We start from the raw sequence: 72,089 nt of genomic DNA on the forward strand, positions 1-72,089 counted from the left end.
CGCTCCCCCTTTTCACGTACAACATTTAACTAAGCGCTTAATGAAATTATTCTTTTGTATGAACAAGTGACAGAATAGAACAATTTAGTGTTATTATAACCTTTCTTCAAACCAATTTAAGTGTGAATTTTATATCCAAATAAATTCTGGGTCCACTAATGCTTGCCCCAATTGCCTTATTGTTTCCTTTTGGATTTCATCATCATCATTTATGCCTTTTTCTTCCTCCTCCTATCCTAATACTTTTAAGTTCGTTAAATAGGTTTGTAATATTTCTTTCCACACACCCAAGCACCTCCTGGTTCCATTTCTTCAAGTTGATCTTCAACATCTTCAGAAAAATTAGCTAGGTTAAGAATAAGTTATCCTATGACCGGGTGGTTTCCCTACCATTCTTCAATTGTTTCCTTGAAATTATATGTTGTAGACACAATTAAAATACATCCTTTACCAAGTGTTTGAAATCATTCATAGGACAAGAGCCAAATGCAAGCATTTGATTTAAAGGGCATATCAACGAGCTTCAATTTTTTTTTTTTTAAAAAAAAACTATACCAAATAGCAAGCAATTTGGTTCAAGAAAACACTGAAGAAATAGCAGTTGGAAGAGCACATAGAGGAGAAACAGAGTGAATTATCATATTTCATGGTTCCCGCTTTCACTCATTTATGCACACGGACACAAAAAATCCATAAACACTTAAATATGCAAGGGAAGAAGCAGCATACAGACCGGTACATACCTTTACCAACTATTAGGCCAATTTGCTTCCACGTGAGCGTGTTAAATGGCTCAAGGTTAGCAAAGTTGAGTACAAGAGGTACGGGTAAGAATATGAGCATGTTGAATAACCCCAAATATCCAAGAAATTGTGCCATACTGGCATGACCACTTTTCCCTTCATCATCAGGTAACTTTTTACGAATGAGAGTTATATAAACAGCATACAAAGCAGCTGAGACGAGAGAAAGAATGTCTCCAAGAACGGGATTCGAAGCAACTTTATTAGATGCTGAATTTGAGTCACCCAAGCTCACAATGATAGTTCCTCCCATACAAAGTAGAACACTGAACAGCTTCACCCAAGTGAAAACTTCTCCCAAGAATACAAGAGAAACCAGAAAAGTAAACAAGCTGGAGGAAGTGCTTAAGATGGTGTTTGACTGTAACGAAAACCAAAAGAAATCATAAACTACACTAGACATCGATCAACAAGGGTTGGATATTACATGTCAAAACATAATATAGGCCATATATAAAAAAGGGCAGCCCAGAGCACTAAGCTCTCACTATGCACAAAGTGAGGGAAGGGTCGAACCACAAAGCTTTATTGTACGCAGCCTTACCCTGCATTTCTACAAGAGGTTATTTCCCCAACTTGAACCCAACTTTACAGGTTACTCAAGGCTCCCCTTACATACACTTACACAACAACAACATACCTTGTGTATTCTGACGTAGTGGGTTTGAGGAGGGTAGAGTGTACGCAGACCATACCGCTACCTCAGGTGAAGTAGAGAGGTTGTTTCCGGTAGACCCCAGCTTAGGACCGATAACAGTATAGCAATCACAAAACATAAATGTGTATAGACTAGTACAGTATGCAAAATAAACTAACCCCCTCTATCCACAAGTTAATACTAAAAACTATATATCCGATATCACGTACATCACTCAACACCACGAACAAGAAACTTCAAACACAAATAAAGAACGCTACCGCCCCCCTAACCCTCTACCCTAATCCCATGTCCTCTGCTCCATATCAATGGATAGTATACTTACCGTAACAGTAGTATATTTGAGTGATAGATTAAATGTAAGCTGAGCTAGAAACCAAAATGGGCATATTAACAAGCTAACTTTTGCTACTCTAAAGCGTGTCCACCGCCCTTTTTCATCCAGATCCATATCAACAACACTTTGATCTACAATTTGTTCCTTTGATACAGATGCCCCATCAGCAACAGCCAATTCGCCATCATCAAGAAGAATTACCTCCTCTTGCAAAGTTGTTGTGGCGATATCCTTGCGCCAAAACCAAAATCTCCCATATTTATCCTCTAGAAAGCGAAGAATTTCAATTAGGGGAATATAAACTATGAATAGAGAATTGCATAGGTATGTTACGAGAAAAGGTGAAACACCGGCATCGACAACGGATTGAACCACAAAACTAGCAGCAATCCATATAGAGGCAACAATAATTATATAAATCAAACCCAAAATCCATCTCCAAGATTGATCTTTCATTACTTTTCAACAATAAGTTCACTAATCACTCATCAATTCAAATATCTATGCTGCATTATTATGTATATTTACAAATGATTGCTCCACAAAGAAATTGGATCCAATACTTCGGCAAGCCCATGGAATCTCGAAAAAGAAAATACTTTGACCAAAAGTAAGGGTCTTTTTTACTATTTTTTTAAAGTATTGGCCGACTGTTCAAAAATCAAATCGATCGTGTTATTGATTTACTGTTATTGAGTTATTGGATTAATGTTTTTTTAATAAGAAAAATTATTAAGTTATTGATTTGATTTTAATTTTTTTTCTTATTGGGTTATTGGATAAATTGATAATCCAAAAAGAATATACTGAATTATTATTTTTCACCTCACAACAACAACATACCTAGTGTATTCCATAGTAGAGTTTGAGTAGGGTAAAGTGTACACAGATCATATCAGATGAAACAGGGAGGCGATTTCCGATAGACCCCCGACTTACAGAGGCAGTTTTCGATAGAACCCCTGACTAAGGATCGATAGCACTCTAACAAACACAAAACACTCTCGCTCACACACACACACACACACATATATATATATATATATTTCTCTTAATTTCTACAAATTAACAAATCAATTATTTCAATTATACAAATTCTTAATTATTCCCAATAATATTTAGTTCAAATTTGAAGATTCTTGTAAGTTAAAACACATCATGTAGGATTTTTGATTGCAACTAAGATTCGATTTTTTTTCATGTTAGTTACTACTATTTCTATTTTATAAATATTTTCTTATCGATTAAACCAAAACCGAACCGTTAAGGACTAAAAATCGATAAATCAAAAACCGATAAAAAATATCTTATTCATTTGATTATTAGTTTAACATATTTAAAAATGGAAAATCGATAAAAAAAATATCTTATTTATTTGGTCATTGGTTTAATATGTTTAAAAATTGAAAATCAATAATATATAAAATTGAACCGAATCGACTAATGTACACCCCTAATTAGCATTGACAACTTAAAAAGGTTTAAATATAATTAAAAAAAAATAATTAAGTTAGTTGTTGATTTAATTAATACTAGTGAACAGATTCGCGCGAAGTCAAAATACTGATTGAATTTATATGCATAATATTTTTTATAATGATGAAGTTATAAGAAGTCATACATTTAAATTCATATTTAAATAGTTATAAATATTACTCAATTGTTAAGAATAATAATATTTATTAGTAATAAATAATTTACGTAAATTCTTATCTTATTCATTTTTATTTAGTTGTTCATAAATAATACTTTAATTATGTAAATAAAAATATTTATAATTGTACCAAGTCACCTTCATACATAAATAAATAATTTTTTATCTTAGAGAAAATACATTTTCCCCCCTGAACTTATCCTCCAAACTCATTTTAGCACTTAAACTTAACTTATGTTTATTTACGCCCTTATGATCTTTAAAATGTATTATTTTCACTCCTCAAAACTGAATACCATTATCACAACGGAGAGTGTGTTACACTCGCCTACACATTAATGTCACGTCATTGCCACGTAAAAAGTTTGATTTTTCTAAAAAAAAAATTAATCCCCCACATATTATTTTTATATATATCTTTTAAAAAAATAAAAAATATATATTTACTATTTTATTTATATAAATATATATATTAAATAAAAAAGGCACCCCCACCCCTATTTTCTTTCTTCTTCACACACCCCACCCACCTCGCCCCCTACCCTGCAACGCAACCCCCCCTTCCCCTTTTACTATCTTCTTCAAACCACCCCACCTCTCCCCTCTCCTCCATTTTCTATCTTTTTCGAACTTAAAGCATATTACCACTAGCCATTGTTGTTGTTTACTAAGCAAAAAAGAAACCCTAATTCAGATAAGAACCAATTAAATTTACCAATCAAACAACATAATTCACATGCTCGTTTAACAAATTATTCAAAGCCACAAAATCCACAAGAATCAGAAAATCAAATTCACCATTGAACCCATACATACAATTGAAGGCAAAGAACAACTAACAGAGGTAATCACACAACACTAGGCAAAACTGACCCGCGTTAGGAAAAAAAATCATTTCTTCATCTTTTTAACTGCTCAAAGCCATCAAACTTTCATCTTCTTAATAGCTCAAAATCACAAGAATCAGATACCATTCCAGCATTTTATCATCAAAAACTCATGCATCCAAAAAAAAACTGAAAAGTACAAATTTTTCATCTCCTTATAGCTCAAAACCATTAAAGTTTCAAGAATAAAAAACGCAATTCAGCATTTTATCAACAAATCATGCATCCACAAAAAAAATGTAAAGTATCAATTTGTTCATCTTCTTGATAGCTCAAAGCCATTAAACTTTCAAGAATCAAAAACCCAATTCAGCACTTTATCTTCTTAATAACTCAAAGTCATCAAAGTCAAAAGAATCAAAATCCTAATTCAACATTTTATCATCAACAACACATTTTACAGGTATCTGAACTTATCCTCTCAAATTCACCCATCATCAAGTTTCATCCACCTCACCTATCATTTTCTTCTTTTCTCTTTTTCACCTTAAACGATGGGAATGGGGTGGAGGTGGTGGGTATGCTAGTTGAAAGATGAGAAATTGAGGCGGGGTGGAGTGGGGGTGACGGATTTGGTGGGAGGGGGTTAGAAGGAGATGAAGAAATTGGGGTAGAGGGTGTGAAGAAAATGAAGAAATGGGTGTGGAGGGTATTAAGAAGATGAAAAGGGTGATTTTTTATAAAAAAAATTATTAATATATATATATATTAAAAAGTGGAGCCATATCAGCTTTTAAATAAAATAACGCACTTTTTTTTAAAATTCCACGTCAGCTTAAGGAGTGAAAATAATACACTTTAAAAATGTTAAGGGGGTAAATAAACATAAGTTAAGTTTAAGTGCTAAAGTGAGTTTGGAGGACAAGTTCAGGGGGAAAAGATGTCATTTCTCTTTATCTTATATAAACCCTCTCGTCTACTATTATTAAAAATTTACATAAGCCCTTTCATCTTATTCGTTATTATTTAATTATTTTTTCATAAATAAAATATATATTATGTAATAAATAACATTTTCAGATACTTTACTCTCCAAGTCTCAAGTAAGCGTTATAGTCCATAATAAAAGAGTTGCATGAGTCCTCTCATTTTCTACTTTTATTAGTATAATAATTTATTAATATTTCTATTTGTTAACTTTGGAGATGTTTAAAATAAGGTGAACAAAAATAAAAATAAAATAGATTACCATACAATGTTATGGTCTAATACTTTTTTTTGTCTAATAATTTTTAATTCTTTTTCACCAATCATGAATTAAGTAACGTGTAAAATGAAAAGGAAATTTTTCATATGACATTTCCTTTGTTCCTTTTTAATTGTTGTATATTTTAAATATAGACATTCCTAAATACTTGTCAATTTAAAAAATAAAAAGTTAATTATTTTAGTATTCAGAGGGACAAAATTAGAGAATTAAAAGAAAGTGCACTGTTTTCGTCCTGAACTATAAACGAAATTGTTGCGATACACTCCAACTTAAAGGGGGTCCTATTATCCTTGTACTAACTAAAATTGTATTTTTGGCAACCTTAGTGCCTACGTGGCACACTGCGTGAATCAATACACTGAAGGTCTACGTAGGTACACGTATGTGCCACGTAGGCACTAAGGTTGTTGAAAATATGATTTTAATTAGTCCAGGGGATAATAGGACCCCCTTTAAGTTTGGATGTGTTTCAACAATTTCATTTATAGTTCAAAGTGAAAACGGTGCATTTCCTCAAAGAATTAATAAACATATATTAGTCAAACTACACTCCTATGTCCTAACTATTGATTGTGCAAAACTTTATTCACAACTAAAAGGGAACAAAGGTAATACGTAATGTGTTGAATTTAGGTGAGACTATTAAGAATTTAAGAGATTTCTTTTAATAACGACGTAATATAACTTATATCATATCAAAAAAAAGTTAGAAAATAAGATGATGAAAGAAAATATATTTTGTAGTTTATCGTTTTAAAAGACTCAAAAGAAACAAAAAATATAAGTCTAATCACAAAAATTCTTAAAACATCTATAGTATGAGTTTAAATTTTACGCATCATCAGTGTATCAGATTTTTGCACCATCAGATAATTTTAGTGATATTTAATCACAATAATCTATTTTTAAAAATTATATATAAAAAAAAGAATATTTATTATAAAATATAAAAGAATAAAGAAGAAGAGGAGAGAGAATGAAGAGTAATTCTTATTTCTCTTGAGAGATGAATTACAATGAAGGAAAACCCCTTTATTTATAGGGAAAAGCTAACCTTGGAGTTTGTAACTTTTCCATAAATAGACATACACAATATATGGTAAAGTAGGTATTCACTATATATGGTACATTTATAACAGTCCCCCTTGAATGTCTAATTGATAGATAAAACGCATATATGTTGCCTCATTAAAAATCTTACAAGGAAAATTCAGTGGGATAAAACCTCGTAAGGGAAAAAGAGTACAACGCGTATTAACTCCCCCTAGTGAGAACATCCTTGAACCTTTGCATTCCGATCTTGTGCACCATCTTCTTGAAAGTTGCAGTTGGAAGAGACTTGGTGAATAAATCAGTCACATTGTCACTTGAACGAATCCGTTGCACGTTAATATCACCATTCTTTTGGCACTTATGTGTATAGAAAAGCTTTGGCGAAATGTGCTTAGTTCTATCTCGAATCCTCCCTTAAGTTGTGATATGTATGCTGCATTATCTTCATATAAAATTGTGGGTACTTTGTCACATTTCAAACCACATTTTTCTCGAATGATATGTATTATGGACCTCAACCACACACATTCTCGGCTTGCTTCATGAATAGCTATAATCTCAGTAAGGTTCGATGAGATGTCTACGATAGACTGCTTTGTAGATCTCCAGGATATGACAGTATCCCCACATATGAACACATAGCCTATTTGAGACCTAGATTTATGCGGGCTATATAAGTACCCAGCATCAACATAACCAACAAGATCGGGACTGCAATCTTTAGAATAAAATAAGCCCATATCGGTAGTCCCTTTTAGATTTCGTAATATGTGTTTGATCTCATTCCAATGTCTCCTAGTAGGAGCAGAACTATACATTGCTAAAAAATTAATTGAAAAGGCTATATCAGACCTTGTAGTATTTTCAAGATACATTAGTGCACCAATTGCACTAAGATATGGTACTTCAGGACCAATGAGTTCCTCATTCTTTTCTTGAGGTCGGAATGGATCCTTATTCACATCAAGTGATCGAACAACCATCGAAGTACTTAATGGATGTGCTCCATCCATATAGAATCGTTTCAACACTTTTTCTGTATAGGCAGATTGATGGACAAAGATATCGTTTGTCAAATGGTCAATTTGCAAACCAAGGCATAATTTTATCTTTCCAAGATCTTTCATCTCAAATTCTTTCTTTAGGTAATCAATTGCCTCTTGAAGCTAGATTGGAGTTCCAATAAGGGTGTCATTGACATAGACAGCAAGTATAAAAAACTCCGACATTGTTTTCTTTATAAAAATACATGGGCAAATTTCATCATTCGTATAACCTTCCTTAGATAAATATTCACTAAGACGGTTATACCACATGCGTCCGGATTGCTTCAAACCATACAATGATCTTTGCAATCTAATAGAATACATTTTTTGAGGTTTTGAACTATATGCTTCCGACATTTTAAATCCTTCGAAAATTTTCATGTATATCTCCTTATCAAGTGATCCATATAGATAGGTTGTTACTACATCCATCAAATGCATTTCAAGTCTCTCATGGACAGTGAAACTAATAAGATAATGCAATTTTATTGCATCCATAACTGGTGTATATGTCTCGTCTTAATCGACACTAGGCCGTTATGAAAATTCTTGTGCAACAAGGCGTGCCTTATACCTTTGTATTTTATTTTTCTCATTTCTTTATCGCACAAAAACCCATTTATAGCCAACGGGCTTAACACAATTAGGTGGTTGAGCTATAGGTTCAAAAACTTCACGTTTGACAAGTGAATTCAATTCAGATTGAATTGCTTCTTGCCATTTTGGCCAGTCATTTCTTTGTCGACATTCTATGACTGATTGAGTTTAAAGATCCTCACTATCCTGCATGACTTTTATTGCAACATTATATGGAAAGACATAATCCACTACTATTTCAGATCGATTCAAATTAGTTCCAACATCACTTGAATTTATGGATAGTTCCTTATTTTTTTGATTCTCAGGCTCATTGATTCCTTCAGGGATATCAATGTTGCTCAAATCTTAAACTTCCATTTGAGGATCTTTCGTAGTGCCACTGTGATCATTTCTTTTTCTTTTTCTAGTATTTTGATCCTTAGAACCTAATGATCTACCACGCTTCAAGCGTGCTTTAGATTCATTAGTTATGACACTAGTAGATGGTCCTTTAGGGACATCAATTCGAATTGGGACATTCTTTGCAGGAATATGTGATTTGGTGCTCCTTTTTAAATCTGTAAATGCGTCTGGCATTTGATTTACAATTTTTTGCAGATGAATAATCTTTTGTACTTCTTGCTCACAAATAGAAGGACATGGATCAAGACGAGATAGTGATTGATTTTTTTCATAAAATTTCTCTTTTGATGTCACTATCTTCTCCCCCTAATTTTGGAAAAACAATCTCATCAAACCGACAATCTGTAAATTGAGCAGTGAACATAGCTCCCGTTAATGGTTCAAGATAGCAAATATGGAGGGTGATTCAAACCCAACATAAATTCTGAACCTTCTTTGAAAACCCATCTTGGTGCGGTTTGGTGGTGCTATAGGCACATATACACCGCACTCAAAAATTCTTAAATGAGATATATTAGGCTCTTGACCCAAAACCAATTGCAACGGATAAAATTTAAGTAATTTGTCGGTCTAAGACGAACAAGTGTTGCAGCATGCGAAATTGCATGAACCCAAACAGAAGTGGGCAACTTAGTTTTCATAAGTAATGGTCTTGCTATCAACTGCAGACATTTAATTAATGACTCGGCAAGGCCATTTAGAGTGTGAACATGAGCTACAAGATGTTTCACTCTTATCCCAATCGATAAGCAATAGTCATTAAATACTTGGGATGAAAATTTTACAGCATTATCAAGGCGAATAGACTTAATCTGATTATCAAAAACTGTGCCCGTAATTTTATTATTTGTGCCAATAATTTTGTAAATGTCAAGTTGCGAGATGACAATAAGCACACATGAGACCATCTAGAAGAAGCATCTATTAGGACCATAAAGTATCTAAACAACCCACGAGGTGGGTGAATGGGTTCACAAATATCCCCATGTATGCATTCCAAGAATGCGGGGGACTCAATCCCAACTTTTGTTGGCGATGGCCTCACAATCAGCTTGCCTTGATAATAAGCATTACAAGAAAATTCACCATTCGAAAGAACCTTCAAGTTCTTTAATGGATGCACATTTGAATTTTCTATAATTCGTCTCATCATTATAGATCCAGGATGTCCTAGGCGATCATGCCAGAGTACAAAAGTATTGGAATTAATAAACTTCCGATTTACTATGGAATGTGCCTCAATTGCACAAATCTTTGTCCAATACAGGCCAGAAGATAAAGCAGAAAACTTTTTTATAACACATGTCTGCCCAGAAACATTCTTGATGATACCAAGATATTCAAGATTCATCTCATCGGTCGTCTTGATATGATAACCATTTTTACGGATATCTTTAAAATTCATCAAATTAAATAAAGTATGTCTAACTCAAAATTTCACAATTTTCAAATGCCTTAATACTTTACTGGAAAAAAAAATAATAATTTATTTTTCAATAGTTAAACAATTAGTACGTATTTGTAGCTTTACACAATTTTAATATAATAATTATATAAGTTAGTAGCACCGTTAATTATTAGGTCACCTCATGCTCAAGTTAAATGGTACATTAATAAGGGTTGATGGAAAAATTGAAGAGTTAATGCCAATGATTGCTTTTTTTCATAGTAAGTTTCTGTTGGAAACATATGTTTAAACATGTAATAATAATTATCACAACAACCTTGTTTTTTAAAAAACCAAAAAGATCACTATAACACAGGATCACAGATATGTGGTCAAACCATCACTAATTTCACTGGAATTGACAAGATTTGTATAGTAAACAACTTGAGGAACATTACTATTCAAACAATCATAATATCGTTGTTTCCTTTTCTTTTTTTTTTTGGTCAATAAATAATGGCAAAATTAAAATTCAATTCAATTTAATTTAATAATAAACTACAATAATATAATTAAATTAATCAATACTAATAAAAAACTAATACTTATGCAAATAACTACTTTTACAGGATTTCATATTCATTATCTCTTATCAATAAAAGTAAATTAAAAATCATTCATTCTTCCATGTTTACGAAACCATCACCAATCAAGTGATCAATCTTTCCTTCAGGGTGCTCAAAAAAGTCTGCTACATCCAAGTTTGTGATGTCAACATCATTTTTAGAGAGAAAGTTAGCCTCGCGATTTCTCTCTTCCTTCTTTAGTGATGCTTGATAAAGATCAACCAAGTGCTTGAGAGCACGACAGTCACGTGAATAGTGTCCTTTTCCACCACATCAAAAATAGGTCATTGCTTCACGTTTCTCATCATTTCTCTTTTTGTTCGATGAATGATTAACACTAGGAACAGGGTTTCTTTCTTGGTCATCACAACCACGACCGCGTCCACGACCAGGGCCGCGACCTTTTCCACGCCTAGAATGGTGAGCATGCATATCATTCACCTCAAGGAATGGTGCAGATCCAGTAGGTTGATTCTCATGATTTTTCATCAAGAAATTATTATTTTGTTCAGCCACGAGAAGATGAGAACTCAGTTCAGTATACTTCTTGAAACCTTTCTCTTGATATTGTTGCTATAAGAGCACATTCGAGGCATGAAAAATAGAGAGCGTCCTTTCCATCAAATCGTCATCATTGACAATCTCGCCACATAGTTTCAATTGAAAAGAAATTCTAAACATGACAGAATTGTACTCATGAATAGACTTATAGTCTTGAAATCTCAGATCCATTCATTCATATTGCGCTTTTGGGAGGATGGCCATCTTTAAGTGGCCAAACCTTTCTTTTAGACTATTCCACAGTACGAGTGGATCCTTAGTAGTAAGATATTCGATTTTTAGAACTTCGTTAAGATGATGACGCAAGAAAATCATAGTCTTAGCACAATTTTGACTAAATGTTGTATTTTTTTCTTTATGGCGTCTCCAAGACCCAGAACATCTAGGTGGATTTCAACACCCAACCCCCATGAAATATAGTTCTTGCCCGAACTTTGAAGGACAACGAACTCACACTTCGTAAGATTGTTAGCCATATGGAAAAGGGAATAAATAAAAAAAATAATACCTTAGCCTTAGCCTTCAAATTTGAGACGGTAGAATCTCGTGCTGCTAACGTGTTATAAAATATAACAGAATAAAGAAGAAGAGGAGAGAGAATAGAGAGTAATTCTTATTTCTCTTGAGGGATGAATTACAATGGAGGAAAACCCCTTTATTTATAGAGAAAAACTAACCTTAGGGTTTGTAACTTTTTCATAAATAGACATACACAATATATGGTAAAGTAAGTATTCACTATATATGGTAAAGTAAACATTCACTATATATGGTACATTTATAACAATATCAATAATATAACAAAAAAAAAAAGGGTATTCATGGCAAATAGAATCCTACTTGATTCCAACCAAAATTATTTCCATAACCAAATTATTTTCTTTTCCAAATTTAATACAATTATGAATATTTCTATATGCTTCATCGATTCAAGTAAGCATCAAAGGTTGGGACCTTATAAAAAAATAACTTTTCAAGTAAGCTTCGAAGGTTACAATAAGTTTCTTCTTCTTAGCGGTATATCATCATATATTTCAAACAAATTCTAGATTTTTTCAAGAACGGTATGCCATCATATATTTCAAACAAATTCTAGATTCTTTTCTTGTTTACTAGCATAACAGATCCAATTGTTGATAGTGAGAGCTTATTAGAATCTAAGCTTCATTAAGCTATAATTGGTTTAGATACCAATTGTTTGAACGTCATAGGAAAGATGCAGAACAGACACTTTCAAAAAAATATTGTACCATCAAATTTTATTCCTTTTAGCGAATGATAAAGTAGTTAAAACAACTTTTGATTTAAGAGACGTGAAGCTTAGATAGTCAAAAAAACTCTCATGGATACATTTTTATTAGCATGTAAAATTCACCACTTATGGTGTAATGAAAATCCTATAATCAGTCAGTGTGATAGAGTTATGGTGGTAGAAGAAACGTTGAGAGAGAGGAAAAAAATAATTATTTTAGATGGAAAGAGAGGATTTTAAGGGATGAGAGAGAGAAAAGGTAGACTCAGCTCTTTAATTTTATTTTAAAAATAAAAAAATTAGAAAAAAAATAGGTGACCTACTATAGCAGATTAAAGTTACCGGATGATGTAAAAAACTGGTACACTAACGGTGCATAAATTTAAACTCATATATTATTTATAACACAAGGCAAAGAAAGCTTTTAATATATCAATATAGCTTATAAAATTTAGTTGCTAACATTTTTAGGCTAGTCAATTTTCTTAGATAAACATCAGTTTGTAATTACATTCGTGAAAGCAATAATCTTAAAAAGGAATTCCACTATAACACCTTCTAAAGCAAAAAAAAAAAATGTGTTGATTAGAATACTCTACACTTTGTTTCAACACTCTGAAGCATATAAATTTATTGGATAAATGAACACTCAAATCGAACTCGCAAAAAAGGAGAAAAACTTATCGGTCACTCTTAAACGTAGGAGAGCAAAAGATTTAAAATCACTCTTAAGGCATGATGGACAAACTTAAGATGACGGGGCTTTTCAATTTTCTATTAGCTTAACTACATCAATTTTTAATAATTATTAATGATACTCAATAAATAGTGTAGAACATTGTTAACTCTTTCATTTATAAGTAAGAAAAAAAAAATAAAAAATGTTAAAAAAGAAAAAAATAGATAAATAGTAATGGAGATCATAGAGAGGTGTCACATCACCTCCTCTATGTTTCTTCTTTATACATACATACATACATTTTCTTCTTTATACGTACATACATACATACATACATATATATATATATATATATATATATATATATATATATAGATTATTGTAACACGTCTCAATTTTGTGAGGTCCTATGATCCCCCTAAACTATTTTTTATCGTATTTTTGTGGCATATATTTGTCAGTTGGACGACTACGTGAATACACACACTGAGTGAGTAAAGATCTGAAGTGGTCCAGCTAAGTAAATATACGTCACAGAAATACAGTAATAAATGGTATAGGGAATCATAGGACCCCCACAAAGTTGAGGCCTGTTACAACAATTTTTGCCACATTTTAGGTATATTTCGAACCTTGTTCTCGTAGAATTAATAACTACAGTAGCCGTGTGCAATGAAAAGTGCAAGAACAGCTTGGGGAGGGATCTTTACTTGTTTATTTCATTTTAGATTAACATTGATTTTATTTAACAAGGAACTTATCTACTCCATCCGACTAGTTCCGGTTTCATTAGGTTCTTTGTAGTAATCGGTGATTCTTTCTTCTTTTACTTCACATAGCTTTTCGTTTTCTTGATAGTTGGATGTCTTTATCGAGTACGTTTGTATCTTTAATCAAAGATCTCATGTTTGAGACTTAAGTATGGAGTTGTCTTTGGTAGAAAGCGCTTTACCTCCATAATGGGACTTTCCAACACAAATCTAAATTATTCTGACTTCAGTGTAGATATCGAATGTACACCGGAGGAAAACCAAAAAAGATTGATAGATTACATGTTTTATATATTTTGATCTTACAAATCTTATTTCTTATGAATAGTTATATATTGTCATGTTTTAGATAATTTGATAGTGTAACAATTTATTGACAATATCAACTTAAGCATGTTAAATTAAATTAAGCTCCCTTGTAACTCCAACAATAATTTGATATTAGAATAAACAAGAACCAAAATTTCATATTTTTAATGCAAATAATTACTTTGTAATATATGGCAATATATATATATATATATGAGCAATTTGATGCTATCATTTTCCTATGTTTAATTTTTGGCATGACATATTACCAATATCCATCAAAAGATTTTTAATTCAACACGCATGGATAATATACTTTTTTTTAAAAAAAATTATTATTCTTTTTTTGGCAAAAAAGTGTAACAATGTAATTTTATTTTATTTTATCTTAACATTAATGAAATTATGTCTAATTATTGGTGTCTATGTTTTGCCTAGTTCATTATTGAAATGTAAAAAGAGTTCCACTAACGCTTGATTTTGATTCATTTATTTGCACTTAATAGAGTTCTTGAAGTATTCAGATATTATAATTCAATATTAAGCGTTTATTTTTTAGATCTGAATTTTAATTATTTAGATCTTAACAATCAATTGTGTTTATTATTTTTATGTTACAATCACTTAAAGAACCTGAATATATCCGAGTGATTAGATATGTCACAAAGTCTTAATATCATGAAGATGTATATTCTAAGTGTACAAATACGACAACTCATCAGTTTTAATATGATGGTCACATATATACTTCAACACAATATTAGAGTAGACAAATGTCACAAATTCAAGTTTCAGTGCAACGTATTATAAAATATGGCCCGTGAAAAGAGAATACAAACTCTGCACTTGGAGACTGAAGAGGAATGTGAAAGATAAAATATAATTAAGCACATAAAAAAATTGAATTCGACATCTTGTATAAAACTCATGGTGTGAGACTTCATTGGACATGAGTTTTGCACTTTAAAAGAATGAAGGTGAAAGCGACTCACAGTTGGATTACGCAAGAGTGTTGGGATGTTTAATGTATATCATAAATTGTACACGGTCAGACATAGCATGTGTTATTAGGAAATTGAGTCGGTACACGAGTAATCCCAATAAAACTCATTGGATGACAATGAAAAGAGTATTGGGGATATCTTAAAATACACTCAAGACTATGCTTTGCATCATAATAAATATCCCGCGATAATTGAAGGATATAGTGATGCAAATTGGATCACCGGATTGAATGAAGTAAAATCCACGAGTAGATATGTATTTACTAAAGATGAAGGAGCAGTCTCTTGGAAATCGTCCAAACAGACATGTATTGCTCGCTCTACAATTGAATTTGAATTTATCGCATTAGATAAAGCTGGTGAAGAAGCTGAATGGCTCTAGAATTTCTTGAAAGATATTCCTTATTGGCCCAAACCATTGGCACCAGTATGTATACACTGTGATAGCCAAACGGCGATAGGTAAAGCAGGGAGCATGATGTATAACAGTAAATCTCGTCATATAAAACTGAGACATAATACCATTAGAGAACTATTCTCTAGTAGAATTATCACTGTTGACTATGTGAAGTCAAAGGATAATGTGTCGGATCCACTTACAAAAGACCTATCTAGAGAGAGAGTTGAGAGAACATCCAAGGGAATGAGTTTACGGCCTAGGACAAGTCAGCATGACGGTAACTCTACCTAGCAGACTGGAGATCCCAAGAGTTAGGTTCAAGGAGATGAAACAAAGTTGTGACTGACAGGTTAAACATTGTCAATATACCCAACTCATTCTCATAATGTAGACAATATTTAGTAAATAAGGATAAGGCTTATAGGGTGAAGCTTTTTAATGATTATCTAAATTTGATAGATTTGACCGAATAGTTTATTCTATAGGATTGAACATTTAGAAATCATCTATGTGAGAGTGAAGTGGAAGCCGCTTCAAGGAGAATGTTAGTAAAGGTCTATTCTCTAAGCTTTCATGAAATTATGACGTGTTCATGGCCGAAACGAATAAAACCGTTAGAACCATAAATGGTAAAAGGATGATTGTGTGACATGTGTTTTCTAGGTGTACATTAAAGCTCGACTGTTCAAAGATATCAAATCTACCGATTGATCGAGTGCATCCTACTACGAAAAGTTCAAAAGAAAACCCACTTATCCAGATGCAATCAGTCTTTGCTAGTTGATCACATACTTGTCCGTATAGTTTTATAGAGAATAGTCATTCCCCATTTATGTGGGGATTGTTGGGTTCAATAGGATGTGTGAATGAAAAATGGAGGGAAAGTGAGCACACACTTAAAAGGAAAGTGTACTCATTAAAGGAAAGTATATTTCTCCCACATTGGTTGGAGAAAACAACTTTATTGTGTTTTTATTAAGAAACACTTCTTCAAGTGGATAGTGAGGGATGCAACCCTTTGAGGAAATGACACGTTGTTTCGAAAAAGAGGTGACTATTCGGTCGGATGTGATTGTGACTGTTCAGAAAAGACACACTATTTCGAAATGGACATACATGACTATTCCGAAGCGATACACTCTGAAGGGGCACTTGATGGGCCATAAATATCTGTAGTTTTTCCTCTTGATGGCTATAAATAGGACTTGACTTTACTTTTACTTCATCTTGTTTCTTTTAAATAACATACTTCTTTGATAGTTCTTGTTGAACTTGTGTTGAAGATGTTAACACTTCATAGGTGTTCTTGAAATAGTCTTGAACTTGTGTTGAAGTGTTTGTGCAAACATACAGATTGTGTACCCGAAATATATCAATTTGTGATTAAAGTAAGTTCGAATTGCCATTAATGTGAAAATGAATAATGGTTTATAAAAAGTGAAAAAGACTTTGAACATGACAATTTTTTTTTTAACAAAAGAATATATGAGAGAAATTAAAAAATGGGTAAAATTCAGAAATAGCACACTTATCCCCTTAATTATGAGTTTCATAATTACATAATATAACAAGTTATATTTTGTATTTTTGCAAACTGCTGCTACAAAAATACAAATAAATATGATTTTTACTGCCCTTATGATCGATATGTATCTTGTATTTTTACAAACTGTTGCTAAAAAAATACAAATACATGCAAATACATATGCTACAAAATGTAATTTGATAAAAGAGTTGTTATTTTTTGTAATTTAATACTTAAATGTGCTAATTTATGCATTTCTTAGATTAAAAAAAGAGCGATATATATAAGTTTTCAATACTGATAGCAATTCTCGTAGAAGCAATAGTAGCACCTGATATATATATATATATATATATTATACCTTTTAACATATCGAGTAAACTTTTTTTCATCACAATTTTCTCTTTAAAAAAAAATAAAAATTGTTTTGTCGATTTTTAATATCGTTCTTTTTATCTTGAACGTTGAGATATTTAGACAAAAATAACAAAAATCCCAATCGTATTAGCTTTTTGTGTCATTCAATTATCAGAGCAATTTGATGCTATCATTTTCCTACGTTTAATTTTTGGCATGACATATTACATATATCCATCAAAAGATTTTTAATTCAACACGCATGGATAATATACTTCTTTTTTTTAAAAAAAAATTATTATTCTTTTGTTGGCAAAAAAAGTGTAACAATGCAATTTTATTTTAGTTTATCTTAACATTAATGGAATTATCTCTAACTATTGGTGTCTGTGACTATGTTTTGCCTAGTTCATTATTGAAATGTAGAAAGAGTTCCACTAAGGCTTGATATTCATTTATTTGCACTTAATATATAGGTCTTGATCTTAATATTCAAGTGTACAAAGACGATAACTCACCAGTTTTAGTATGATGATCACATATACACTTCAACATAATATTAGAGTAGATAAAGGTCACAAATTCAAGTTTCAGTGCCACGTATTTTTTTTAAAAATGTCAATATATATGGCCCATGAAAAGAGAATACAAACTCTATACGTGGAGATTGAAGAGAAATATGAAAGATAAAATATAATTAAGTACATCAAAAAAATCTAATTCGATATTTTATATAAAACTCATGTGTGTGAGATTTATTTAGTTATGACAAGAATCTCTCTCTAATAACTTAAAATTTTAGATAAATTGATACACCCTTCAACATTTGATCCACTAATTATTATTATTAGTGTTTTGTTATGGAAAGTTAATAATAATATCAAGATATAACAACTTCTTTAGATAAGGAAGAATCTTCCAAAGACTAAGGAAATAATTATTCATTTGGCAAGCTATAGAAAATGGGAGCCACTTACAGCAAAGCAATTATATAAATATTTCTTTAATTTAATATATATATATATATATATATATATATATATATATATATAAAAAAAAAAAAAAAAATTGTTGATTACATAAAGAATAAAATAAAGTCACGGGCCATTAAGATAAATTCCGAATATGAATGAGCAACGACAAAATGAGAAGATGGGGATACTCTCATTTAGAAAGAATAGTCGAAGGTTTTTGACATGTAACATTTTCCGTCCTCTCTTTATTGGGACGATGATGCGCCATCAGAATTCGGCCTTTAATTAAGCTATCATCATGCCAACAAGTACTCGAGAGTTACCAACATGGATTGTGGTCTAGTGATAGAAATATTTCATCCTTAATCAAAGGTCTCGAATTCAAGTTCTGGGTATGAAAAAATCGTATTGGGAGCGTCATCCCAGAATATACCCTATAGTACGCGGCCTGAATTAGTCGGGACTCCAATATGAATACCGAACACCGAGTAAAAAAATAAAAAAAAAGTACTCGAGAATTGATTGTTGTTGGTCACGACTCTTGACTACTATTAAAAAACTCCTATAAATATGAACATTCCATTTATTTTAATTTTATATAAAGTTAAAAAAAATAAACTTTAACCTAACTCGATCTTAATTAAAAATTAATTTATTTTCACACCATATTAAAAAAATATAAACTTTAAACTACTTAATCTCAGTCTTGTCTAGATTGTAATTTCTTCAATCCAAAAATCGAAAATTCAAATTTTCATTTTAATGTCCATCCTTAACTACAAGGTGTATTTATTTTATTTTATTTATTTATTTTAAAAATACTATAGGTTTAGGTACACAACATAAGCAGCCAACAAACACAATCTTATTTTAATTAATTAGGTCATAATATTAGCCTCTAAAAAAAAATATAAAAAAGGCATGCTTTTGAACATTTTTTTAATTCTATATTTTCTTTAATTATATTTTTTGTTTGATGGATTTTGCAAGATGAGGTCATATTTTTCAATAATAAAGGCCACGTATATACCTACCTCAAACAATATCTAGTAATATAAATTTAAATAAAATATTTTCTTAATTGTTTATCCTAATTTTTAATTTCAAATCATGCTTTGCTGACTCCGTACATACTTGTCTTAATTAATTTTATAAAATAAAAATATATAAAAGTTTTAGTGTTTGTCATTAAGTTGGTATATATGTTCTACACGACTAATTTTTCAATTAAGGCAGGCTTACAATATGATTAATTAATAATATAATAACTAATAATTAAAATATGTATATATTCTTTTAGCATAAGAATCAAGTAAATAAGACATTTTAGTGTTCCTTAAATATCTCATCTAATTAAAAAAATTCATGTCAAAATGTTATTTTTTTCTGAAATAAGATACGCACTGCGAGTTTAGCTTAATCGGAAATAATCAATTCAATATAAATATCGACATCAAATGCGGTATAAAAAATAGAAATATATCGCTTAAAAATACATTAATACATGTAAAAAAATATTAAATTTTAATAAATATCGGAATTTGAAATCATTTCAAAAATCTCAAGGCTAAAAGTTTTAAATTAAGTAAAAGAGCAAACAACATAATTTCGACAGTTTGGAGCTTAGTTAATTTTTTTTTTGATATTTTGTATAATTACTAAAAATCTCAATTTTGATTCTGTTGAGATACATATTAGCTCCCGATATATCCATCGTAGATACATTTGTTCCTTTGTAAAGATAAGTAATTAGATCCTCATACATTTTTTTTTTTCTGATTTTGGGTCTATCGAGATACATAATACATCCAACAAAGATACATTTTTTCTTGTAAAGATACATAATTAGCTCCCAATATATTTTTTCGATTTTAATTATGTCGAAATACATAATTAGTCCCCAATACATCCAACAAAGACACATAATTAATTGACGTTTTCGTAATTACTTTGCAAGAATGAAAATTTGTATAATTATATTAAGTTCAAATATATATTTATGTTATTTTTCTTTATTAATGATCCGTTTATTTATTAACTCAACTTAAAACGAGAATATTCTAGAAGGAAATTATGGAAAGGTTCATACATCAATAACTACCCCAGCTAAAACAAGAGAAGTGCAGATTCAATTCCACGTCATCACAACAATAGATATAGTTGTATAATAATTCATTTATTAATATTTTCACCAAATACATAGTGATGAGATTTTATGAAAAATATATTTAAAACAGATTATTTGTGTATACATATTCTTCTCGATTATCATATTATTTTATTATAATCACTGTCCTATTATCATCTGTTGTCATTACGTTTTTTAAATCACTTTGGATTATTTTTCCTCTTTTTCTTTTTTACAAGAGTCAAGAGTCCAACTCCGATAACTACTGTTCACTTAAGTCAAACAATCTACCGAAAATAAAATCTTTGTACTTTTGAGATAGAGATAAGATATACATAAATTTTATCCTCTTCTGACACCACTTCATGAGATCGATGATATTGAGAATGATATTTTTTTTTTGGTAGAATAAAAGTGCATTAAATAAAAGAAGATGAGTTTTTAAATAGCAAGGCCTAGTCGAACACAAAAACATAATAGTTGAGATTATTATTCCCATTACTAGATACAACTCGGGAGAAAGATTTTCCCTTAAAGTCTTCCCAAAAAACTACTCCTACACTAGCAGGTAGAGTTACAAAAACATGTAATCTGTCAAAAAGGTCCAGCTTCGAGCCTTGCTTTGCCACCCAATTCGCTATCCTATTTTGCTCCCGATAGATGCGGTAAATTGAAGGGTTCCCCAAACTCCTTAGTAGAGATCTGCATTCATAGATAGTTGAATCATAAAGTAAGTTGCCATGATGCAACATGTTAATAACTTTCATAGAATCAGTGCAAACTTCTAAAGGTTTGAGATTCCGATCAAAGGCCAGTTTGAGGCCCTCCCTCAGACAGTGGTGGATCTACATACAATTTAGGGAGTTCAGAACCCCCTTCATCGGAAAATTATATATTTTTATATGATCAAATTTTTTTTTATCTATATATAATAGATGTTGAATCCCCTTCGACTAGTTCATATATTTACTTCTGAAACTCCTCCGTGAAAATTCTGACTCCGTGACTGCCTTGAGAGCCAAAATTTCCATGAAGTTATTGGTATCGCATGGGTAAAGCTTTTGCTGAACCCTACAACCCAATCCCTCTGCCAAATGATATTATTATCGTATATTTAAGACAATTTCATTGATATTTGTCTTCTTTTTTTTTCTTCATTTTTTACAAAAAAAAAATTCATATTCGCTATTCTTCGAATCTATATACTAGGTAAATTCCTCTCCATATTACTAAGTTTAATGAGTTATAAATTATTTTTTTTAAGGCCTGCATTCAAGTATCTTTGTCACTTACACATCAATTTAAAAAATAATTGTTATAATCTAAATATCTTTCTTTTGGTCTCTTTTATTTGTTAATTACATACACGTACTACAAATTTACAACCGACTTTGCAAGCCCATAGAAAATTACACTAATTTTTAATATTGTAATTTGTACCGCAATCAAAATATTCATTAAGGAGATTTAAAATATGTAGTATGTAAAAGTAACAAAAAATTTAATATCTTATAATTTTTTAACAGCAACATGTTGTATATGCATAAAAATAATTTTAATTTTATATGTATAGAATAATTTTTATGAAATGCGAAGGAATTTTTGTTCTTTTACCTAGCTCCGACCCTGATCTAATATATAGTAACAATTAATTTAGTTGAATTGTTTAATATTTAATATGAAATTAAATGCAAAAAATTGTATGCCTACACGTATAATTCTTTCAAATACGTGAGGTGACAAAATCACTTGTATGGCAATTAAGTAAACAAGGGGTTTAGAGTTTTTAATATCCCTAATTTAAAATAATTAATAGTAGTACAGTGACATCTCTAAAATTTGTAAATATTATAAATGAAGAGGTTTCGATAACAACCTAATTTTATTAGCACTATAATAATAGAATTAACCAAAAAAATAGATTTAATTTTTATCTTTGTAGAGTAGAGAGGTTATTTCTGAATTCTAATAGTCACTCGACTCAAAAAAAATATATATTTTTTAAAATAGAATTGTAAAAATAATCAGACGTAAAGTAGAAAAATCGTATATATATATATATATTATTAAGTTCAAGTTATGATAGAAATCTATAAAATTCAAATCTTGAATTTATTTTTAAGTTCAACTCCTAAAAATAAAATTATTTTTGTTAAACAAGTAATTTATCTTGTAACGTTATATTTTTCGATATAAATTTACTCCGAACTTAACTTAGAATATTAGGTACCACTAAAGGATGTGGTGTAGTGGATGAAGCTGCTCCTCCCTTAATCAAATTTTTCAGGTTTGAGCCCTGAGAGTATAGAAAAATTCATGGTAGTGAGTGTTACCCCCGATTGAAGCCCTATCCAGCACAAATTTAAATTAATCGAACTTTAATGCGAGTATCGAACACCGGATAAAAAATAAAAAAAAATTAGAATATTAGGTGGGAAGGAAAAAAAAAATCATCCACCAAAACACACAGAGAGAAGGGGCGTTGTGGCAATGAGTCATGAGATTGACCTTCTAATGCATCTGACTCGGCTTCGATTATGATGTGGCCTGTTTTTGGCTTCTTCTAAACAAAATTAAAAAAAATAATAATTAAACATTTCAAAAAAAATAAAAATTAGCAAGAGAGGTATTATAAGATTTCAAAATGAAATAATAGAACACAACTTTTTCAAAATTAAGGATGGGGATAATAATCATAAATAACTTATTTTCGGACAATTAATCTCGAGATAACTTATTTTTTAACCAAACAAGTCTTTAAACTTCAGTTCCTAAAGAGGCCTTTGGCCAAATATATATATAATTAGGGGCGGAGCCACCTTCCATCCAGGCCTTCGAAGAAAAATTGTACTATTTTTACATGATTAAAAATATTTTTTTATGTATATATAGTAGATTTGAACCTTTTTCGATTAGTTCGTATGTTTACTTCTGAACCCCTCAATGAAAATTCTGACTCCCCCTCTATATACAACCCCTCAAAATCATCAGTAACTGATATTATAATACTTTAGTCAAGAGTTTTTTGTACCGATGCAACACTTTCATGTTATTCAACAGTGCAGTAGGTACAAGTATAATTAGTCGAAAGAACATATCCGATGTAGATTCTGAATGTGGAAAGGATAAGTGTGTACACAGATTTTATCCTACCTTAGAGATAACGAGGTTGTTTCCAAAGATATTCATGAAAAATACATATATCCCCTAAAATTTATTGGTAGAAGATTGAATTCCATTTTGATAATATACCTAAACTTAATGACATCCATACATGATCATGATGATGATCATACATCCCATGTCATTATAGTCATGGATATGTATGATGGTTAATACATGACGTGGCATTTTGTTTATTTATTTATTTTTGGACATGTGAGTATGAACTAAAAACGGTTTAAAAGAATCATGTTGGAATAATATATTTGACTTTAAGGAAGAACAAGTGGGTCCCATTCCACGTCATTCTTTCATATTGCCATGCTGGATTTTTGAATTTATACACCAAAGTCCAAAAATAACCAACAGAGGTAATTTTTTAATTTATTAATTTTCCTTTTCAACTTTACAGCCCAAAAAACAATTGAATATTAAAAATAGTAGTGATAAATTATTCTTTGAAATAAAATTTAAGAGGAAAATGTATGTTTTTAATCTAGTAACCTAGTTGATGATATCAACCGCCTTGAACTACAGTTTTCATCGATCGAGTGATCAATAAACATATTTAGAGTTGATTATAAATGTATGTGCATGAGCAAAGGCGAAACTATCCTTTTCAAAGCGAAATCAAGAATGACTTTCCTTCGCGTGTGAAGTTATAGTCGATATATGTCAAAGATGTGTGCAAGTATGCGTGCGCGGACATATTCTCAAATTATATCTTAAATTTCCTTGATATCGATCGATCTTCATTTATTAATTTCTTTATATTTCGAATCTCTCCTCAACATTAGTACCTAATGAGTTTGCTTTAATTAAAAAAAAAGAAGGTATAAATTAGTGCTTGCATATTTGTAAATTTTTCCAAAAAAGATTGTCACTATTTCCTCAATATTTGAGTTAAAAATGTGATTAAAAGATTTTTTTAAAACACACACACATACATACACATATTTTTTCATGGTGTTGCAAAGTCAATTATTTACATCATGTGCCTTGATTAGACTTTAGTGTTATGATTTAATCCAAAAGAAAAATACACCCAATAGGAAAAGAAGAAAAATGAAACCAAATTAAAAGGATATAAACAAATAAGAATTAAATCAAAGTAGAATGTTTCTAGTCAAAATAAAAATTCAAATGAACCTACCCAATAAAATTCATAATTAGGGAAGAAAATTAAAAAGAAAAGAAAAGTTGAGTAGTAACACTTATAGCCTATGGAACAAGCCACCAAAATTAGTCAAAAATATTAATTGTTGGGTGTTCCATATTAGACCATTTATTCAAAAATATTTAGAGATAAAACAAATTAAAATTTTTGAGATAGTTCAATAATTAAAAAATCAAAGCTAGTATGTATCATAATATAAACGGTTCAAATAAACAAAAGGTATCATCAAAATTTGACCAGTTGACATTATAATTCGATTATAACCTTTTAACTACTGAATTATTCGCTTAGAGCGCATTAGAGCTCGTCCTGAGGAGGCAGAATTTTTCACTAAGGGTTTAAAATATGAAAAAGTTAAAAAGAATTCAATGTCTATTATATGTACATCTACTGAAGAAGGTTCAGGTGAAATTCCGTCGCTCTAGGTTTAGGTGAAATTCCATCACTCTACCTAATTCCGTCCTGATTCAAATATATTATTGTATACAAATTTTATTCTATATTTTTACAAGATAATACTTTCATGATTTTTAACCCATGATTTTCTGATTACACAACAATAATTTTACTAAAACTTATAAATTTGTAAATAGTGGCACTTTTTGTCCCCTCATTTAATAACATTATTATTTTTAGCAAATCTTTTTGTTCCCTACCTTTGTGTGAAAACCTTCATTAGAAGGCAAAAATCAAGACTTTGAAAAGATTCTTTTCTTTTTTTTTTACCAAAGAAATATATTGTTTTGACTATATTTTTCTTAATTGAAATTGAAGACTTTTGAAACATAATGACTACATAATGACTAGCCTTGATTATTGATTAAATTTTATTTGTTAAATATAGTTCCTTTTTTGACTTTTTGGTATATATAATTTTCTTACTGCCCAAGTTGTGGTTTATTTGGATGTGGATAAGCTTGAGTTTATAGTTGAATAATTTTTGGTGGCTGGACAAAATATTATAAAAATTACCAAAGTGTGTGCAGCACCATATCTTCTTTAAAATATTTCAAAAAATTCATTAAAATACTTACTAATTTTATATAAATATTTCTTCAAGAGATCTCTAGAAGGAATAGAAATTGGGCTTCTAAGGTCATGGACTAAGGATGTGTTTGGTATAAAAGTTTTTAATTTTTTCATATTTAATTGGCTTAAATATGTTGGATTTCTTAAGAACATATTTGTTCTATTTTCTGAAAATTTATGATTTTTTGTATATAATTAAATTTTCATTAATCATCCCCGCCTCAACGGCCGGAAATTAATTTGGCACGTTATATTTTCTTGTTTACTTATCAAACATTAAAAAAAAAAACACTTATTTTTCATTAGGATACATTTATGTCATACCAAACACTCCTTAACCTAGTTTATGAAATACATTTATTTTTATCTATTCCTCTATATCTTTTTTCAACCTGTTGTTTTTCTTGAGCCGAGGTCTATCGAAAACAATCTCTCTACCTTCCAGAATAGATGTAAGGTCGGTGTAATCTCTCTATCCTCTCCATACTCCACTTATGAAATTATATTGCATATGTTATTATTGTATTTGTTTTGAGCTGGCGGTCTATCGAAAACGATCTCTCTACTTCGTCTGAGATAGTGGTATGGACTACGTATGCTTTACCTTCCCAATACCCGACCCCTCTTTGTAGGAATATACTGATATATTGTTGTTGTTGTTAAGTATCTATTTTTATCAATTAGAACATCACAAAATGTTCCTAATGAAAACAATAAATCATAATAAAAATTCTTAATTCACTAAATTAAAACTTGAATCAAATTAACATTATAAACAACACATTTGATCAAATACCACAAGATCAATTGAGAGAAAAGAGTTCTTAATAAGTCCACAACAAAAGTTATAAATGGGCCTAGAGAAATAGAGCCCATATGATCTAGTAGTATTTGTTGACCCGGAAAGGTTTTGGGTGAAGTGTACGAATAGCCCTTTTTAGGATCTCTATTTAAAGAATAGTCAAATTTATAAAAATTTGAGAAAATTCATTGTTTCCTTCCTAAACTATAAACGAAATTGCTGAGACATATCCAAACTTTGGGAGAGTACTACTACCCCTTGAACTAATTAAAATTGTATTTTTGGCAACCTTAGTGCTTACGTGGCACATACGCGTGCCTACGTGGACCTTCAGTGTGTTGATTCACTGATGTGCCACGTAGACGTGAAAAAATTAATTTCAAATTTCATGGTCCAACAAATATTTGAACATAAATTTTTAAAAGGATAATACATAAACATGTCATTTAAATTGACCTCAGCTCAATCTATGACCTCTTAATTTGAATGTGCACAAGTAAACACTCAAATTTGTATAAGTTGAACAAGTAGATATATGTATCCTATGTAATACACGAAGGAGGCCAAGTAAGATACGAATTGACCACGTAGGACGCATGTGTCTACTAACTGTTCAACTTTATATAAGTTTAAGCGTCTGTACAGATCTATATAGTTGAAGGGTGTAAATGAAAGTTATAGCCAAGTTAAAAGACACATTCATGTATTATGCCCTTTTAAAATCTAATCCAACATCTACTATTAAATGCTACTCGAGTACAAGTTAAAACCAGGGGTGGGCCTACGCTAATTTTTTGGGTGCTTTGGCGCCCATTAAACTCAACGCGAAATAGGTATAATTATACAGGAAATATACAAAAATAGGTATAAAACATATAAAAACACCCATTAAAATGAAAAGTTGGTTGGGTGCACAGACATTTAGATTGATCTCTTGCTCTCCATTGGAAGGGACGCCTTAGTTTGAACTTCGTTGAGGTGATTTTTTATTTTATTTAAATTTTTGAAGCACCTACTATCTTTAAATTCTGAGTCCGCCATTGATTAAAATATTACGTATTTTATGATTTTTTTTAGTATATGCTTTATTTTGTTAGCTAAACATAGTCCACAAAACTTAAAACTCTTTCCCGCCAAATTTTAGGCAACTTAAACCAAATTGGAACAAAAAAAAGTGACTTAGCTTGTTTGGCAACTTCTACATCATATTTCAAATATTCCACTCTATAAATGAACCATATATTAGAAGCAATGACAAACAAGAAGCTTGTTTATAATTATGCTATACCAAAAATGTTGATTAACATAGAGGCGCAAAACGAGTCTTCTTTCTGCTTTACATGTTATTTTCTCATTGTCTTTGTCGTAATAGTTCTCTTCCATTTTGGGCCTAAGATTTATTTTTAATATAAGTCCAACTAGTGGGTTGTTTTTGAACGTTCAGAAAATACGTCATACTCCTCATTGTATTCTCTATCCATTATAGTGAAATTTCCCTTCTCTGCCCGTGGGTTTTTCTGCAAGGATTTTCACGTAAATCTGTGTGTTGATCTTATTTTTCTTTTGCTTGTGGTATTGATTATTCTGTCCGATTATAACATAAACAAATTTAATAGACTCAAAATGGCCATAATTATAGTGAAGGGACAATAATAGACATACATAAAATAACAATTTTGGCTAATAACTATCATTTGCAACTGAATTTAGGAATTAAAGGATTCTTTCTATTTTTCATCTTCCATAATAATCTTTATTGTTCCAGCACAATCAGTGAAGCTTTTCTCCAATTATCAATGTCAAATCCTGGTTCTACATCCAATTTTAAAACTGTAAGCACCCTTTTTTCACTTCTTATTATTGAATTCATGTTATATTTTTCAGATCATGTATATTTAGAGCACTTAAAACCAAATTTTAATCCGAGGACTAGAAATTTCACGTTGAATTCCTCTTTTAGATCATGTTGAATAGGGCAATTCATTATATTTAGAGAGCTTAACTCAAATTTTAATAAGAGGTCTAGAAACTTCAAATTGAATTCCTTTGAATAGGGCAATTCATTATATTTAGAGAATTTAAGTCAAATTTTAATAAGAGGTCTACAAACTTCAAATTGAATTCCTGTTATCCATAGGGCAGCTCAGTATATTTAGAGCACTTGTCAAATTTTAATCAGAAGCTAGAAACTTCATATTGAATTTCTGTTATCCTCTTTAGATCATGTTGAAAAATCAATTGTAATTGAAGGAAGAATATAGGGTGTGTCATATAGGGGTTGGACAGTAGATAACACGACGGAGTTGGGTTTGAATGGTTGAGTTAGGAACAGAAAGGTTGTAACTGTGGAAACCATGTTTTCGGGTAGTCTTGAGAAGGTTCTGGAAATGGAACATGCTGTTGTTGGAAGGAGACACCGGCATGGATGTTAATGCATTATTGGATAGCTAAAATCAAATTTTAATCAGAGATCTAAAATCTAAACAAGTTTCATATTGAATTTTGTTATACAGGTTAGAGTTTTAATTAAAGGGAGCATACCAGGTGTGTCCTATAGGGGTTGGACAGTAGATAATGCTACGTATTTGGGTTTGAATCGGTTGGGTTAGGCCTAGAAAGGACAGATGTTTTCCGGTAGTCCTGAGAAGGTCGTAGGTGAGGCCACTCGTGACATAAGTCATGTTTTCCGGTAGTTCTGAGAAGGTTGTAGGTGAGGCCACTCGTGACAAAAGTCATCAGGCAACTTAATATTATTGGAGACCAAAAAACAAACTTTAATCAGAGGTCTAAAAGCTAAACAAATTTTCATATTGAAATTCTGTTGTATCTTCTGAGATCATGTTGAGTAATCGACTGCGACTTTACACAGGTTAGGGTTGTGATCAAAGGAAGAGTTCAGGGTGTGTCGTATAGGGGTTGGACAGTAGATAATGCAACCGAGTTGGGTTTGAATGGTTGGGTTAGGAACAGAAAGGACGGAACTGTCGAAGCCATGTTTTCCGGTTGTAATGAGAAGGTTCGAGAAATGGAACGACGCTGCTGGGAGGGCCCGCCAGCAGCAAAAGTCACCGGGGTGGATGTTAATGTATCAGATGAAGATGTAGCGCCGGGTTTTCAATGTAGGCTAACTGTTTGATCATTTGCCTAAAAGAAGCAAAATAAATAATGACAAGTATAATGAGTCGAGGTAGTGGTAAGATAGAGTGTACACTCTATCTGACCCAGACCCCGCTTGTGTCTTACCTGATATGTTGTTGTTGTTGAAGTGTAGTAAGTTAAAACATTATTTTGTAATTTTTAGCTTGGTAACTCCACAATGCAAATGAAAACCAACATGAATTTTGAGTCGCGGTGAGATGGTTTAATATTTCTTTGCCTTTAATTAGATTCCTTGGATTTGAGCTTCTGAAATGGAAAAAAATCCTATTAAAAACATCGTCTCAGAATTAAATCCTATAATGCGTGGATTTGAGCTCAGTTCGGTTTAATACGAGCATAGTACATTGAGGGAGAAACCAAACAAAATAATGCAAAGGTATATAGATGCATCGTCTTCATTCAGTATTCGGTACTTATAATGAAGCTCGATTATTTAGATTTCTGCCGGATAGCTTTCATTCGCAGATAGCACTTCTTCTCAAAAAAAAAATTTTTGTATTCAGAACTTGAAATCGAGATCTTTAACTAAGGGAGGAACGATTCCATTCACATTTCGCTAGAGTAATCTTTACTGAAAGTTTGATACTTTGATATAAGAGGGGTATATATAGGTCGATTTTGTTTCAATATTTTTTCATCAAATCAAATCAAGTATACTGATTTTTATTATATTTAATTTACTAAATCAAACAACAAAGTTTTTTCTTTTGGTAGTCCGATGTATTAAAGCTTTTCGTGGGATTCGGGGAAGAACTGAATCACAAGGGCTTATTGTACATAGTTATCCCGTATTGATGTTAGAGGTTGTTTCCAAACCTGAACTCGTGATTTTCGTGTCATAGAATAATAACTTTACTAATTACGTTAATGCTCCTTTTCACATGTCAATCAAAATAATGTCTTTTGATTTTTATTTAGGTAAAAGGACACTCTATAATACTTTTTAAAATAAATAGGTCAAGTTTGATATCTTTTCAAAAAGTGGTCAGTCGGGTATACCATTTCCGCTTTATAGTCATTTCTTAATTTGGATCATTTTGGCCCACGTAGTTCAGATACAGTCCATATACAATACTGATTCAGTTTTCGACTTGCGCCATTTGACCCTTTTAAAAATATTTCAGTTTTTTTTTTGCTATAAATTTTTAACTGAAAAAATATTCTGCTTTTTTTATTGTTTAGAGATAATAATTAAATATAAGTATATATAAACGATATAATTGTTATATAGAATATGTATCTGTATAAGATATATGTATCAAAAATATATATGCATAAAATATATATAAAAAAATATATAGAAAGTGTATAAAATTATATAATTGTTGTATAAAATGTGTAAAAAAAATATGTACAATTATTGTATAAATTGTGTATCAAAACTATATAATTATCGTATGGAATATTTATATGTATAAGATATGTATAGAAACTGTATAGAAGGTGTTTAGAAACGGTATAGAACAAGCCAACAAATTGAAATGACTAGAAAGTGAAATTTAAATTCCATGACCATTTTCATTAAAATAGTTTAATTTAAAGTGCCGTTTTTGATTTTTCCCTTTTATTTTTTGAGTTTTAAACATGTTTATAAGACAGTAATACTCAAAGTGAATTCAAAATTTAGATTTTATTGATTCAATTTTTAGAGATTCTAACATTAAACATATAATTATACTCTTAAAATTATGAATATTAAAAATATTAAATTCAGATAAATTTGTCGAAAAATGATTTGCGAGGTGACCAAATTTCAATGAAGATGAATACGTTAGATGATTCTTCGCATCTATCCTAGTCTTAGTGAATACAGTTATTTGGTGTCTGTTGTTGGTCGAAGGTGACGATACTTCACATAAAATTAATTAAGATGTACGTAAATTGATCTGACCACCACGATTATAAAAAAATGATTTGAGAGGTGACATGAGGATTTGAGATGGTTTCATCATTCATGGACCATGTTTTTGTCATTTTCTCCCACCAGTCTTCCCCAAAACCATAATCTACAAGACTACAACCAAAAAAATGGTCAAATAATCCACAAACACTTCATAAACAACCATCTAGGCTCCCCGGTCCGATCACAAAAATTTATTGTACGTAGTTAAAACCCTCATGAATTACAAACTTCTAATTTGCTTCGCATCAATAAGTCAATAATTATAAAATTTTAATCCGTTCACCAACTATTTTACCCATTATTCAGTACTAATAAACCAACAACAACAACAACAATGTATCCAGTAAATTCCACAAAGTGAGATTTAAAGAGGATAGAGTGTACATAGACCTTACCTCTACCTTCTGGAGATAGAGCAATTATTTTTGAAAGACACTCGGCTAAAGTAAAGCAAATCAAAGTAGTAATACAAAGGAAGAAAAAAGAAGTAACGATAAAAACAAGACAACTAATAGAAAAGTAAAACAGACCAATAACATAAAGAACAAGGTGTGATCACCTAAACATAAATAACTAATACTAATTAGCCCAAAAACTAATTTTTCTATTGACTTATCGGTTACTGTTCAATTTTAAAAGAAACTAATTTTGTCATCCAACATCACTCTGGATCAAACCTCACCAGTCCTCCCCACAACAACCCTCTTCCCACCATATCTGCACAACCAAAAATATGGTCAACTAAAACATTCACTCGCCCATCCTTTATTAACAAGAACCATCTAACCCCCCCCCCCCCCCCCAAAACCCCACCATGGCAACAATGTCAATCAAGAATCTTGTTATTAAAACTTATAAAAAAATATTTTTGATTATGAACATAGAGGCACAAAAGGAATTGAGGTTAAAAGTGTAAGTATGATGATTCTTAACGTGTTAAGGATTTATCGGCTAAGAAAATCGAGTAATCTATTTTGCACTACTAAGTCGTTAACTATAAAGTTTTAATTTGTTCACCAACTATTTATCCTCTAACCAATATTAATAAGCCAACAACAACATCAACAACATACCCAGTGAAATCCCGCAAAGTGGGATCTAAAAAGGGTAGAATGTTTTAGAATTTGTCCTGATTTTTTTACCAAATTTAAGTTTTGTTTTTGTTAGAAAGAAAATAAAATATAATTTTGTTATATTAGATTAACCTCTTTCTTGTAATAAAGATTTTTGATCTCTATAAATAAAATACCCCCTTCATACAATAATACCTTAATATCCACAATATAGTCATTAAAAAGTCTTATTTAGAAGGAGATTTTATTCCAATAGTTTTAAAGTTTTTCAATATTATTTTTAGTATATAGGCCGTTCGATCCAACCATATCAACAATATGTCTTTTTTGTATTGTTTTATGTGTCGTCTGAACTATCGTCTCTATGGTTTGCAAATTATTAACTTTCGCATGACGCTCTCTCGATTTTGACCCAACATAATGTACACTGATCTCACCTCTACCGTTTAGAGGTAGAGCGACTGTCTCTAAAAAGATTAAAGAAAGATAAGAAGACGAAAAAAAAGTAGGTAAAAAAAACCATAATAACCAATGCCAATAAACCCAAAAAAAAATTGATTGACTTATTTAAACCAAAATAATTTTATCTACACAAAGTACACAACCAAAAATATGGTCAACTCATTCATTAACTCTTACAATGTCACTTCCTACATCATCTCTAACAAACTCACTCTTCAAATCCCACAACCACTTTATCAACAAACATCATTGTCAATCAAGATTCTTGTTGTTAAAAGCTTACACAAAATGTTGTTGATATTAAACACAGAAGCACAAAACATGTTGGTAAACATAGAGGATCAAAATGAAAGTCCTTTTAGTTTCCTTTGTTATTGCTACCACTTTTTACTCTTGGTTGTAGTTCTTGTCTACCATTTCATTCTCCTCTTCCTCCTCTTTGTGTTTTGCAAAGATTTTCTTCACCTAATCTCTCATCTACTATGTCCTTAAATTCTTGTTTTGAGCTTTTTGTTGAAGTTTTTGATGAATGATGGGATCTTGACCTTCTTTTGGCTACTTCTGTCCTTCCTGGAATTAGTGGCGGAGCCAATATCTTAATTAAGGAGTTCAAAATTAAAAAATGTGAACAAAAGAACTAGTCGAAGGGGGGGGGGTTTCAACCTCTGCTATATATACATGAAAAATAACTTTAAGCCTGTGTAAATAGTATTTATAATTTTTCATCGAAGGGGCTTGAACCATTCACTATTAGCTAGCTCTGCCACTGCCTGAAACAACCTCTCTACTTCTAAGAATCGATGGTAAGACCCGAGAATATTTTGGTATATTAGATATATCTTTAAGTTAACACTATAAAATCCAAAAGTCTTTTCTTTTAATTATTTTTTAAACACGTGCTAAGTTAAAACAATTCAATCAATTTAACGCAGGGGTTTGAAGAAATATGAACTTATTTTTAAGAGGTTTGTTTTTTCTAAGTTGCACGGACTCTTCACTTTAATGTCGCACCCGTATCGAATTCTCCAAAAGTACACTACTTTTCGCAAATTCGTCACACATCTGCTGATATTTTTAAAGAGTCCGAGCAACATAAGTTTTTTCTAAAAGAAATTATTTTTGAAATATGATTAATTTTTTTTTTGTCTTCCTATCTAGTATCTTGTATCTAATATTGAAATTATACTCTGATTAATTCAAATTTACATAGACAATCTCACTGTAAAGGAGTAAAAAACTCCATGTAACTTTATATCTTAAACTCAAATTTGAAACATGTAACTAAAGGATGAACGACTACTTAATAGTTATCACCACACAACAAGCTCTGACTCATCAGCAAATAAGTTGCGTTAACTCTTTAATTTTAATTCCACATTTATATTAAATTCTTCAAAAATGTACTTTCTTTTGTAGAATCCGATAGCACAATCTCCAAAAATATATTTCTTTTGTAAAATCCGACACGCACAATAGTCATCCTACATCATTCAGAATCAAGCTTCACAAGTCACCATAATCTACACCAAAACAATCCACAAGACTCTTCAATGGTCAAATGAAACATTAACTCCTATAATGTCACTTCCTTCATCATCATTTTTAGCTAATTCAATCTTCATATCACACAAACACTTTATTAGGAAATCCCAAACATGTCAACAATGTCAAACAAGAATCTTGTTATCAAAACTTACACAAAATGTTGTTATTGATAAACATAGAGGTAGCACAAAACCAATCTCCTTTCAGTTTCCCTTTTTGTTACTACCTCTTTGTATTGGTTGGAGTTCTTCTCTATCATTTAGTTCTTCTTTTGCTCTTTCTTGTTCTCCTTTTCATATTTTACACAGATTTCAGTCACCTCCTCTCTCATCTCCTATGTCCTCTTTGAGTTCTGAGCAAAATTCTGGCCATGATGCTAAAACAGTGAGTTCTCTAGTTTCTTGTTTTGAGTTCTGTTGAAGTTCTTGATTAAAGATGAGATTTTTGAGGTGATTTTGGAAAGTGGGTGTTTGATGGTTTGTATGTATTGGGTGTTTTATGTTATCTGGATACATGATTGATATGATTTTCTATTATGATTCTTGATAAAAGATGAAATTTTGAGCTTATTTTGGGATTGGTGGTCTCAACTGTTGAAGTTCTTGATAAAAAATGTGATTTTGAGCTTATTTTGGGAAATGGGTGTTGGGTGATTACTGGGTTTTGGGTATTTGTGTGATCTGGATACATGATTGATATGATCTTTTATTAAATTTCTTGAAAGATGATGAGATTTGGAGCTTATTTTGGGAATGGGTGTTTGATGATTTGGGGGTCTCAACTTCCCTTTTCGATTTTATTGTTGAAGTTCTTGATAAAAGATGATATTTTGAGCTTCTTTTGGGAGATGGGTGTTTGATGGTTTGTGGGTTTTGGGTATTAGTGTGATCTTGAAACAGATTTCATATGATTTTCAATTGAATTTCTTGATAAAAAATGAGATTTTGAGCTGCATCCAAGGGTATGGCCTAGTGGTGCGTCTTTGGTTCAAATTCCAGTAGAGACAAAAAACACTAGGTGACTCTTTCCATCTGTCCTAGCCTTGTGGATAGAGTTACCTTATATCTGTTGCTGGTGAGAGGTGACCGATATCCTGTGGATTTAGTTGAGGTGTGCGAAAGCTGGCTTGGACACCACTACTATAAAAAAAATAAAAAAGATGAGAATTTGAGCTTCTTTTGGGCAATGGGTGTGGGTTTTGGGTATTTGTGTGCTCTGGTTACAGGATTGATATGGTTTTCTATTGAAATTCTTGATAAAAAGATGAGATTTTGAGCATCTTTTGGGCAATGGGTGTTTGATGGTTTGTGGGTCTCAGTTTCCCTTTTCGATTTTTGTATTGAAGTACTTGATTAAAAGATGAGATTTTGAGCTTCATTTAGGAAATGTGCGTTGGTGATTTGTGTATCCCAACTTCCCTTTTTGATTTTTCAATTGAGTTCTTGAACAACAGATAAATTTTGAGCTATTTTTCTATCCCTTCTAATGGGTGTTTGATTGTTTCTGAGTTTTCGATATTTATGTGCTGTTTACTGTTCTTCCTTTACTTCTTTATGGACTACTGCTTTTGTCTTGAGCTGAGGGGCTATTGGAGTTAGGTTTGCATGCACACTACCCTCCTGACTACACTGGGTATGTTGTTATTTTATCATGTGCATTTTTGACTTAACAAGACGTGATTTTGAGCTTGTTAACGGTAATGGGTGATTGATTGTTTCCGGGTTTTGGTAATTGTGTGCTCTGGCGATAGATTTGTTGTGATTTTTAATTGAAATTCTCAGAGAACGATGGCATTTTGAGGGAAATTGGTGTATGATTATTTTTGGGGTTTGGGTGTTTGTGGTGCTATGGCTGCAGGTTAGCGGGGATGTTTTCATTTGTAATTTTTGAAAGAGATGAGATTTTGAGCTATTGTTCTCTTATTGTAAAGCGTTTCTGGGTACCTGTACGGTCTGTCTGTTGGTTAGCCGTGATTTTCCATTGAAATTCTTCAGAACGATGAAATTTTTGAGCTTTTTCGGGTGATTGTTGGATTGTTTTTTGTTGACTGTGTGCTGTTGCTGCAGGTTTGTTGTGGCTTTCAGGTGAAAATCTTAAAAAGACGAGACATTAAGCTACTTGTCGTTTATGGTTGTTTGATTATTTCGATTTTGGGTATTTGTGTGCTGTGGCTGCAAGCTAGCTGTGATTTGTAGTTAAGATTCTTTGAAAAGAGACTTTAAGTTGCTTTTTCAGTAGAATGTCGGAAATTTTCTGGTTACTTATGTGTTTGCGGCTGCAGGTTAGAGCTGTGATTAAAGGGAGAGTGCAAGGGGTGTTCTACCGAGACTGGACTGTGGAGAATGCGAAGGAGTTGGGCTTGAAAGGCTGGGTTCGAAATCGGAGGGATGGAACAGTGGAAGCTTTGTTTTCTGGAAGCCCGGAAAAGGTTCAGGAGATGGAACAGAGGTGCCGGAGGGGTCCACCATCTGCCATTGTCACTGGACTAGATGTCTTCCCTTGTGATGACGACCCCGGAACAGGTTTCAAACGCAAACAAACAGCTTGATCATATTGTCTAGGCTCTAAATTGTACTCCTGTTTTTCTAACTTGCTTTTGCTGCATGTTAAAAGTGGCAATAAGTATACCTTGTTTATACATACAGCGTCTTTGAAATGTTGAGGATTTTATCGCTAAAAATTTTCTCGTTGATATTATGCTTGATTGATCAATAAATGAGCTTAATCTGCTGTAGCTTGGCAGTTTGAAATTTGAAATTATGGGCTATGTGATTTATTTGCCACTATTATTACTTTCTTTATATGTGGAGTTCTATGCCGCTATCATAAGTAACTCAGGCACGACCAATCCATTCTTATTATAAGGATATGTTTGGTTATTTAGGATTATCTTTTCCAAGTTCGTAAGAATAATTTGGAGCTTATTATGATCTGTCTCACTGCCTGGGATCAGAAGTACATCATTGTGAGGCCATTTCTAGACCTACAACAACATACCCAGTGTAATCTCACAAGTCGGGTTAGGGGAGGGTGGTGTGTACGCAGACCTTGCCTCTATCTTGTGAAGTTAGAGATGATGTTTTCGACTTTTCTAGTTAGAATGGATTATTTGTACCCTATCCAATCAATAACTTTTCATGACTGACTTGCTGTTCACTTGGTTTTTGGTTCATAACCATTCTGTAGGAGAGATGGCTGAGTCCGATAGACCGTTGGCTCAAGTAGAGCTTTTCAAAACAGGTTTGAAAAGGAAATATAGTAGTGGAGAAGCCATGTCGAGAATAAAGGAGAAAAAAACAAAAGCAACATCAAATACTACAATATCCGAAGCATAGGAAAGATCACTTCTGGACCTAGTTTTGGATTTTCATGCTTCTCGAAACCTCAAATATGCGATCCAGTTAGAGGTGGATCTGCATAACTCTAGGAAGTTGTTATTCGTCTATTTAGGTGTTCAGCACATTACAAAAGCCTCACCAAATGTCAAAAGGAGCTGTTCTTTGTAAACAACTTTGTGTTGGAAGGTGAAAAAGCTAGATCTTTACCTAATTGAACAGTAGTAGTGCCTCGATCATGATCACCACCATCACTATACTATAAATATTATGAGCTCTTTTTATGAAATCTGAAGGTTAACTCTCTATGTTGACCATTCCTCGATTAACACTCCATACTAAAGAACTCGAAAGAGTTTCTTCTGTGTTAGAGCATAAATGGCCCTATCAAAAGAGCAGCAAAGACTAGGAATATCATTCACAGCAATCTGGTGGGAAAGGGACCAGATATGCTTTGAATTATAAAAGGAAAATATGCGTAGTATTAAACACCAATATATCTTCTTGTTTGCTTCTTGGTGCTGCATGGCTGATCAATGAAATTAACACCATTGTAGATTTCCTCAGTTCAGTCGATGACCATAGATAAAACCAAGTTTTGCTCTTTTTCTTGACCTGTTTGTAACTACGTTCTCCCAGCATCCCCTTAATGCTGAGTACTTTTCACATGTTTAAGTGATCAAACATAAAGGTGACACACAGGTTTCACAACCCCAAAACAAAAAATGTCTGGATAGCAACTCGAGTGAATTTTTTTTTTTGAATATAGCTACTGGAATCATTTCTTTAGCATCAACATAACACATGGTCAGAATAGAATAAAACAAGTTTGTGGAGCACCCCAACTTCAGCAGAAATTTGAAGTTGCGATGGTGCTAAAATAGTAGTCTATACCTGCTCAGATTGCTTCAGCGAGTACTTCTCTATCAGCTTAACCAGCTCGAGGTCATATTTCTTGTCAAGGGCAATCGCCTCTTCCCAGAGTCTGTCTTCTCTCTTCATGAGCTCTTGTCAGATTTTCCCTCTCTTCTGCAAACTCAACCATATCTTTGTCCTGAAGTTTGATAAACTTTGCAGATTTCTCTGCCCTGCCCTGATTCAACAACTATATCTGTTAAGTAATATTGTACTATACTATTATCATATATTCAGTATACATGATGTATTAGTTCACTTCTTCCTAATTGATTTACTTCAAGAGACATTAGTGTCATTAATGGATACATTTTTACTTATCAAAACAAAAATGGACCTTTCCTCAGTTCATCCTTTGCGATTTTTTCCCTTGTTCTGTTTGAATGATAGGCAACCTGAACTCCGGTAGAGTATTGTTTCTGTCAAGCCATACTAACTTTAGTCAACGTGAAGCAGCTAGTGGTTTGAGGACTTGCCTGAACAGCTATTAACTAATACTAGTAAGAGGATGACCTAAAACTGGTAGTCTCTTAAAGGAACAATGTGGTAGAAATCGTGCATCTTCTTTATGCAGATAAACACTCTTTGGTTTTGTGGAGCTTCTGCTTTACTATTGTGTGAAGCAGGGCCTGGACTGAATAAATTTGGCGAAAAGTTGTATGTATGCTGTCACTGAGGTTCGGGATATTGACAGGTTAGGGGAGATTCCGGGATGTCAAATTCAGAGCTACCTACTGATTATTTGCGGATGCCTTTAGGAGAAAAAGGCAAGGTAAGGTTGTGTAGAATAGACCTTTGTGATCCGGTCCTTCCCCGGAACCTGCGGGTAGCGGGAGCTTTAGTGCACCGAACTGCCCTTTGCCTTCAGGAAAAAAAGAGCAACCTGGTGCGTGCGGGATCCGGAAAAGGGTTGGACTGCAAGGGTCTATTGTACGCAACCTTACCTGCATTTCTGCAAGAGGTTGTGGAAACAGCCTCTCTTGCAGAAATGCGTGGGAAGGCTACATACAATAGGCCATTGTGATTTGGCCTTTCTCCGGACCCTGCATATAGCGGGACCTTCAGTTTACCGGGCTGCACTTCTACGAAGTAAATGTGGAGATATGGAAGGGAAGAGAGAAGTTTACGGAGGATAGTGATTTCTAGTATGTATGGGGATCAAAGTCAATGGTCCACATGCCCGGTGCTCCCACTTATGGACGAGGTCTCTGGAAACACATTAGCAGATTGTAGCCTTCGAAGCCAATCTAAAAATCAAGTTATGGAATGACATGCAGATTCAAGATTTCACTAATCCTGCATATTTTCTCGTCTCTCAGTGTTGGACTGGCAACACTTGGAGAATCTCATTCTTGCTTCGATTGGGACATACCCCGAATAGCTCTTGTTTTGAAAAACATTAGATGATGACACCAAACGTACAGGCTTTACACGGTATTATATGGAGTGACCAGCAGTACGGAAACATCACGGTGAAGGCGTGTTACAAGTTTCTTAACAGGTGAGATAGGCTTTACCAGTTGGTCATAGAAACAATATGGAAGTCTAAAGCACCTTACAAAGTGAACTGTTTTATGTAGCTGTTTACTCACATGATGCAGTCTCACACCTTTGTTGCTCGGACTATTCAAAAATGTCAATGGGTGTGTCGGATTCTCCAGAAGTAGTTTATTTTTGAAGAACCCGACACTGTTGAGACATCTAAAGGGAAGAGTCCGCGCAACTTAACCTCACACACAATAATCTACAGAAAAGAGTTGTGGCATGCATCAGGTGCTGCATGAGTAATAGTGAGGTGGAGTGTAGCAACAACAACAATAACATACCTAGTGTAATCCTCGCTTAGTCCCGCCAAGTGGGGTTTAGGGAGGGTCGAGTGTATGCAAATCGTACCCCTCGGAGATACAGAAACTATTTTCCATAGACAGTGAGCTGGATTACCATCCCTGCTTTCTTATGCAGGAGTTTTGAGAAAGAAATGCCAGTTGTTTTGAAGTAAAGACAACTAATGTACAACAACCACAATTCAAATGTTGGACTTGGTGGAGCCTCTGAACATATGATAAAGTGTTTCTATTATTAAACAACTTTCGTCTCATATTTTGAAAAAAAAAACTACACGCACGACTCAAGCGCTCATACAAAAAAAAGGCAGCCCGGTGCACTAAAGCTACCGTTATGCGCGGTGTCCGGGGAAGGGCCCCACCACAAGAGTGTATCGTACGTAGCCTTACCTTGCATTTCTGCTAGAGGCTGTTTCCAAGGCTTGAATCCGTGACCTCCTGGTCACATGGCAGCAACTTTACCAATTACTCAAGCGCTCATACGTAGACAAAATAATCACATACACTTCAGAATTTTAAATATGAACGTCTAAATATGATCGTTTTATCACGTGTTCAGGTACTCAAGCAAACAAATTATAATTTAAGTGTTTTTAAGTGAAATTTGTATCTTTTTTTTTTTTTTTTTTTGTGTTTTAATAGAATTGAGACAAGTTGTTAGTTACAAGTTGATAATCTTGTGGGACTAAAAAGCAAAAAAAAACTAAAGGGACCCCATTCCTAGGATAGGTCCTTTTAAGAAAATGAAACATCATTAATTATGCGTAGACCGAACTATCAAAATAAAATGATTAAGTACAAAAAGAGTAGATTAAAATATTAAATGAAGATAATCAAGAGCAAAAAGCGTAGACTGAAATATCAAAAGAAGATGATCAAGTGTAAAAAGCGTAATTTGAAATATCACATGAATACTAGTAAATGTAGGAATCTTCAAAATTGTTTTGAAAAGTTTAGTAGTTTATTATAGTGAAAATTTATATTGTTAAAATAACATGAAATCATATTGAAGCTAGTAATGGTAAATTCAGATGATAATAAATTAAATAAAAGAAAATAAGATATTAAAAGAAACAAAAAATTTGATATGATTTGACGAAGTAACTCAAATATTGAAAAAAATTACATAAAATGCATCAAGTTTATTGAAAAAATGTCCTCTCTTAAATAACTCTTCAACAATAATATTTTGTTACGCAAAGGAAAAAATCTTTAATTTACAAATTTCAAAGTTTTTATTTAAAAATAAATCACTAAGAAAGATTATTCAAATTAAAATGGCAAAATGCTCTATTGGACCCCTGTACTATGTCAGTTTTGTAAGTTGGACACTTCTACTTACATATTTGTCATCTGGACCCCTGAACCCACGAAAAAACTACATTTTAAACACTTTTTTGGAGAGTGTACACACTCTCCCATGTTAGCTGCCACATCAGCTGCTACGTGTGCCACGTCACCTGCCACGCGTGCCATATCATCTGCCACGTCATTTAAAAAAATAAAATAGAAAAAGTATTACATTAAATTTCAAGTCATTTTTAACATGCTACATAACAAATTAAATATTAAAATTAATTTAATTAAATAAGAAAAATTTATAAATTGCAGAAAAATTTGAATAATCATGCTTTTAAAATTTGAAAAATTTGAATAATCATTTTTAAAATAAAAAAATAATAAAAAAAGTATTACTTAAAATTAATTAAATATTAAAATTAATTTAATTAATTAATTTAAATTTTAAATTTAAATTAGTAAAAAATTAATTAATTAAAATTCTTAACTAATTAATTAATTTAAATTAATTAAAATTTAAATTAATTAATTTATCAAATTTAAAATTCTTACCTAATTTAAAAAAATTACTTAATTAATTAATTAATTTAAATATGATTTACATATTTAAAATATTTAATTTAAATTAATTGTGCGGGGGGCTGGGTGGACTGGGGGGCTGGGGAGGGGCTGAGTGGGGTGGGGGCTGGGGGAGGGGGTTGCATGGGGATAGGTGGGGTGGAGTGGGGGGCTGGAGAAAGGGGGCTGGGTGAGGTGGAGGGCTGGAGGAAGGGGTTGCGTGGGGCTGGGTGGGATGGGGACGGGCTGGGTGTGGTGGGGGCTGGGGAAGGGGGGGGAGGGAGGGGGGGCTGGGTGGGCTGGGGGCGGGGGGGGGAGGGGGGTGGGGGGGGGGGGGGGGTGGAATTTTTTATTTAAATTTATTCTTTTTAAATTTTTAAAAATATTTTTAAATTAAAAAGGATGGAGGAAAAAAAGGAGGGGCTGGGATGTGTGGGGGTGGGGATGGGCTGGAGTGGGTTGGTGTGGGAATTTTTTTTTTAATTTTTAAAAATATTTTTAAAATGATTTTTTAATTTTTAAAAATAATTTTAAATTATTTTTAAATTATTTTAAAAATATTTTTAAATTTAAAACGATGGAGGAAAAAAAAGGATCCTTTTTTTTTATAATTTTAAAATATTTTTAATTTTTTTTAAATTGTAAAATTATTTTTAAATTATTAAAAATATTTTAAAATTATTTTTAAATTTTTAAAAATATTTTTAAATTTAAAAAGATGAAGGAAAAAAAGAACCCTTTTTTTTAAAAAAAATTTTAATATTTTTTTTTAAAATTATTTTAATATAAAATTGGTCAAAAATTGACACCCACTTGCACCTCTAGGCGAGTGGTTACACTCTCTTTGTCCTAGTCACCATGACCTTACCACATAGGCAAGGTCAACGGTTAAAGAGTGCGAAATGCTGCTTTTTGATGGGTTCAAGGGTTCAGATGGCAAACATGTAAGTAGAAGTGTCCAACTTACAAAACTGACATAGTACAGGGGTCCAATAGAGCATTTTGCCAATTAAAATAGAAAATTTGGTTAAACTCTAACAAAAGTTGTTTCTCAGAAGTTAAAGCAAGGGATTTTTCTCTAGAAGTGTTTTTGAAAATTTAACCAAGCACAAATTATTGCTCTGATACTTAAAAGAAATGCTTTTGAAAATGATTAACCAAACACAAAATACGAAAATAATTCTGATAAAAGATATTTTTAAATAAACAGATTTAAAAATTTGATCAAGCGGAAGAATCTTTCAAGATATTACCATTAAAGAATTATATATATAAAACACTTATATAATCTAATTCATATAAATAAAATTAATAAATAATCACCAAAAGCTATAGCTGGTGGAGTGTTAAATACGCATTCATTCCTAATCAGAAATCTAGGGTTCGAGTTTTGGGAATGAAGTCACTTTTAATAAGGAGCGCTTTACCCCATAGTTAAATCTCCCGACGTGAATTCAAATTAATCAAACTCTAATATCCGTACTGAATACCAAATGGAAAAAAAAGATTAATAATGTGGACCACATCTTAATGAATATAAATGAAAAATATAATACAAAGAAAGTTAATTAGCAATATGTGGACACATCTTAATGAATCTAAATAGAAAATCTATTATGAACAATCTCATATGAGCAATATATGAAACATCTTTTTATCATTAATTGGTCTATTCACCATCTTTATCTTAATTATTTTTTTCATTTTTGTTCCTTTGAATCTGTCAACTCTTTGTCCAACAAATATTTATATATATATATATATATAATTGTGGTGTTTGGGTCAATTTCGGTCATTTGCGCTCTTCGACTTATTTCATGTTAAATCCCACCAGCAACAGATATTAGGTAATTCTGTCCACCAAGGCTGGTATAGATGGAAAAAAAATCAACTAGTATGTTTTTTACGTCTCTGCTGAGATTTAAATCTGTGACCTCATGAGATTTTTTTTTAGAAACGTTGGAGTTTATCCGATCCACTTAACCTAATACTTTTGTTTTGGTTGAAAAACATGAACCCTCTAATACTAAACTTTTCTTTTTCGATTGAGTGTGTGAATGAAGTTTCATATTCATAGTCATTGAAAATAAAAGAAAAAACTGCACATAAACCGTAGGGATATCGTTAACGATATGAGGCAATTTGAAAAGAAAAAATTTAATGTGGCTTAGTCTAAAGCGTATTATATCACAACATATTAAGAGTAAATTTTTGATAGAGGTCGAAAAATAAGAGAATAAGAGGTTCATCCAAATCCCTTTTACTAAAATCCTAATTTCTGAATTTGTAGAATATAGTTGAAACTATGTCGAGCGATCTAATTAATATTAATTATAGGAAAAATAACATAAATATACACGTTAACTTATCATATTTACACAAATTTCCACCTTTACAAAGTAATTACAGAAATTTCAACTAATTATGTATCTTCATTGAACTTATCGGGAGTTAATTATGTATCTCGACAAACCCAAAATCGGAAAAAATGTATCGAGAGCTAATTATGTATCTTTACAAAGGAAAAAGTGTATCTTCGTTGGATATATTATGTATCTCGACAGATTCAAAATCGGATAAAATGTATCTGGAGCTAATTATGTATCTTTACAGAGGAAAAAGTGTATCTTCGTTGGCTATATTATGTATCTCGACAGATTCAAAATCGGAGAAAATGTATCGAGAGCTAATTATGTATCTTTACAAAAAGAAAATGTATCTTCGTTGAATGTATCGGAAGCTAATTATGTATCTCAATAAACCCAAGCGAGATTTTAAATAATTATGTAAAATGTTGGAAGTTTTTGTAATTAAACTTTGTTGAAAGTTATGTTGTTTTCCAGCTAATTAGGGTACTTATGAGTGTACCTAATCCAATAACTTTTTTTAATAAGTACAAAATATAAGAACATAAAGGTTGGTAAAGTGATCTAACTTTGGAAAAACATGGATTGTATCATATGTTATATCAAATGACCAAAAAGGTTGCAAAGCACATGCAATGGGGACCTAATATTTTGTACTATAAATTCACTTCTCAAAGCTCTACAAGAAACTCAAACCAAATCTTAAAATTCACTATATTATAAAACATTATATTAATTAAGCTCAAAAATATGGTGAAGTCCAAGATAATTAAGAAGTTATTGAAGGCTCAATATCTTCATCAATTGATTCCAAATTCCAAAAAAAGGTCACATAGTAATAGTATTACTAGTGCTATTGATGATCAATTTCGCGATGAAACAACACATGGCGAGACATCATTGGTGCCAAATGATGTGAAAGAAGGATACTTTGCTGTTTTTTCGGTGAATCCCGAAGAGGAACCAACAAGGTTTGTGGTGGAACTGCATTGGTTAACGCATCCGTCTTTCTTGGAATTATTGAAGAAAGCTGAAGATGAATATGGATTTAGGTATGAAGGTGTTCTTGAATTCCCTTGTCGTGCCGAGGAATTGGAGAAGGTTCTTGCTACTGAATGTTCGAACAAAGTTTCACGTTGGTAGCTGGAATGATTTACTGGATGTTCGGCCAAAGTTTCATGTTGATAGTTGGAAAGATTAAGATGCTACAAATTTATACGTATAAGGTGTAAGGTCATTTGGGAATAATTGTGCGAACTTGCCACTAGTGCTTACAAGTTGTTACAAAGACATCAAAGTGATGCAATAGTTCTACTCCGTCTGCTTTATTTTATGTGTTTTAGTTTGACCAGTTACAAAAAAAATACTGGAATAGTATCTTAAACTAAAGATGTGTGTGGTGTGTCTAAATTGATTTACAAACGTTATTTGTGTTTGTTCAATTACTTTTCGTGCTGAGGAATTGGAGAAGGTTCTTGCTATTGGATGTTCGAACAAAGTTTCACGTTAGTAGCTGGAAAGATTTACTAAATGTTCAAATAAAGTTCTATGCTGATAGCTAAAAAGATTTACCGAATGTTCGAACAAAGTTTTGTTTTGGTAGCTGGAAAGATTAAGAGGCTACAAATTTACACATATAAGATGTAAGGTCATTTGGGGATAACTGTACGGACTTGCCACTAGTGCTACAAAGGCATCAAAGTGATGCAATATTACTACTCCGTCTGTTTCATTTTATGTGTTTCAGTTTGATCAGTTACGAAATTCAAGAAATAATGGAATAGTACCTTAAATTAAAGATGTGTGTGATGTTTTCTAAATTGATTTACAAACGTTATTTGTGTTTGTTCAATTACTTTTAAGGACAATGTTACATCATCTAAAGTACTATTATATATAATGTTGATCATGAAAATGTTTGCTTAGTATCTTTCATTTTATATAAATAGTAAAGTGGAACTTTTTAAGTTTCTCTTTTTCTTCTCTTCATAAGGAAAAATGAAAAAAAAAAAATCATTTTATCATATGACGTGATTTATAGTCACATAAATATTCATGACTTATTTTAGATCATAAATTTCAAAAGTATTTATTTCATTAAACTTCGTGTACTTTCACATAGATTGAGACGAGAGAATATAAGAAAGTGAAAAAATAAACACCAACGAATAATTTAGTGGGATGAATGTGATCCCTCGACCACAAACCATACGTATCAAGTTTGAGACGATAGGGATAGGAGCTCTTTCCCTTCAAACGTGTCCTATGCGGGGGCGGAGCTACCCTTGGGATAGGCCGGGGTTCATCCAAATCCTCTTCGACGGAAAATTATACTATATATACATGGTTAAAATTATTTGTTATGTATATATAGTAGATGTTGAACTCCCTTCGGTTAGTTCGTATGTTACCCTCTTAGCTGATCCTACGAAGTGCAAGACTGAATTAGTCGATTTAGTGTATCAAATATCTGATGATTAAACCAAAATAAATCACCTCTTTTCAATCTTTGTTTATCCAACATATTTTCTACACATATAAAACTCGTAATAAGGTCTGGGAAGGATAAGTGTCACAACCCTTTTTCATACTTCAAAAAATTATGGATTAAGTTTCGAAAGAGTTTTTATTATTAAAGTGACAAAAGATGAAAATTAGTTTCGAAAAGGACTTTTTATATTCAAAACTCAGAGTCGCCACTCGGCACAATCTGGTGTGCCAAGTCACCTTTGGAAATCCTTTTCAAAACGGTTTTTGACTCTTTAAACTGATCCGCGAACAGAAATTCCAGCTAAGGAATTCTGTTGACCGAGGGAAAGGTGTTAGGCACCCCTCGATTCCGTGGTTCGATCACGGTCGTTTGGTGGAGCGTATCGACTAATTTGACATTACAAATGTATAAACCTCACAAAAACACATAAAACAATCAATCAAACACACAAAACAAAACAAATCCAAAATTTAGTGTTCAGACCAATTATACAGACCAAAAAAATAAAAATGCAAAAATAAATCCTATCTAACCTATACTAATCCTAACTACGCTCTCGTGCTTTACCCAATGCCTCGGGCCTTGATCACAAACCTTCTTTGCTTACATGATCCGTCAGGGCATTCCCCGATGAATAAATACAATGTGTCTCGGGGCATTCCCCGACTAAATGAATACATTTGAATTAAATACGATAAACTAAAAAGAAACATTCACACACACATTCCACATTCAGTGAAACACCCAAGTTCTAAATTTGCTTACCCAACCTATGTTTGCCTATCAATTGTCTGCCTAAACATGAAACTATCACAATTAACAATATCGATGATTCAAAACAACAATATCCTTTTTATCAACTTTTAATCTCAATTCCACCCCAAATTCATTTACAGCCACACGATTAACTGATTTTAATAGAGAACCAACCGATCAAGTCACGACAATTATAGAAGCTCAAACACATAATCTGAATCATATCATCAAACTCATACAATTCACGTAATTAACATCTACACACCACATTAAAATAAAAACAAAAGAAGAACAGAGTTGAAGAAATGGACCTCAAATGATGTTTTGCAATTATAATAATATCAGCATCAACAATAGATGAAAGGAGCGACTTCGAACACGAAACCTCGAATGAAAACCCAAATTCATGTATAGAAATCCAACCTCAAGAGATTCAGATTCTGATTGAAAATAACAAATGAATAAAGCCGAAACCCGAACTCTCGGACGATAAAAACCTCAACAACGTCTGAACCAACTCGAAATTGAGCACCCACAACCCGAACAGATCTGAATTCCAAACCAGTAAGAAACAGTAGAATATCCGGAACAAGAATTTCAATGGAAACCTAAAACCGAACGTGAAACTCTAGAAATCGGAACCAAACAAGAAATCGTTGAGAACAGGGAATCAACAAAACCTGAATCAAAACTGATTTGCCCCTTTTTAAGAGTAGCCAAATTCGGTTGTGGTTTTCACCAGAATTAATGAAGGAAGCGGTTGTTTTTCAATGGGTCATTTTCGGAGAGAGACGGTGGATTCCGATGAACCGTTCGCCGGAAAGCTCAAACCAGTCAGCTGAGGTATCTCCGTTCTGCGTTTTCACACTTCTCACTCAATTTCAGCTCACTCCCTCTCTTTGTTGTGTCTTTCTCTCCGCTCCTCACCATTTTCGATCTCTAGTCACCCTCGATCTCTGTCCCTCACGTCATTCTGCTACCAACTATCTCTCTATTTCTCTTCTCTACCTTATGATCTCCCTCTCAATCTCTTTACTGTGTGTATTTCTGGTGGCTGTGCGTGAATGCGTGTATTCTAAGAGAAGAGAAAGAAGGGATGAATATGGTGAATCCCCCTTCTTTGATCTGTATATGTGTGTATATATCCGTGAAGAAGAAAAGAAGAGCCACCTCTTTTTCTTTTTAATTCAAGACCCCAAAAAAAAATCCCTTTTCTTTCTGGATGTAATTGTGTATGTATACGTGAGGTTGAGTGAATTTGTTTTGCTGTGGGGCCCATGTATGTGAGGTGTCCCGAGGGAAATTTCCTAGAAAATTTCTTCTAGTTATATCTCTTTGTGGACAAGAAAAGGAGAGGGGGAGATGGTGTTTTTTAATTGGAGGGGTAAGGGTTAGATGTCTTATTTTAATTGAAAGGGCTGTTAGGATGTTAAAAAGAATAAAAGTTTGTTAGGGATTTTGTTGAGAGTTGTTTTCTTATATTTTTTGTGGGATGTAATTACATGGGTGAGGGTATACGGTAGGATAAGGTAAAAAGTCAATTTTGGGAGGACAAAATTAGGTGTCTACAACATGCCTCCTTTGAATGTAAACACGAAGTATTTTCAGACAAAGAAGTAGACAACGAGACAGAATTTTATCCCGACCATTATTCAAAGAGAATGAAACAAAAGGGAGGAGGGAAACCGAGTCTACACTTAGGACATCCTACCTACCCAAGTTACGAAGGAATCAATTGACACATATCTCAAAGGATTGGAAGAAGATGTACAATATCGAGTTGGAGAGTCGAGTGAGGTTCCGTCGAGGTTTCGGTCCGCGACTCTGTTATTACATCAAAAATGAAAATTACAAGTTAAAACATAAATGAAATTACAAAAATTCTAATCTATGCAGCTTTCCTTGACTTGAGTTTCATCAACTTGTTTCTATGCTTTCAATTTTCATTTTTCACCCTGTTCTCCAGGCGGGTTCCTAACTTGGTATTTCATCAACTTGTTGCTATGCTTTCAATTTTTTTTCTGTTCTGCAGGCGGGCTCCTGACTTGCTATTTTTCAATCTGTTTAACTTTCAATTTCTTCACTTTGTTTCTTGGTTTTCCATTTATTCGCCCTGTGCTTCGGGCATGCTCCTGAAATCACATCAAAACTGAAAAGAAAATTATCCCAAATAAAGAAATACATTTTCTATGAGTTAATTGGAATGACTCGACTAAAAAATACGTCTTTTAGGAATCAAGGGGGATGACTCGACTAAAAGGTACGTCCTATAGGAATCCAGGGGATAACTCGACTAAAAGGTACGTCTTCTAGGAATCAAGGGAAATGACTTAACTAAAAGGTACGTCTTCTAGGGGTCAAAGGGGATGACTCGACTAAAAGATGCATCTTATAGGAATCAAAGGGGAAATGACTCGACTAAAAGGTACGTCTTCTAGGGGTCAAAGAGGATGACTCGACAAAAAGGTACGTCTTATAAGAATCAAAGGGGATGACTCGACTAAAAGGTACGTCTTATAGGAATCAAAGAGGAATAACTCGACTAAAAGGTACATCTTATAGGAATCAAAGGGGATGACTTGACTAAAGGTACGTCTTATAGGAATCAAAAGGGATGACTCGACTAAAAGGTACGTCTTATAGGAATCAGAGGGGATGAACCGACTAAAAGGTACGTCTTATAGGAATCAAAGGGGATGACTCAACTAAAAGGTACGTCTTATAGGAATCAAAGGGGATGATTCGACTAAAAGGTACGTCTTCTAGGAGTCAAGGTGAATGACTCAACTAAAAGGTATGTCTTCTAGGAATCAAAACTTAAGTTAGGAAGTGCATTACCTAAGAAGCAAAAATTCGAATTACCCAATCAAGGAAGTGTGTTTCCTTATCAATATTGTTTGAATTATCAAAACAATGAAGTGTGTCTCCTTACCAAAGCTGCTTGAATTACCAAAAAAAGGAAGTGCGTCTCCTAGAGATCTTGAATTATGAGTTTTACCATGGTTTTAATTACCAAACCTATGCAGCAACCTTGCCTTTTGCATTTTTTGAGGTTAGAAATTACGGCCTTTGATGTTTAGGCTCTGAAATCCTTGATCTGAATGCAACATGTATTCCTCTTACATACAAAGAAAACTTGTGAGTTTAAAAACATGGTGGCTAGTTTGTGGCTTTGGCTTTTGAGGCAATTGCTCCTGCCACCGTCACATTTAGCTTTGCTTCCAACCATTAGCATATGTCATTGACTTACTGTATCATTGACTCAAACTCAGCTTATTAAGCGTGACTCTGAAACAAACACAGTATTTCTGCTTTGTCATGTTTTTCAAATAATTCCCCGACTTCTCTGTTGACAAAACTTCCTGCATGCCTTTTTTTGGGCTCACAATCATGTCTCTTTCATGTGCTAGCTTTTGTCTTGCTTTGTGCAATTAAAGAAGCTGGTAGCCAGTTTTAAAATCTTTTCTCACTTATTTTGACACGGACTTAACTCAAAGACAAGAAACAAAAAAAGAATGACAATTTTTGTTTTGATAACTGACTTAAGAAATATAAAATTAAAATAAAGAGAAGAAAGAAAAGACAATGAATGTCCCTTTTTAAAACAAAGAAATGAAAAATTCATCTAAAAATGACAGTCAACACTAATGATTATGCCATGCATTTTGGATTAAGCAGTTTGATCTTTTCATCCAAAATTTCTAACCATTGTTGTTGAATTAATGTCCTTGAAACTGAGTTGCTTTCTTAGGTCAATTGCATTTAAGAACCCATTCGGCTAGTGGCGCCTTGAAGGGTTTTCGCCAAAGCTTCTTGCATTTTCTCTTGGCTCACTAACACCTTATGGTGCCCGTGAGGGTTTTAACCAACAAGACTCTCTCATTTTTATTTCTCTCAACTTACCATCGTCGTATGGCGCACGTAAGGGTTTTTACTAATAAGACTATCTCATTTTTATTTCTCTCTTGATTCCCTATGCCGAGGAAGACAAATAGTTCCCAAATGCATCATCATATCCCTTGCATGCTCAGCCTTAACATCCTCAAAGATTGATTTGAAGGTCTTTTTTTGGTTGTAACTTGATTTTTGGATAAGGTTAGAAAGAAAGGATGACATAGGGCCCAAACGACACTTGAAGTGGGGTAGGACTTACAACTTTTGGAATCGACTCAAACAATGAGGATTAACTCATGCCCCAGTTTCTTTTGACTGGGTTACTCTAAATTATTTATTTGGTTGGACTGAGCCCTAAGTAGGGAAGCCTACGTATCTCACCCCCGAGAGAGGAGAATTAGGTCATGCGTAGTTCTGGCAGCTTGTTTTTTTTTCACTTGATTCTAAGTTTTTTTTTTCCTTTTGTTGACTCTTTTCTCTTTGGGACTTTTCTGACTTTATTTTTCTCGGCGCTCTTCTTTTTCTCCTTTTGGACACATTTTTCTCTTCTTTTTTTTTTTGAAACCTTTCTGACTCTACTGTATTGCTCGATACCTTTTCTTTTGAGCTTTGTTGACTCTATATGATTCCAAAAGAGGGGTATGAAAGAAAATAGGACTAAAGCTCAAATGGGTAAAGAAAGGATGACACGATGTTTGGATAGTAGAATGAAAGGCCTTCGTCATATCAATCCTTAAAAATGCAAGTACATATCATGCAATATGAAAACGAAAGATGAAGATCATTTGTGGCACTTTAACAACACTAACTTCAACTGAGCATGTATGTCACTTTTTTTTCTACACTTGTCAAATATACAACTCCATTTTCGTTGTACATTCCTCATGCTGAAGGACTCATGACTTCGAGGAGCTGATTTTCTTCCTGTCCTTTTGACATAGGATCACACATTCACTACTTGACCTAATTGAGATATGTCTTTCAATTGATGACCAAGTTGTTCTCACGATTTTTAAAATAATAGCCTTAATTTTCAAAGAAGGTTTGAACTTGATCACCAAATGCCCCAGCACTCTATCTATTTCCTTAGATGCTCTCTTTTTCTAACTTTAACCCTCTGATTCAATGTTCATTCTTAAACTGGATGTTAAGATCTAGCTGTAAATTTCACTAGCATATCATATCACTAGAGTCAACATAAAATGTACTATGTAAAACAAACAAACAAACAACATATATTTAAAACACAAAGAAAAATGGGACACTCCATTTAATAAAAATGAAAGATAGAAGGGTTCGAACATAAACGACAAAGGGACAAAACAAGATAGATCCCGAACTACAACCCTGAAATAATTTGAAAAATAGAAAAGAAGACAAAACAAACTACCAGACCTCTTCCTAGTAAGGAGATAGGCGAATTCTCAATTGCTCAGCCTGACAATTTAGCCGTTGGTTTGCATATCAGCATGACTAGAGCTTCCCTCACTATCAATGTTCTGTACCATAATTGATCCATCATGAATCGTATTTTCAATTTCTCTTTTTAAATCTCGACAATCTCAATACTATGACCCTGAGCCTTAGAATGATACGCACATCGTGCGTTAGGATCAAAATTTCTTGAACACCGATTAAGGGTGTGCCTAAGGAGAGGAGTGATCATTCCTTCCTGTACCAATCTCTGAAAAAATTGGCATGTGACTCTCAAATTGGTGTTAAGCTATCTCTCGACTTCTGCCTCATTTCATTGTTTGGCTTGGATAGAAAAACTGGCTTAGAAGGGTTTTGGTATGTTTGTGGAGTTAGAGGATGACTCTGGGGCATTGGGGTATGCCATTGTGGGTAAGATGAGGGTTGAACATGTGGTTGTGCATTATACACTGCATATGGATGTGGAGGAACAGAGTATAATGGATTTTGGGAGAGATTATGTGGAGCCTGGGCATAAACTTGAGCTTGAGCCTGAGATCGATAACGACGTGGTCTTCTTGACCTTTCTTGCTATCCAACTATAATTGGAGATGCATCTTCCTCATTCTTTTTCTCCCCAACACTTCCTGAACCCTTTTGAATTACTTGAGTGGTAGCTTTCAATGTTCCAAAACTCACAATGCGACCAGTCTTAATTCCCTCTTCTATCATCTCCCCCATTTTAAGGACCTCAATGAACGGCTTGCCTAATGCAGGTAACAAGTGTTGATAATATGTTTTGTCCTGCTCTTGAATAAACACCTCCACTATTTTGCTTTCTTTCATTGGCGGTTTTACTCTAGCAGCTTGTTCGCTCCATCTGATCGCATACTCCCCAAAACTCTCAGTATTCTTCTTTGTTATACTAGTTAGGAATTTTTCGTCAGGGATCAACTCCACATTGTATTGAAATTGTTGCACAAATTCGTTAGCTAGGTCATCCCAACTAATCCATTTGTCAATGTCTTGGTCAACAAACCATTCTGAAGCTAAACTTGAAAGACTCTCACCGAAATATGCCATGAGTAATTCTTCCTTCCGTCCAGTGCCCCTTAGCTGGTTGCAATAGCGTCTCAAATGTGCTACAGGATCGCTATGTCCATCATACTTCTCAAACTTGCAAGTTTTTCATAGTCAGTTCCAAACTTCTCAATTTTCAGACTATTTCCTCTTGTTCTTCTGTCATAACAGGCTTCTTAGTGTTAGGAGAAAATTCAGGCGGTTGAGGTAGTCGTAAGGACCAATCGACTTAAATGTAGGCTAGAGAGTATAATGCTGATCACTAAAACTATTCAATGCAGGCTCTCTTGTAGAGTAGGGAGGCACAACTTGTGGATGAACATCAAAAGTAGGAGGTGGGGGTGGCGCCGCAAAAGCATGGACAGCAGCTGAAGCCGAGTATGTGGAAGTCTTGGATTGGGGAGTAAGGAAATGAACATTGGAAGTGGTTGGATATTGTTGCCCCAGAGTCGATCCTGATGCATGTTGTGGCATATCAACAAAAATGGGAAATTGTGCATGTGACATGGGAGGCAATCTAGAAAGATATTCCAGATTATCTGCGGGAAATGGAGGAGGCGGCAACCCATTAGCCCAAGCTCGATGCATTTCTATCATTTGTTGCCTTAATTTCCGAATCTCTTCATTAGCTCCTACATTCTCATTCCCCAACTCCCTATCTGATTAGTGACAACTAACTCGGTATCCTTGTTGGCCATAACTTCCTCTGTGACTTGGAGCAATATGGAGGACCAGCCAAAATGCCACAAACCAACCACCTTAAACTAACTGGACAAGAGATAACAAATGCGTTAGAGTTCAACAATTTTTCAAAACCTCTTTTTTTTTCTTGAAAAAAAAATCACTGAATCCTAGAAGGGCGCCTACGTATCTCACCCCCGAAAGAGGAGAATCATGTGTGCGTAGTTCGTGAAGTCATGCCAAAATGACCAATTGAACTCTTTTTTTTTCCTTGAAACTTTAAGAAGAAAAGAAAATAACAATTTGTCAAAAGAATTGACGAAAATGTTTTTGAATTTTTCAGCTTTAACATCCCTAAACAAAGTGAAATCTATGATTACCAAAGAAAATCTTTTTGGGTTTTCAGTTTTAAATTTCATATGAAAATGGAACTTGAACCTATTAAAGAAAAATCTTTTTGTAGTTTTCTTTTAAAGATGTATATGAAACACCTACTCTAAATGAAGAGTGAAGAAAATCTTTTTGAATTTTTGAAATAAGATCAACCAAAAATGAAAACTACGACTATTGAGAAAAATCTTTTTTTTTTTGTATTTTTCTTTTTAATACATGTATGAAACACCTACTCTAAATGAAGAGTGAAATTTTTTTTTAATTTTTTTTTTTAAAAATAAGATCCCCAAACCAACAATAGGCTGCCTACGTATCTCACATCCCGAAAGAGGAGAATCAAGGGTGCGTAGTTCGTCCAGATTAGACAATTAATGATTAAATAACGGATTGCACCCTGACTTGAGACACGACCAAAGACATGCGATGAACAACATAACAAATTTTTATTTTTTTTGAGTTTTTAATTTGACACTTCACATAAAAATATGACACCAACAGCTATGAAAGAAAATCTTTTTGGTATTGTCGTTATGTAAAATGTACAAAACTTCTACCACCTTTTTTGAATTTTTCTTTTATAAAAAAAAAATCCTGAAAAAATCTTTTTGGAGTTTACGAATTGTGAATGTTTGCTAAATAAAACAAAAGGAAAATCTTTTTGATGTTTTATTTTTTTTTAATTATTTTTTATTTTTTTATTATTTTTTAAAAAAATGAGTGCAAAAAGTAAAAAAAATCTTGTTTTTTTTTTTTTGAATTTTTGAATCGTGGAAAACAAAAGCCATAAAGAACCTAAAAACTACGAAACTCTTTTTTGATTCACCTTTTCTCTTTTTTTAAACACTTTCTTGTCTACACACTTTACTTCTAACACATGTTTCCCTAAATCGGTTCGTCAAATGACCATGTTACCCTCAAAGATGCAACATTTAGCACGTAGGGATGCTTTAAAGGTGAGTCTCCTACAAAGGACCATGTGGGCCCCGCTAGGTCTCAATATGATGCACATAAGAATGACCTAAAGGCTAACCTACGTTGTGGTTTACTAACAAGGCCGTTCGAGGGAGCATATGATCGATAGTGGCTACTTTGCTTTCTACGTACTCCATACATCCAACGGCTCCCCCCCTGAAATAAAGGTGACTCAACTAGAGTTCGTGCGCACGACGTGCGCTCCGACACTTGTTGCGGAAAGAATGACTCGGGTTATGCACATGATGTCAGATATAAAAGTGGTAACACATAGGATAAATACTATAAATAAAGAGCACAAAAATACACAAAAGTGAAAACACAAACAAAATCACAAACAATGCTTATACACTCGTAATGCCAAACAAAGCCGATACGACTCCAAAAAAAGCTCGGATTCTGAAATTCTCCCCAGCAGCTGTCACAACCCTTTTTCATACTTCAAAAAATTATGGATTAAGTTTCGAAAGAGTTTTTATTATTAAAGTGACAAAAGATGAAAATTAGTTTCGAAAAGGACTTTTTATATTCAAAACTCAGAGTCGCCACTCGGCACAATCTGGTGTGCCAAGTCACCTTTGGAAATCCTTTTCAAAACGGTTTTTGACTCTTTAAACTGATCCGCGAACAGAGATTCCAGCTAAGGAATTCTGTTGACCAAGGGAAAGGTGTTAGGCACCCCTCGATTCCGTGGTTCGATCACGATCGTTTGGTGGAGCGTATCGACTAATTTGACATTACAAATGTATAAACCACACAAAAACACTAGAAATCAGAACCAAACAAGAAATCGTTGAGAACAGGGAATCAACAAAACCTAAATCAAAACTGATTTGCCCCTTTTTAGGAGTAGCCGAATTCGGTTGTGGTTTTCACTAGAATTAATGGAGGAAGCGGTTGTTTTCCAATGGGTCATTTTCGAAGAGAGACAGTGGATTTCGATGAACCGTTCGCCCAAAAACTCAAACCAGTCAGCTGAGGTATCTCCGTTCTGCGTTTTCACACTTCTCACTCGATTTCAGCTCACTCCCTCTCTTTGTTACGTCTTTCTCTCCGCTCCTCACCTTTTTCGATCTCCGGTCACACTCGATCTCTGTCCCTCACGTCATTCTGCTGCCAGCTATCTCTCTATTTCTCTTCTCTACCTCACGATCTCCCTCTCAATCTCTTTACTGTGTGTATTTTCGGTGGCTGTGCGTGAATGCGTGTATTCTAAGAGAAGAGAAAGAAGGGATGAATATGGTGAGTCCCCCTTCTTTGATCTGTGTATGTGTGTATATATCCCTGAAGAAGAAAAGAAGAGCCCCCTCTTCTTCTTTTTAATTCAAGACCCCCCAAAAAATGAAATCCCCTTTCTTTCTGGATGTAATTGTGTATGTATACGTGAGGTTGAGTGAATTTGTTTTGCTGTGGGGCTCATGTATGTGAGGTGTCCTGAGGGAAATTTCCTAGAAATTCCTTCTAGTTATATCTCTTTGTGGACAAGAAAAGGAGAGGGGGAGGTGTTGTTTTTTAATTGGAGGGGTAAGGGTTAGGTGTCTTATTTTAATTGAAAGGGTTGTTAGGATGTTAAAAAGAATAAAAGTTTGTTAGGGATTTTCTTGAGAGTTATTTTTTTTATATTTTTTGTGGGATGTAATTATATGGGTGAGGGTATACTGTAGGATAAGGTAAAAATGGGTAAAAAGTCAATTTTGGGAGGACAAAATTAGGTGTCTATAATAAGTATACACAGTCCATATCACTACCTCAGAGATGAGGTAGAGAGACTGTTTCTGATAGACCTCCGGTTCAAGATATATAAAACAATCTCGACAATGAATAGTAAAAGGACAAAACACAATAGAAATTACCACACACAAGATTCACCTAGTAATACAACAAACGATACAACATCCTGAAATAATACACCTTCTACCCTAATTCGCCTCCTCCACAACTTCTTATATATCTACGATCATGTCCTCGTTAAGCTGAAGCTAGTCCATCTAAATATACATTTTTAGCTGGATTTTATAAATTTTGATTGAAACAAGTTATTGACTGCATTAATTAGAGATATTTTTGAAGACATAAAAGGACCCCCGTTGAAAGTAAGAAAGGGATTTATCAAGTAAGTAGCATCAATATCAACATAACATCTTATACAAGAAAATGGAAAACGTAGCTAACTAGAAAAGAAAGTCCCTTCATGATTATATATATAAACTTATTTCATTTACGCAATCGAATTAACATCATTCTATTTTTCACTCATGACATCTCATATTTTAAACTTACTTCATTTTTTGACTTATATCTATCAATAATGTTGGCATGCGAGTCAGACCAATCGATAGGACTTCAGATGCCACGACGCGTATATTCATGTTGGATAACTCATAAATTTTATCGAATCGATATGACTTTATAACGCGTTAGCATGAAAAACATAAGGACATGGCCTTACATTCGAAGGACAAAAAGTTACTTGCCTTTATATGGAAAATAAACAAAGCATGTGGGACTATAAAACAAGTTAGGATTATCTTGTAGGACTAAAAAGCAAAAACTAAAGGACCCCAATCCAATGATTGGTCGTTTCAGAAAAATAAACATCAACTAGTTAATAGCTTTAGTGTCGATATAACATAAGGTAAGGGTGTCAAATGATCGAGAGTCAATATAGAATGTTAGAGTGTCAAATAAGCGGAAGTCGATATAACAAAAGATAAGTGTGTCAAATGAGCAAACGTCGATATAACAGAAGGTAAGGGTGTCAAATGAGCGGGAGTCGATATAACAGAAAGTAAGGGTGTCAAATGAGCGGGTGTCGATATAACATAAGGTAAGGATGTCATATGATGAGCGGGTGTTGGTATAAGAAGGCGTAAGGGTGTAAAATGAGCGGGAGTTGATATAACAGAAGGTAAGAGTCTCAAATGAGCGGGTTAGACTGAGTAAATAAATTATAGGCGGTTAATGGCCCGTTCAAAAGTTACCTAGGTTGATATGCGTTGAGTTAAAATGAGCTAATGAGGTGACTTTGCAAGTTAACCAACTCTCTAAGAGTCTACATATAAAGATGCGTCATGCATCTATTATCTTGATGTAAATATCGAGTACGAATAGCTTTTTACCCTTCTACAACCCTTAATGGAGAATTTTTTTATAGTCATATGGATCGTATGAAATGAGTTTAACTTTTGTACACTCCAAAAACTCTCATGTTACATCTTTTTTTTTCTTAGATTAAAAATATCTATCGATATATCTTCTGTTACAAGAAGTAAAAATATGTTATATATCTCATATGTTATAATAAGTAAATGAGCTGATATTATAAAAATTATGTATACTTTTTTCTTAAAAAAAGAAAAAGAAAAAAGTGCATTGGGAAGAAAACCAAAGGAGAAGGCATAAATATCCAAAAGAAAAAAGTGCATTAGAAGCATAAATATCCAAAAGACAATTTTAATAAAATAAGAAGTGCTTAAAGAAAAAGATGGATCATATCTTATAATAAATAATCACAAAGGTTGCAATATATGTCCAAAAAGGATGCATTTTATGCACATGTTATAGGGACCCAATTATACTAAACTCATCATCTTAGAAATTGTATCTAATTATTAACCTATATAAATCCCCTTCTAAAACTATATATAAAAACCACAACAAAATCCAATATACATAATATATACAGCAAATATACGCAAAATATGGTCAAGTCCAAGATAATTGGAAAGTTATTGAAGGTTCAATATCTTCATCAATTGATTCCCAATTCCAAAAATAAGTCAAATAATAAAGCTATTGATGATCAATTTCCCGACGAAGCGCCACGTGGAGAGACATTTTTGGTGCCAAACGATGTGAAAGAAGGACACTTTGTTGTTTTATCGGTGAACCCCGAAGAGGAACCAACTAGGTTTGTGGTGGAACTGCACTGGCTAACGCATCCATCATTCTTGAAATTATTGAAACAAGCTGAAGATGAATATGGATTTAGACAACAAGGTGTTCTTGAATTCCCGTGTCGTGCCGAGGAATTGGAGAAGGTTCTTGCTGCTGGATGTTCGAACAAAGTTCCAAGTTTGGTAGCCAAAAAGTTTAAGAAGCTACATGTTAGGCCTTTCGCAAAAAATCGTGTGTCTTAGTGGAGTTCTTGTTGCTGTATGTTCGAACAAATTAAAGTTCCACGACATGCAAGGCCTTTCGAAAAAAATTGTACAGCATAGTGAAATTCAAATATTAATTTTATATATATATATATAATGTTAAAGTTGAAACCAAGAATGCTTTAACATGGTTAGCATGGAATATCACATGTTGATGTTTATAAACCCAATGGTGAAAATTTAGACTATTATAATACTTAACATTTGAATAAAATTACAAAAAAAAATAAAAATTAGAATATTAGATTGTAAGTGCATTTTAACGATTATTATATATAAATTACTTATTGTTTAAATTTTTCATAGAAAGAGGTTTGGTATATGTTCACATATGTTTTTGAATTCTTTATCTTCTTCTCTATATTATATTGGGAGCTAATTATATATCTCGACGGACTTAAAATCGGAAGAATATATTAAGAGCTAATTATGTATTTTTACCAAAAGAAAAAACTGTAGCTTCGTTGGATGTATTGGGAGCTAATTATGTATCTCAACAGACCCAAAATCGAAATTTTCAGTAATTATGCAAAATATCGAGATTTTCTATAATCGACATTTATGTTGTTTGCTCTTTAATTTATGTTTTTTATTTTCAAATATAAAGACTTAAAAGAGATAATATGGAGTTCCTTCACCTTTACTTAGAGACTTGTGTTCGAGCTCTGATGAGCACTTTCTAATAATGATCATAGCGGTCGTTTGATTGAGAAAGAGTTATCTCGAGAGAACTAATCTTCGTTTGATTGGGAAAGAGTTATCTCGAGAGAACTAATCTTCGTTTGATTAGGAAAGAGTTATCTCGAGAGAACTAATCTCAGGATTCGGGATTAGTTATCCTACCATGCATATGGATAACTTCTTCAATCACTATGGTGTAAATGATGGATAAATAATTTCGATACTAACTAATACCTCCAATCAAATATGAATAAAATAATCTTTCCTTTTATCTTAGACTATTTATCCCCTGTACCTCACACCAAACGACCCCGTATTGTTTTCCCCACAAGTCATGAACCTTACATGCATGACATAAATCTTAATTAAAATATATTTTTCTTACCAAACTCCACCATAATATAAGTTCACATTAAAACAAATAATTAATGATTGCATATGAAATGACATTAGTTGGAAGACAACAAATGGGAGAAAGGGAAATATCAAGTAAGTAACATCAATATCAACACAGCTAGCCCAACTCAAAAAATTAAATAAACCAGACATCTCGGGCTCGAGCTTTGAATAAAAAAGAAAGACAGCTCGATGAACTAAAACTATCGCTATGCGCAATGTCTGGAGAAGGACCTCACCACAAGGGTGTATTGTACACAGTCTTACCTTGCATTTCTGCTAGAGACTGTTTCCAAGGCTTGAATCCATGACCTCCGAGTCACATGACAGCAACTTTACCAGTTACTCCAAGGCTTCCCTTCGGGTTCGAGCTTTGGATATGGGGAAAATTTTGTTGGGAGTGCTACCCCCTTATGGGCCCTGCAATGCGCGATTCGGATTAATCAAAACTCCAATGCGGACACTGAATACCAGATGGGAAACCAAAAAGAAAAAAATTAAATAAACATATATACAATAATAACAATAATATATCAATTGTTAACTCTAACATAAACAAGTTTTTTTTGTTGTTTAATTAAGTTATATATATATATAACGTGTCATTAGTGCAACAATTTTACATGTACGTTTTTATTTAAAATATAGGATTTACTACCAAATAAAAATATAACATGTTGATATAAAAAATTTGACAATATATATGACTTTGAACTCTTTTTTTTTTGTCTTCAATAGATATATTTTAATTTTTTAAGCCAAAGTGTTTCCCAACCTGTTAATAATTTTTTTGTTAACTTGGGCTATAAATATTGGTTTTCTTAGGATATATTTTTGAAATCATTACGGTATCTATTTTAATTTCTTACTTCATAATTTGTATGCCTTTTAATATACAGTAAATTTGTTTTTCTTCCCTAATAGATGTAGATCACATTGATCGGATCATATTAAATTATGTCTCCTTTATTTTCTTAAACCTATAAGTATTTCCGTATTAGTTTTTGTTATTATCATTATAACATTGTTTGACTAATTTCGCATTACGCAACATTTCAATCATAAAATAAGAATTTTAATAAAAGAAGAACAAGGTACTTAAAGAAAAAGATGGATCTTATGTTGCAATAAATGACCAAAAAATGGTTGCAATTAATCACATGATGTGGCCTGTAGAAAATTATGTATCTATACATCCTTCTCAAATTAATATTTTATTTTTGAAAATTAATTTAACTCATCTTTGAAATTAAATTAAGTTGGATCAATTCAATATTTTATAATTAAAAGATAAGTAGTATAAGTTATAATTTTTCACATGTAAATTTGATAAAAAATATATTTTAAAATATTTGTTAAAGTTTTCCTTTCCTTGATTAGAATAGGAAAATGAATATATAGATATATATGTATTGCGATGGACGCAGAGTAAATAGATTAGATTTGAACGCAGCTGTTATTCTGCAGCGATACGAACTCGACCTGCTTTACCCACTCTAGATCATATAGCATGTTAGTGGATGAACGCAGCTGTTATTCCACGGTGATATAGACTCGACCTGCTTTACCCACTCTAGATATCATACAACATGTTGGTGGGTAGACGTGGATGTTATTCCGCGATGATACAGACATGACCTGCTCTATCCACTCTAGATACCATATAGAATGTTAGTGAATGAACGAAGCTGTTATTCTACGGTGATAACAGACTCGACCTGCTCTACCCACTCTAGATACCATACAGCATGTTAGTGGGTAGACGTGGAAGTTATTCTGCGGTGATACAGACATGACCTGCTCTGTCCACTCTAGATACCATATAGCATGTTTGTGGATGAACACAGCTGTTATTCCACGATGATACAGACTCGACCTGCTCTACCCACTCTAGATGCCATAGAGCATGTTAGTGGGTGGATCCGTGTTGGGGGGACATACTAAATGTAACCACCCTAGTAGGGCATTGTGTTGCCTTGCCTTTTTAATTGATACACTATTGAGGATGCCTATTACAAAAGAACAATGAACTAGTAAACTTAATGTGAATTCAAGCAAAATTAAATCAATTGTAACAAAAATATCTCTAGAAAATGATTAAAGAGTGCATATTGATTTTGACAATACTCACATGATAGTTAAGAAGACTTGCTATAATTGTTGTGTGAGTTTTACAAGTAATTCAATTAAATGAAGAATTGCAGGTGACAACTATTTGTAGATTGGACCATAATAAATATTGAACCATCTTAGAAACGTCATTTGCTTCCAATACTAGTTGATCCATTACAATATCCACTTGTCCAAGACCAAGAATTGTGTCATTTGTTTTGATACACTTTTTTTGTTTTCGTTTTCAATCTGGCGTCCGATACCCGCACTATAGCCCATTAATCCGGATTAACGCCGGGTAGAACTCCATTCGGGGGTAGCGCTCTCTACCAAGGATTTTTCCATACCCAGGGCTCGAACCCGAGACCTCTGATTAAGGAAGGAGCAACTCCATTCACTGCACCACATCCTTTAGTGATATTTTGATACACTTGTAACTGCTATAGCAAATACCAAATACCTAATATTAACATATTTTCTTTTCCATTACAATTTTCCTCCTCCAACACTTGTGGTATGAACGAAGTGATGGCCAGTCAAGAACTCTCCATTCAGAAGATAAAAGTTGACGAGGATGTTGCCGTGAATGTGTTGGTATACAATCGGATTAAAAATAAGGATATCCGAAACAAGGCGAAAGTAGCTTCGATGGAGGACAAAAGCAAGATGCAAGCATGAGATGGTTCGAGCATGTGAAAAGGAGATGACAGATGTCCCGATGCAGAGATGTGAGAGGTTGATTATGAATAGAGTTGGGTAGAAGTGATTAAACAGGACATGACGTTGTATGAGCCCAAAGAGGACACAACTTTAGATAGTAGGCCGCAGAGGACACGATTTAGGATAGAAATTTAATAGGTAGTAGAGCATCGTCATGCTTATCCTTTCACACGAGTGCAGTGGTATTTCCTGTGTTATGTTACTCTCGACCGTCTCTTGTACTTCAATTATCCCATTTTGCTGTGATTTCTTTTTCGATCTATTTTGATATATTTTTCTTTGAATGGAGGCTCTCTACCTCCCAATATAACTCAAGGACACAACAGTATGAGCCTATATAACAGATCCACTACAAGTAAGGCTATCTCAACTTCAAATAGTAAGACCAGCAAATCTATTTATTATTAATAAGAGAGGATAAAGCCCCCGCAATAAGCAAAGTATCATCCTTATAAAAAGCCACTTGGCATGTTAATACAAGAAATTAGTTAGGTTTAGTTAGTAGTTGTAATTTTTAAATTAATTTGTACATTATTCTTGGGAGAATGTGGAGATTCTTTTAAGAGTTTTCTCTCACTTATTTATTAATAGATAATTATTATTATTCTATTTTAAACTTTAAAAATGGGGAAGTTATCAAGTCAGTTTCACCTTCTCAACAAAAAAAAATATCAGTTTTAAAAAATGATGAAGACACCATATCTCTCTGTTGAGCTAATAATTTGTAGCACTATCCCTCTAAATGGGTGGTTTTGTATTGATTTTCTCTAATTGACCTTTCAAATTTCTATATCTTTTCTGAATAACTTTTGCATTATAATAGAAACTGCACCTTTCAAAAGACATCCACCACAGATCAATTGTAATTAGTAAACAATAGGTTAACTGCTACAGACATTTTAATATTAAAATATCACGGATTCTCATTCGTTTGAAGAAATTAGCAAGTGAGAAAAATCATGTTACAATTTATAAAGGTGAGTAATTTCTGTTTGCGTTAACTATTTATTTTTTTAATTGATTTCTCTAATTCACCTGTGAGATTTATATGCACTTCTTTTGTGATAGAATGGGTGAGAATAATGATGATTGTTTGACTTCTATAAAGATTTTATCTTAGCTCTTTATTCAACCTTCATATGCAACTTATTGGGATAACACAAATAACCCTTTTCAGAACATATTTTTCACAGGCTTGCAAATACTCTCTTGCTTCACTTGGCGGTTATCGATGAGTTTATATTAATTTACATAATATTTTGAGTACGGAAATCGAGGTTTCTTTTTCGGTATCATCAAAATTTAATACATCTGCGAAAAATTGGCATCACAAGGTTGGGTAAGTTCACAATTTTCGATCTGTGATCTCAGTTGTTGTATAATCACTTTTCAGTTGTGTTATATTTATCCATATTTTCAAAGCCCTTCTTCGTGGATAAATTTTTTTTTTTTTATTATTCGTCTTCTAATTTATCTCTTTTTGCAACAGTGTAGTGTGTTTCAAGGATTTTTCGAGTAGGCGACCAATCAAATATGACATGATTGCATAAAATTATATATGTTCTTCATCTAAGATTTATGGGTTGTTTAATTTATATTGTGCAGTTTTATGTACTTAAACTTTTAATTTGAATTTATTTGTACTTTGTTTGATCATCTGAGAATGTGACAACGTTAAATGATTAACCTAAATTTCAGTTACAAATCACAAGTCTGGCGTAAAACTAATCACATGTTTGAAATATTTTCTCACTTGATAATACCTCTAGCATTTAATTTTGCCAACAAAGGTAATATATATGGAAGTTTCGATCTAGACCTCACCAAGGCTACAATTTTCAATATATTCTGTTGGATATGATTTGAGAATAGTCAAATTTAAACTCTGTAGTAACAAAAAAAAAAAAAAAATTAGTGCAGAAGATATTAGAAAATTAGAAGATGCAAAGCAATAGGATTAATAGGTAATTATGTGTGCGTCATGAAGGAAACATTATTGTTGATACCTGAGATCAGGGTAATTCTCTTGGAGATTTGAACTTTATGTTTTTTCTTTCGTTCGGAATGTGATGGACACTTGATGTAGTCACTATTATTTCTTGGTAATGGACATGTTTAATAGTTCTTGCCCACCTTGCTGGTACAAATTGTTTGCCTTTTTATTTTTTCAGATAAAAGTGGTAATTTCTCTTTATTAATGTTCTTTTTTTAAAAAAAAAAAAAAAGTATATGAGCTTCTACTACCACTTGGTTCAGTGTATCTTGCTAATGTGCAACTGAAAGGAAGAGACGTTTGAATAATTTGTGGTAATCCAAAAGAGGCATTGCCTTCTGTTTTCATTTTCAAAACAAGTGGAGGATGGCAAAGCTATGACACATTTATTGTATGCAGTCTGTATGAGAAACGTAAGAATGAGATAAGTGTGATGCATGTCCATATTGCTTAAATAATGATCTATAGTTTTCTCACTTTTCATTGTATGTTGTATATTCTACATTTGATGCCTGTGAATATTTTTATATTTGCTGTGGCATTTGTGAAAGGTTGAATTCAGGATGCCTACACATGTTTGCAAGTGACCGTAATTGGGAGAGCCACTATTATCACTAAATGAGTTTAAAATTTGAGTAACTTTATACATGAACTAGTAGAAGGAGGTTCGACATCTACTATATATATATTTAAAAAGAAAATTCCACCATGAATAAACAGTGCTAATATTCTGTCGTGTGACTTATCATGAGTCCATTGGCTTACTATATTTTCTTCATTCTATTAGTTATGGATATTTTTGTGTGCATATGTGTATAAGTTGATTTCAGTGGTCTTTTATCTTCTACTATCATAAGAGTGTATACTATTTTTTAGTAAATTTTAACTTTTATGTGTCCTTTTTTCTAATGCAGGAAGTAGTAGTTCACATCAGAGCAAGTTAAATGATGCTAATTGTCAAAGTCTAAGTTATAGGTATAAGTTAGTAACAAATGAACAAGTTGGTGATGGAAGGCACCTTTTGACAGCCCTAGCAGGACTTGTATTAGCAGAGTCTTGCTCAGCATTAAAGTGTAGCTCAGCAAAAAATATAGCTTGGATTACCTTCAGTACAGAAAGCTCAAGTAATCTTCAATAGCTTTTTTCTTGGTCATTTTGTTAGTTAGTGTAATTTACTTTGTCATTGTGTTAGTTGATATAAGTCTATGTTAATTAATGTAAATTCTACAGAGATAATGCTCTATTTCCACCTTGAACTATACACGAAAAGGCTGAGACGCACCCAAACTTTAAGTTGGTCCTATTACCCCAAGTACTAATTAAAATCATATTTTTGACAACCTTAGTGCCTATCTGGCACATATGTGGCACATCACCCACGTAGGCACACGTGTGTGCCATGTATTTGAAACTTCAAAAGTAAAAGGAGGATGATTTCGGATGGATGAAATGCACTTGCATTAATTTTATTAGATACATTGGCTTCAAAAGAAGAGCTTCAACTAAGGTTGTATATGATAAGATATGATCACATCGAAATTGTTTCTTATCTTAAATTGGGTGGAGATTAAGAGTCTGTTGGGATGTGCTTATAACGTATGACATAGTTTTGTTGTTTTGATTTAAAAATAAGCGCTTTAAGTACTAAAAAGTACATAAAACATATTTTAGCTTAAAAGCGCCCTATATAATTCAATTCAGATAGCTAAAACATGTAAGCTATTTTAGTTGAAAAATATGGTTGTAAAATAAGCAATTTCTATGACAAAGCTGCTAACAAGTAAAAAGTTAGTACATGAAAAATAATGTGCTTTCTGCCATAAAATGTCTTTTTAATTATCCTTTCAAAGCAAAAGTTATTTGCCATGTTGTTATTCAAAACTCTTTTATAGTCAATCATATTATCCTATTCTAAGAATTATGAATCTTAATTGAAATTTTCATTTTAATGTTGTAATAACTTTTGCATTAAAATACATTTATTATTTTCTTGGATTTATTTACACTTAATAGAGGATCGGTGCTCATTTGAAAGCCATGAATAATTTGTGTCATGTATAATTTCCAATGATTTGTTTTTAATACTAGTTCCAGAAAACTAAGGGAAGCAATCATGCAACACTTGAAAATATCAGCAAACATTTCTGAGGCTAAAACATGTTTGAATTCATAGTATCAACAGAAATTTCAGATACTGATACATCGGAGAAACTTATGGAAAGTAGACGGGCCAATTGAAGTAGTACGAGTCTCGTGTTGCTTTATCCATGTACTGGTTCCACTGCAATGATTCATGAAACTCAAATGAGAGACAAAAAGCATTGGACCAAAAGCGATAACATAAGAAACTTAAGAACCATGCGTACCTTGAAGTCGTAGTCCTTATTTTTCTTGAGAGCTTTCTTCCAGTGATACTGCTCAAAAAGCATGGCTTTGTCATGCCAGCTGCACATAACACAACATATTCAGTAAGCCGGTTTCTAACATGCCAAACTGTAATCACTCGTTGGGGCGGGGCGCAGACTAAATGGCAATTAGCAATAGTGGACTGCACCTACGCCAAACTACAATTTTCGAAGCTATACTTGCATCCACAACTCATGAAGCATAGTTCTAATGATATCACACACATTAGGAATGCACAGAAGATTTCAATGATGTTTAAGCGAAATGATCAAAAAAAAAAAAAAAAAAAAGAAGGGAATGCATGGACTATGCTTTAATCAATTATCGCTCTTTCCTTGTATTTCATATCTCGAGAGATAAACCTTTAAAATTGTTAGTATATAATTATAAACAGATAAGCATAGGGAAAAGATAACAGTGACCCGAGTTCTCTTCAAATATGATCTATCAACTCCAAATGTGAACTTGGAATGCAGAAGGGAGCCTCATGCCTATCCGAAGAAAGGGGAAAGAAAAGAGAGAACGAAGCCTCATATTACCGTTACTACCCCTTCAGTTCACTCAGACTCCCACCAAACAACCCTCTTTGCACCAAATTTTGCAAAAAGAACATAAACCTCCGTCATCTTTTCTTTGTCTTACGGACCTACCCTATTACTAAGAAAAACATGAAAGATCAAACAGATAAGTTCCAACAAGCTAAGCATTCTACAGTCATCATTTACTGAGGCTTTTCTATAGTGAATGAATATGGAACTGTTCTACAGAGATGCGTCTCATGGCTCTAATTCGGTCGTCTTGGACAAAGCAGTACTTAAGAAGTTTCAAAGATTTAAACCTCTGACCAAGTTCGGGTGAGTGTCATCTTCCTTTCTTCGAGTTAGTGCAAACTCTAAGACCATTTCCCGGGTTTGATGCAATTGTCAAATGTCCTCAAAATTTGTAGTTTTCACTTCCCTTAACGTGAATCCTTGATCCATTTTTGTAATCAACAAACATTTTGTTCGTAATGAGAAACAGAAGAAAAACTATTGATAAGGATTACACAGGAGGTGCATATAAGAGGATAGAGTCAACCAAAGGTTGCTGGACTACTTCAAGATTTGAGTTCCTACTCTTGAAGACTATAGAGGAAAATTGAGTAGATAACTTATGGGACCAGGGTCATCTTGTCTTTGAGATAGGTAGCATTAGCAGGGGCTTCTTTTTTTCCCTCGTATTTGGGTTCGGGTTTGAATTGTAAACATATTTCCCCAAGTAATTAAAAATTCAGCTACCAAAAAAATATTGAGGAGGATCAGGAGTTCAACTTATCGCACTGCTCCTTTGTTGTTCAGATGACGACAGATGCCAGTTAGCTCGAGAAATGGTAACTTGAGAAGAACGGAGCACAAAATAGAGAGATGTGTATGTGTTAAGTTTTTAAACTGGAAGAATGAAAATAAAACACAGACAACCTGCTACAATGAACCAAACTCTACTTACTCAATCCTTTTTATCTGGCATCAACTTGGAACCACATGCATCTAAAGCACCTTCTAAACTTCTGCAACTCAATAATTCTAATAACGATTTTAAGCCCTCAACATACTAATGACACTTATTTCAGCAATAAAATCATGCACTAATGAAAAAAATCACTGAAGGCCTCACTGTCGCTTAACAACCCAGTGATACTTACTATAGCAACACTATATTCTTCCAGCAGGCGTTACAGTGTGCACTAACCTTCTATTGATGTCTGCAAAACTAATTTTTTGTATTATATCCACTAAGAAGGTGTGGAAACCTAAATACACAACCTATATTCACCGATATTTCCATTTTGGAACATGTCAAATGGAAAAATTGACAGTGTTCGGGACATCTCAACCGGCATGGAGAAAGGGCTAAAGAGAGCAAGCAAAACAACCTTACTCAACCCCTCAAATCAATAACAGATTGGCTCGATATCTTTCTTGATATAGACTATCCCCACAATCTTTCACTCTAAACTGTAAAAATAAGCGAGCTGTGTAAAGTCAACAGCCCCTAACTTTATCATAATCACATCGAGAACAACCTTAATTTTATCATGATAAATATCAAGAACTGGTTTGAAGGTTAATTACTTATCCACCCAAGAAGTAAAAGGAACTTGCAAGGTGAAAAAAGACCTCCGTTGTATTACAAGACCAAATGGACCTCAACTCTACTTCAATTCTAGCATCATAATTTGATATACCATATGTCTTTATCCGAAATAAGTTGTTGGCGGCTATATGGATCCTTTATATCAGTTATATTCTATTCAGACCTATTTTATGCCAATACAAAGTAATTAGTCATTTACGGCAAAGTAGGAGCTTTCTAAAACTAGAGGTAACAACACCAATTAAAAGTAGAAGCATTTGATTGATCCCCAAAGAGACGTACAAGTTCCTAACTAAACTACAAAGGCTCCTAACAAGCACCATATCTACTTTGTCTCTGCTGAGATTTGAACCTCAGACCTCATGGTTCTCAATCCATTTCAGTGACCACTAAGCCACACCTTTGGGTGCCCAAAGTGTCGTTATTTTCAGCTTTTGATTCAGATCTTGCTAGTTTTGTAGCTAACACAATATCATCTGCAAAGAGTTTTCTCTTCAAAACTCGTACCTAAAACTATCGATTAGCTCATCTATCACTATAGAATATAAATATGGGCT

At 33.0% G+C, this 72,089-nt stretch overlaps 6 protein-coding genes and 2 long non-coding RNA genes across 10 annotated transcripts in view; 5 read left to right on the forward strand and 3 right to left on the reverse strand.

The window, feature by feature from the left end:
- LOC107853262 (uncharacterized vacuolar membrane protein YML018C) overlaps nt 1–2,442 on the reverse strand; it is a 5,489-nt gene extending 3,047 nt beyond the window's left edge. Inside the window, exons 1-2 of the mRNA XM_016698257.2 lie at nt 1,787–2,442; nt 744–1,164 (exon numbers count right to left, since the gene is read on the reverse strand). Of these exons, the coding sequence (XP_016553743.1) occupies nt 744–1,164; nt 1,787–2,254 (889 nt within the window). The 5' untranslated portion in view covers nt 2,255–2,442. The remainder of the gene's footprint in view (nt 1–743; nt 1,165–1,786) is intronic.
- A 25,600-nt stretch (nt 2,443–28,042) lies between these two features.
- On the forward strand, nt 28,043–30,147 carry LOC107843124 (acylphosphatase). The gene is made up of 2 exons (XM_016687305.2): nt 28,043–28,624; nt 29,662–30,147. Exons 1-2 carry the CDS (start codon nt 28,589–28,591, stop codon nt 29,926–29,928), a joined length of 303 nt encoding a protein of 100 aa, XP_016542791.2. The 5' UTR covers nt 28,043–28,588; the 3' UTR covers nt 29,929–30,147.
- A 3,322-nt stretch (nt 30,148–33,469) lies between these two features.
- On the reverse strand, nt 33,470–41,437 carry LOC124886989. 2 transcript variants are annotated; one of them, XR_007044390.1, is made up of 3 exons: nt 41,011–41,377; nt 39,164–39,362; nt 33,470–33,959 (listed from the first exon to the last, which is right to left on the reverse strand). It is a non-coding gene; the product is annotated as an uncharacterized LOC124886989 (long non-coding RNA). The 2 variants fall into 2 exon arrangements; XR_007044389.1 differs by lacking the exon at nt 33,470–33,959 and having other exon boundaries at nt 39,000–39,362; nt 41,011–41,437.
- Nucleotides 34,710–37,691, forward strand: LOC107843123. Of its 2 annotated transcripts, XM_047396028.1 has the most exons (3): nt 34,724–35,318; nt 37,001–37,018; nt 37,216–37,691. In XM_047396028.1, exons 1-3 carry the CDS (start codon nt 34,968–34,970, stop codon nt 37,480–37,482), a joined length of 636 nt encoding a protein of 211 aa, XP_047251984.1. In that variant the 5' UTR covers nt 34,724–34,967; the 3' UTR covers nt 37,483–37,691. The 2 variants fall into 2 exon arrangements, with proteins under 2 accessions (XP_047251985.1, XP_047251984.1); XM_047396029.1 differs by lacking the exon at nt 37,001–37,018 and having other exon boundaries at nt 34,710–35,318.
- Nucleotides 41,438–45,926: 4,489 nt separating the features above from the next.
- LOC124886990 (auxin-responsive protein SAUR32-like) lies at nt 45,927–46,742 on the forward strand. The gene has a single exon (XM_047396030.1). It carries the CDS (start codon nt 46,002–46,004, stop codon nt 46,392–46,394), a length of 393 nt encoding a protein of 130 aa, XP_047251986.1. The 5' UTR covers nt 45,927–46,001; the 3' UTR covers nt 46,395–46,742.
- Nucleotides 46,743–60,593: 13,851 nt separating this feature from the next.
- On the forward strand, nt 60,594–61,206 carry LOC107841710 (auxin-responsive protein SAUR50). The gene has a single exon (XM_016685553.2). The coding sequence runs from the start codon at nt 60,633–60,635 to the stop codon at nt 61,068–61,070; it is 438 nt and encodes a 145-aa protein (XP_016541039.2). The 5' UTR covers nt 60,594–60,632; the 3' UTR covers nt 61,071–61,206.
- A 3,153-nt stretch (nt 61,207–64,359) lies between these two features.
- LOC107842246 lies at nt 64,360–68,229 on the forward strand. Its single transcript, XR_001665676.2, has 3 exons — nt 64,360–65,977; nt 66,194–66,339; nt 67,908–68,229. It is a non-coding gene; the product is annotated as an uncharacterized LOC107842246 (long non-coding RNA).
- Nucleotides 68,230–69,020: 791 nt separating this feature from the next.
- LOC107843122 overlaps nt 69,021–72,089 on the reverse strand; it is a 12,487-nt gene continuing 9,418 nt past the window's right edge. The window contains exons 2-3 of the mRNA XM_016687301.2: nt 69,360–69,438; nt 69,021–69,274 (exon numbers count right to left, since the gene is read on the reverse strand). Of these exons, the coding sequence (XP_016542787.1) occupies nt 69,206–69,274; nt 69,360–69,438 (148 nt within the window). The 3' untranslated portion in view covers nt 69,021–69,205. The remainder of the gene's footprint in view (nt 69,275–69,359; nt 69,439–72,089) is intronic.

Source organism: Capsicum annuum, chromosome 9, assembly GCF_002878395.1.
Source record: "Capsicum annuum cultivar UCD-10X-F1 chromosome 9, UCD10Xv1.1, whole genome shotgun sequence".
Lineage (NCBI taxonomy): Eukaryota > Viridiplantae > Streptophyta > Magnoliopsida > Solanales > Solanaceae > Capsicum > Capsicum annuum.

What these genes read in the sequence shown, in the direction of transcription:
- LOC107843124 (XM_016687305.2), top strand. Translation starts at nt 28,589, where the DNA reads ATGTCAAATCCTGGTTCTACATCCAATTTTAAAACT. An exon ending in CTACATCCAATTTTAAAACT is followed by an intron (nt 28,625 to 29,661) that starts GTAAGCACCCTT and finishes GACTTTACACAG; the next exon opens with GTTAGGGTTGTGATCAAAGG.
- LOC107843123 (XM_047396028.1), top strand. Translation starts at nt 34,968, where the DNA reads ATGTCACTTCCTTCATCATCATTTTTAGCTAATTCAATCTTCATATCA.
- LOC124886990 (XM_047396030.1), top strand. Translation starts at nt 46,002, where the DNA reads ATGGTGAAGTCCAAGATAATTAAGAAGTTATTGAAGGCTCAATATCTT.
- LOC107841710 (XM_016685553.2), top strand. Translation starts at nt 60,633, where the DNA reads ATGGTCAAGTCCAAGATAATTGGAAAGTTATTGAAGGTTCAATATCTT.